The following is a 56,401-nucleotide window of genomic DNA, read 5'->3' as shown; positions in this document are numbered from 1 at the left end:
AAAAGCTCACCAAATATTCTCTTACCAAGATGGTATACAACTATACAAGATATGCAATTCGTAATTCACATATTAATGCAATTCGATCATTTTTATTTGTCAATGAATTTCAGATATTTTTACTGAGATATGTGCCTCGCCATTTGGAGAACAATCTTTTAATTGTCAGGAACCCCTTTTAGGCAATTTGTAATCTCTAATTGCTCAATTTCAGATATTTTTAATAATTTAGGTTGCGAAGATATGTGCCTTTCGCCTCATTTAATTTAGGAGAACAATCTGGTCACAACAAAGAATCCAAAAAAATCATGAATGGACCTATTTTAAGACTTTAAATGATTAATTAATACACCATTGTTTCATAGCAAATTGGCGTACAACTTAATCTCTTCTCTACTCAATATAAAGCATACAAAATCTACTATGCGCAGGCTGCACCGGTGCATAGGCATATGGTCCACTCATTCCTTTTTTCTCCTTTTTTTGGTAACTGGCTACATAAGTTTTAGTAAATTTTAGTTAAATGGGTAAAAACGTAATTGACAACATGATACATGTCATGTATCATACTAACAAAATAATCCTGAAACATTTTTTCATAAATGATGGGTGATATATAACATATACCACTCTTCCCACATAGAATGATATGACATATATCACTCGTACGGAGAGTCCCAAGTAGATAATATATGACATGTATCATACAAACAAAATGGTCAAGAAGCATTTCCCTATAAGCGATAGATGATATATTACATGTATCAGCCTTTTAACAGAGAACGATACATGACATATATCATTATAATGGAGAGTCCCAAAAATAATGGATGATATATTATATCTATCACAATTTTATTGCATATACTTGTTCACGCATTCTTCCGATTCTATCCTCTATATTGTGTGACTCAAAATCATGCACACCATAGCTATTGTGCACCCTGCGCACCCTAGAAGCTATATATATTATTTTATATAACTCTTCAACTATTTTTTTTTTACAGAATTCCCCTTATTCTATTTATTAAATTACAAAAATTCAAATAAAAAAATTCAAGTAAATTTGATTAATAATAAGGGAAAATATGTCATTTAGATTCAATATATTTTCCCCAAAACACACTGGACATGTGGCCAATGTACTTTTTAACAAATAAAATACATTTACTTTTTAGCTTAGTAGAAATGCTCATATATTTTTGTTTATTTACAAATTAGCTATGCAAAAAGCATGCACGGGCATAATACTAGTTAACATAAAAAAGAGATACCTGAAACAAAGATAACAACGAGAGCAAAGAAGCAGAATGTGAGCGAAAATTTAGCCATGTCGAGGAAAGAAAATTGGAATTAGTCTGTTCACAAATTTAATTTACGGATGAGCAAAAGGTCATCCTGACCTGATATATATACTGATGGTTAAAGGTTTCTCGTTTTTCATATTAATGTGTATATTACGTTGTAAATTTAATTTGGTAAGTAGCCAATTACCCCTTCAATTACAAGTTTGATTTATTGAAAACAAGATATTCTCTTACTAAATATACACAACATTTAAAAGCTCTCCAAATATTCTCTTACCAAGATGGTATAATGAGTGACTCTTCAGGATGGATGGGGGGGGGGAAGTAACTCTCAAAACCATTTTTTTTTAATCACTCACAAAGACAGGGTAGATTAAAGGTCAAATATACCCTTGACGCGAAATTAAAAATGGTTTGGGTAAATGAAAGGTCAAGTATACTACTGACACGAAATAATAAACAGTCCGCCCGAATCGAAACGACCTAGTGTATCTAGTATGAACACGTTCATATCTCAAATCAACATGAGCTATGAACAATTCATTCTCATACCTCAAATCAACGCAAATCAAGCTATGAACAATCATTGTTCATACCTCAACATAATGTGTGGTCGTCAAGAAGTATGATGAACAATCATTGTTCACACCTATTGAGTATAAACAATCAATATGACAATATTCTACATCAACATGAGTTATGAACTATCACTATTGTTTTTTTTGGGGTCATTGTTCATACCTCAACCTCGAAGCTATGAACAATCATTGTTCATACATATGATCGGTAGGGAACACCGAAAGTATGAACAATCACCGTTCATACCTTTAACATGGGTTATAAACAATCACTGTTTATAAGTTCATACATCAACATAATGTATGATCAGTAAGAACACATATTGGAGTATGAATAATCATTGTTCATACATATGGGTATGAACAATTATTATTTATACTTCAACATGAGCTATGAACAATCATTGTTCATACATCAACATAGTGTATGAAGTATGTTCACCTATTTGGGTATGAACAGTCATATAATCAAATGTTTATACCAAAATGACAGAAAGATTAAAATCGGAAAATATTTATTTCAAATCCGGATTATTTGTCTTTATGGGTTATTTTCACTTTCGAAAATTGGTTTTTTATGTTATTTTCACTAAAAATTGTCATTGAGAGTGATTAAAAAAAAAATGTTTATTCTGAGAGTGATTTTCACCCGATAATAATGGGCCTAGGGACCAATTTCTTGGTTCGAAATTTACATATTAATACAATTCGATCATTTTTATTTGGCAATGCAATTTCAATGAATTTAAGACATTTTTTACTTTTGTTTGCAAAGATAGTGTGCCTCGTCTCATTTGGAGAACAATCTGGTAACAACGAAGTGAATGGACCTATTAAATGATTAATTAATACACCATTGTTTCATAGCAATATAAAGCACACAAGGCTTTTGTTTCCATTGCCATTTTTCACTATTTCCGATATGGCCCAAGAGCATACAGTCACCTAAGTGAATTTCCAGAAGGTCACCATAAGAGCATTCCTAATAGGCAATTATTCCCCCTCTTTTCACCGTTTTGGTGAAAAACAAAGTGAAGATGTGCAATGCAAAGGTGAAAAAAAAATCTCGGACGGGATGTTGGATTCCGTCTGGAGGCTTTTTGATTGAGACGGAATGTAACATCCCGTCCGGTATTTTGTCGGAAGTTAAAAAAAAAACCGAAAAAACATGTCAGACGGAATGAAACATTCCGTTCGAAAAAAAATCGAAAAAAACACACGAGACGGAATCCAATATCCCGTCCGAAGTTAACAAGTCAGCCACTATCTCGGTGGAAAATTTCACTTTGATTTTAACTGGAGAAAATAGTCACCAGTTTTTCACCTCTGCATTGCACACCCTTTTTTCACAAAAACCGACAAACCCCCCAAAACCACCTGCATTGGGAATTGGGAATGCTCTAATAACATTGATTATTCAACCGAGTCATATGTTACGGGATAGTAAGTTCGTTCACCTATGATGTCATCCTACCCCACAAAATTCACTGCACTTGTCGCCACTCGCCACCATATTTTACTTAACAAACAACTAAATTCTGCGATACTCATTAAGAAAAGAGCGCAAATTGTGAAAGCAAGGATTTTCATTCTTTTCCCTTTTGCACTACAAGACATCATATTTTATAGACACTTCCGGACAGAACAAATATATATAGGAGTAATAATCAGAAATGAATCTATACATGGGGATCTACTACAAAAAGAAGCTGCTCAATATGGAGAACCAGTTAGGTATTTAATCATGGTCCTCGCATCTTCTCAACAATGTGTCTGCTCTTTTCTTCAAGGTTACGCCTCTGCTCTTCAAATTTTTCTCCCATCTTCTTCCCTAAATCCATCATCTTTGCTTTCCTCCCAACTCTCTTTGAATTCCCATCGTCGCCAATGGGTGTCTGCTTCTCTCTCACTGAAACTGACCTTGATGCTGATTGATTATCTGGGTTTTCCAGTCGGCTATTGTTGGTCTCATATGGTTCTGTAATCAATAGTGGGGTTCTCAATTCTTGCAGAGGCTTGGACGAACTGTTGGAACATGATGGAGTTGAGCCAGTTTGGGATAAACATCCCAAATCCCCAGCTAGTTCACGAGTTAGCTGCTGAACACTTGGTACAGGGTTTTCACGCTTGACCTCTATATGGCAGTTGGCGCCTTGTTTGCTGGATGTGTTAGCTTCAAGTTTGGTTGTAGCATCACAAGGTTGACAGCTGGATACTTCACACGGCATAGAATCATTCACAGTTTCTTGATTAATCCAGACAAATGGCGCGATCTTTCGAGGAGCCCAGTCATCCTTTTCTGCTAACATCCATGGGATGCATACACCCTCACAGTTCGGAAGTACTAAAGTTTCACGGATGGATGCCTGCAAGAGTGACATAAGAAAATCTTCTCAATGTTACATAACATTCCCATAGTGAACCAGGATAACTACCAAACCCTCTCTAGTGACCACATTGAATTATAACTATATCAGCTAGGCGAAATGAATACTGCATATATGTAAATTTATCAGAGAAATATAGTACAGAATATCCTCATTCAGATAAAAGAAAAATTAAAGAATTGAGAGAGAACATCTGCCAGAACCGACCTTTAAACCGATTCCCCAGGAGCAAAGCTACTTGTGCGCTTAGAAATTTTGTGGTCTCCCTACGAAGACTCCAGGTTGAAGTCTATCTCAGGCATTGATGTGAATCCAAACCACAGCTGGTCGGAAGGAGGTGGCTTTATATGTATCCGCAATGTCCCTCGAACTGACAAAACCTTTATTGCCAAGGATATGGGAACCTTCAAGAGGAAAACAAAAAATTAACAATAGCTTAAAACATCCAACTCTACTGACAAATTTACAAAAAATAATCACTAAAACAAGTTTAATATTCTTCAAGCAGTGGCTTTAACTCCCAATGCCAACAAAAGTTGGGCCAACCAAACCACAGACTTGTACACTTCCTCTGTTCTGAAACAAGTCGAAGGAATCAAACATCATTCTACTTCCTCAGATGATTGTGGCAGACAACCACTCCCAAGACGCTGTGAAGTATTGAACTCCAACGCAGAGTCAACTGAGTGGAACCAACTTAGATCGCAACATGGGACTTAGAGAAGCATTGACATGACCTGAAGAGAAGCAAAACTATTGGGTAATGATGACTTATAGCATTCACTTTCAGAATCAATATTTATTGGATTCTGAAGTTCAACCTCTAGAAAATTCCAAAAGCCAAACCATCTGATTTTCAGCTGAACTTCCAGAAAAAGCTGGACTGAACAGTTTGTGACAAGCGTATGATGGTGGTAGAGACAATCAGTGCATGTTTGGGAGGAAAGCCTAGTAATTTTCAGATCCATTCTTGGTTTCAGATCGCCCTTCTCTTTTTTGGTAATTTAATTTAACTGATAGATTATACAAAAGGGGAGGTGAGAGGAGATCACCTCAGGCCACGAGGAAGGAGCAAAAAGAACTACGAAGCCCACCTAACCCTGATACCCACTAATGACATTATCCATAGCATTTAGACAATCAAATGGTTCTGTAATAGAGACAGATAAAACAGAAAAGATATGCAGCAACACATAGAAGGCACTAGCTACAAAACAGTGTGACTCTTGAGTGTGTTTCCCTTTTCTAATTGATGCCCTTATATCAGCATGAGACACGCTCTACAGCTATCTAAGTTTTAATTCTGCTATACTCCAGTAAAATTTTGATTTTCTATCAGTGACAACAAATTACTAAAACTATATAATTATTGGCTGTCTATAACAAGTGTACAAATTAAGGTCACTGCCTAGACAGGGTATTATGATATACTAACCTGTGAAACTTGGTTGGCAATGGAATTCAGAATACACTTCCACCTCGAAATGTAAGATGACTTCCAGCTATTACTCTTTTTCATTCCATCTGCAATCAATTCCAAATCGAAAACACTGCATTAATAATTTAATTGCTATTTGCTGACTCAAACTTTACTGTAAAGCATTTGCATGTGTCCACACAATTTCTTATTGTAGATAAACTATTAGCCCGAAAAAAAAAGGAATGAAAACAAACAATGAAGGCATTCCAATTTCTTATGTTAAACCCAGTTATTTTCTTATACATATTGGAGTGATACAAGGCCAAAACTAACCAAGGCCGTATCCTCTTTTTTTCTCATTTCTCTCCAGACTTTCTTCTTCATTAGCAATAATCTAAATCTCAACTCCTTCCAAATAGAACAATCCGAAAGGTTTGAATTACTATGAGAGTTGAAGTATCAATCTCGAGAAATATAGCAGACGTATAAGAAATAAGACATATGACAAATTATGTAACTGGTAGAATTAGCTGACGAAAGAGGACTGTTGTTGCTGATCAAAATTTGGGACTAAAATGAAAATGATAATGACATAGGAAGTCAGTTCAATATGGAAAACATTTTCTTCTTTTTGTCGGTGAAGATAGAAATATTTCTATTCAGCATTTACCAAACTTAACATCCCCTTCATCCCTCTTCTCTGTTTCATCAACTTTCTCACCTGGAAGCTTCAATTGATTCCCAAAATGCTCAAAACCTTCAAGAAGATCTGATGTTACATCATTAACAGAACCCGAGTCTAAACTTGTATGTACTTTCTCAAATTCAGCTTCTCGAACTTCAAGTCTTGTTTCTATATCTACTACCGCGCCACCAGAATATTCAATGTCGACTTCCATGGCCCAAACCTCGTTCATGTCGGTCGGAAGGACCCTCATACTATGGATATAAGGAGGAATGGTTCCAAGATCTAAGCTAGTACATGTGACTCCACCGATGAAACTTGGGGTCCTCATGTTGGAAAGTGTTCTCTGTTGATGATTAATGAAATTTTTTAGTACTCTATGCATACATCTAGAGAAACATATACTAGTTATTTTTGCTAAACCAAATCATCCAATCATACATAGATCAGGAAATCAACATAAATTAGTATACCAACTAGAGATCAAGTTCTACAAAAACGAGTGGTCCAAAAAGCTGTGTTACATGGACACACCATATTTCAAAAATAATCTGTGTCAGATACGTATCCATGTGTCCGTATCGGACACACACGCACACATATTGTGTGATATACCTTAGTTTTTGATATTTCGCCATGTCAGACACTCCGTATCCGTGTTGGATATGGACACACGTGTCTGTGTCAATGTAACTTGGCCAAAAAGATGAAGATACATACTATATTTCTTAGAGTTTTTATGGTGTCTAAGCATCTAACTTACACTCACACTATGTAATGACAGATGAAGATGACCAGAATCAAGTATGAAGTAGCATACAAATATGATGAATAAGAAGAATCAGATGACTTTTTTGACTTAAAAGAACATGTGGTCTCAAAGGGGTAAACTTTTAAATATTGGAAATAAACATAGGCCAACTGTACCTATTATCAGGAAAAAAAACAGAGAGCGGTGATTAGTATCATAACATCCTATTCCTATCAGTTCTAAATAAAAAAGGAGCAACATCATATATCCGTTCTACATTCTCTTGATACCCTGTTAGACATAGCACCTGATGGGCATGACTGCCAGTTGATATCTCTAAGGTTGTGTTCAGGCAAGCCGTATAGAATATCCTACACACTTAAAATATGACACTGAGCATGTGAAAATCCTACCAACTGTTATATAAAAGCTTCCTCTTTTGGAGGAGCTGGGATATCCTGTCTTATTGGGATTCATATGCTTCAAAGATTTAATTTTGATTATATCAACCTCCTGGGTGGTGGTCCATCAATAACAATGATCCACTTCACCAAGATTTGTGATGCATTTAACTTACAAGGGGACATGAAATAGTAATCATTGACAACCTCAATCCGTGCTTGGAAGGAGCTTTTCATGTCTGTATTTCTTTTGGCGTCAAAGAAAAGCCGAGAGATTAACAAATTCCAGCATAGTGTCCCCTCGTCAATAGGAAGTTTGACATCAAAATCTGCATCAGAGATGACCGGGATCTGACCATGGCTTCCTGACTGTGTAAAAGGTGATTGCAATGGTGGAACTGTGTCCTCACTTAATTGACTGTTGGCGGCTGTCTGTGTTGAAATAGTATTTGTGGATTCAGTAGAATATAAATCTTGGAATGGATGAGAATTTTCACCTATATTTCTCTCTTCACTCGCTGAAGAGAATATCCCACCTCCCTTATTTTCTAAACCACTCTTTGAAGCCTTCTTTGCAAGCTTTTTTATGAAAAGGCGAACCTTTGAAGAAGAGGCATCAGTTCTCATAGCCCTATCCGATGCTGGCTCACTGAAGAACCCTGTGGAGGGTTTCATAAATGAAGGATATCCTGCCTTCAAGGATGTAAGATAATCATGGAACTCTTTGCTCAATCCAGCATACCATGTTTTCCTTTCCTTGTCAACACAGGAAGCAAGTCGGAGGGCTTTACACCATGATTCCTTCTCCCAAGAAGTTTCAAAATACAAGTAACATGTTCTGCTTCCTTTGTAAATCACAGAGCTTCCGCTTTCAACTTTAATCGGGTATCTTTTGGCCCTAAAGTGGCCATCGGGCAAAAAGATCAGATCATAGAAAAAAATTGAGTACCACAAAAAAATTGTTCATTTAACTTGGCTACAACCAGACAGACTGACAGTCGATCACAGTCTTCTGGATGAGTAACAAGAATCTATGTTGAATGCCTAAATATCTATGACATAAGACGAGCTGTAGGAATGTGTGTGTGCTATAACTTGACTTGCTGAAGGCAAACCAGTGTGTGCTTGGGCCAACATGTGCAGGAGGCATGCCAACATGCACTATAATGAAAACATGCAGGAGGCGCGCCGACATATGCTTGAAGCACAAGTCTATCCAAAGGTATGAGGATGAAACTTAAGTAGCATATTCTGATTTAATGGATGAATTGGGCGGGAGTGCTATAGGCATGGGAGATTTCCTGCCTGAGTGTGTACGGGTGTCTATATGTGTTCATGTTTCCAGGAGTAAACTAAAAAATAAACGAGAATGTTGTATTTCCACACCCATGTTTCTAGGATTCTAAAAGAGCACATATTTTGTGGAGATTACCACTTTCTTGAGGAAAGATTTGACGCTGAAACAGATAATATGGTGCAACCAACAAGCTTGATAGTTGCTTGAGAGCCATCTGAATCTTTCAGAATAAGTGAATGGTTTTCGATCTTTGCATGTTTCCTGACAGGTAAAACCTCCAAATTTTCCTTTTTACTCTTTTGCTCCTTGAGTACTTTATCCTCCGACCATACCTTTGGTACCTTTTCTGGTTCTAATGCCCAAACTGTTCCCTGTCATCACAAAATGCACAAAGGATAAATTTAAATTTCAGATAAATCACAAAAGTATGTGCCACACCCTTCCCAGGTTATAAGCATATTACAAAATAAAATGTGCGTATGTGAGTCAAAGATGTTTTGCTTATGAAAAAAGATGCGAGCTGTGAAGCAACTAGATAAAAGATAGATGACACAATTTCTTTATTGGGTTTCGGAGTATAAACAGAGGTTCATTGTCATCTTATGACACTGAAACACTAATGGTTGAATATATATAGTTATGACTCCAAGAATCCATACAATCTAACATAATAGGAGAGACTGGTCCTGAGGACTTAAAGAGCTAAGTGGTGGTCCAGATTTAATATGATAAAGTTAATTTGGGACTAAGATTAAATATTTTGCCTCAAGATATGAGTTCTAACAAAATCTTAAGAGTTTAAGTAGGAAACAAATCCAACTTATGATAAAAAAATTAGCTCCCACGTAAGCATATATACTCCTAAAACAGTGCAACAAAGAACCAAATTATTAGGAAACTTAAGATTCCTAATCCATGAGGTAGAATTCATCGCATCCTAATTATGTAACAATGTGACACTGAAGGCAGATAGTCTACAAAACAGTATTTAGGAGCTTAGATATCTGACAGTGTGTGATAGACAGATTTTCAATTTCCAGTATGAGCAAACTTATTCCATTGACTTAGCTTATTATAGGATCCGGACACAAAGTTTTGCACAAATCAAAACGTTTATTTGTAAATTTTTAGTTAGTTTTGCTTTACACTAAGTTTTCAACAACATATATATATGGCTATATGAACTCCATTTCAAGTGACTCCAAAAAGACTCCACCACTAAATACAATAAATTAGAAGTTGATTTTTGGTGGAGATGTTCTCCACCCAATAGAGATCATCCTCACAAAAAATCAGCTCATTTGAAGATGTATAGCCTCGTCAAAAATCGTTTATAATGTTATGAGATTATCCAACGGCCCATATTTTTTTAATTTCCGTACAACTTTTGACAAAAAAATAGTCCTCAATTCATCTTGTAAGTCCACTTTTAGGAGTGGAGTAACTTTTGGAGTCACTATAAGGTGGAGTTCATATAACCATCTCCTACATATATACACGCTTGATTCAACAAGACAAGAAGCATAAGTAGAACGCATAATTCAAAAGAAAGGAGACAATGAAGACACATGAAGTGCATGATGCCTAGGTTACGAGTTATTCTTAATGCCATACAAATTAAACAAACCCCATTGATTAGTAAATTGGTGCAAGCTCCCTTTTTTTTTGTTGGGTAAAGTGAAATTCCATTAAGCCGAAGCTACCCATACAATCCAAAATCAATTTAACTTTAAAATTGGATAGGCCAAACAACAAAGGGAAAGCCCCACCACCTGTCCAAGCATCTAACACCTCTTAAGAACAAATGTAGCACGTTAACTATTATTAGTTTGTTACAATTATTATTATTGCTGTTCTAGGTAATAAATTGATTGGTTTGAGTGGGTAGACAGAAAAAGAGAGAGAGTGTAGGCACCTGCTTGGAGGGAGCAAAAGCAAGGGATTGTTGATGATGGTCCAATTCAGATGTCGAAATATTATTCTTCTTCTTGTTCAACAAAAATCGGTTCCAGAGTAGAAGCACGCACAGAGCCTCGGCCACGATAATCGCCAACGCCCCTAACAAGAAACCCAACACCAGATTCTTCATTTTTGTTTTTCTATAAATAAATGGCACAGGATCTATCTTTTTATCACTTCGATCCCACGGCACATGATCGATTCTTGAGTTGGGAAGAAACCAGTTCCCAATTTCTGTTCCTATTCCAGAATCGACTCATGTTTCCATTGTGTTGAAACGCCAAAATCAAGATATGTCGCAAATCGCAAATATAATAGTAATTTCCCAATTAGACCAATGCGTTCCAAACTAGACCAAAAAAGCAACTCACTGCACAAATATTGTTGACACGTGCTCATAATATGTGGCATCGAGATCTTTCCGAATTGGGGTCACATGCGTGATTCTGATAACCGTAGCCAAAATACTAAAACACCTCCCAACTTACTCCAATTAGAAAAATATCACGATTACTATGTGTACAACTCAAAAGTTAGAGCATCTTTAGGTGGTAGTATCATTTGTCAAAATCTTCAAATTTGAAGAAAAATTCGGAATTTCCTAGAATTCCAACTCTAGGTGGTAGTATATTTGGCCGCATCACCTATCCGTTCACATTTTTGTTCGCAAGTTTGACAATTTGGATGCAGATGCGGAGCGATATTGGTAATGTCGCCGATTTTTATTTTTTTTAATTTTTTTTTAACTTTGACCAGCATCACGCGCCAGTGGTATTGGCGAGCGTCATTACTAATGTCACGCGAGTTATTTTTTTTACTTTTTTAATTTGGTGCGACAGTGGAAATATCGTCGTGAGTTTTTTTTTTCAACTTGGGGAGGCGATGGTAATGTCACGCGACAATAGTACTGGCGCGCGTGGTAGGGTCTACAATCGTATTTACGGTCGATATTTGTGACCAGTTAGAATTGGTCAAAATTTGCGACCAATTTCTCCAAATTTCTTCTTCAAATTTGAAGAGTATACTACCACCACCTAGAGATGCTCTTATATATGCCAACATGCAAGTATATTCCATCCATACTTATATATATGCTACCATGGAAAGATATTATATTAATGTGTATATATCGACTATCATGCAAAGATTCGCTATGTAGATAGATATATAAATTAAACGGCAAAAATATTCTACTGATATATATATATATGTGTGTGTGTGTTAACGGGCATACCACTTATTTGTATAGAGATGGTATTAGGCAATGTTAAACCACTTATAAGGTAATAGATATGGTAAATATGGAAAAATGTTCTAACATGCTAATATATCTATATGTTCTAACAAAATATATATTACATAGATACAAACAAAACATGAATATATATGATACGTATCATAGCATAGCCGTACAATTTAAAAGATGTAAAACATAGAACCTGTGAGCGTCCCACCACTTTGCCAAAGAAATAAGCGTCCGATCGAGCTCTCGTGTACTTAGTGAAATCTGATCGTACTGATGAAATCCGAGTCAAGAGTGTGAGACACTCAGATCTGTAGCGATCCCCGCTCTGAAACGATTGATTCGACCACGAAATTTGAACTGGTGAAATAAAATTTCACTAGAGATCACGATTGATAAACTAGCTCACAAGAGTAAGGCTCGCGTCTACTAGGAAAACACACGCATCTACGAGTTTTCTCTGACTGCAGAACCACATATTTCTACAGAGTCTTTTAGAAGTTCCTGCAAATCCTTTTCCAAGTCTGGGTCCGAGGTAACTCTTGTGGGGAAAAAAAAAAAAAAAAACCTCCGGTGAGCCGTCCGAGGGCGCGTTCCATGCAAATAAACGGAAACAGAAATAAATAAAATGAAAGAGATGAAAAGTTTAGAGATGGGGGGTTCCCCATTGAGTTAATCTAGGTGTTTAGGGATGTTCCTTTAGTCCTTAAAAGCGTCTGGTAGCCATTTGATATTTCCCCGCCTACCAGCGGGTGACCCGGTTTGATCCGGCAATGTTTGAAATTTGATGTTAGCTCTTTTGATAGATTATTGTATTTGCTACACGAATCCTCAAAAGATACTAATATTCAATGTCACCTTACTCACATTTTCTCGCGAGTATAATTAGAGTAAGGATGTTCATCCAAACCTTAGGACTAGGCCAATTATCACAGCTGAAATTTATCTTTTAGAGGGAACTAGTGAAAAAGATTTGATAGATAGATTTTTACTTCCTAAAAATGACTTATTACACAAATTATCTAGAAATTACAAGTTGTTTTATTAAATGAGATAGAGAGAGAATGATATGGAAAGGATTAACCTACTCATGCAAGAATTAGTTACATAGCTTTTCATTAGAAAACAAGATCACTACATCTCAAGTCCCTAGCGAGATGTACTCATTTCTGAGTCCATCTTGCTAGCTTGTACTACAAAATCAATTACTTCGGATGTTCATTCCTCACACACAACAGACTGCAATATCCTTGTTCAAACATTGTCATCTGCCCTCTCAATATCACAATAAAGCTATACACGTGGCACCTTTGAGAGAATTCCCTTGAGTTATAGTTACTTAGGTTCAAGAGTCTTTTTGTTGTCTTCAGTGGTTGTCAGTACCCTCAACTTTCAACCACTCGTGGCAGACCATGTGCCCAGACTACAAGCAGGTCGTGCTTACGACCTAAGGTCAGGTAGTCCAAACGACCTAGGAAACGTAACCGCTGCAAGCTGGTCAACAACATCATTAATGACAGATCATTACTTCATAACGGAAGGAGTAAAAGCAATCATCAAGACAGCACAAAAGGGAGATCTACGCTTATAAAAGGAGGCATTTTCTCTATTCTCAAGGGAGGCTGACATTCTCTCCATCTCCAACTCAATCACTCAAAATGAACTACATCTTACTTGATTCCAGTTCATCAGAGAACTGGATACGTAGACAACTCAGAAAACCGACCTGAGTTCAGTCAAATATTTTATACAAACCCTATTCTCCGAGATTATAAGGTCATGGCTGTTGTACCTCTACATTGGCGCCGTCTGCCTGTTCATCTTCTTGAGAAAAAGCATTCACACCATTTTCTCAAGCCCACGAAACTTGGTAAAACCACCATGGAAGAACAGTCAGCATTGTTCCATTCAACTATCAATGGCAGCAAGCGAAAAGTCAGCGCTCTAAGAGTTAAGTCAATACTCAACTATCTTTTATTTATACTAATCTTTAAACTTTCGATTAATTCGGATAATTTGTGCACACTTCTATGTTGCAAAGATATACTTCATATTTACTGATCACTTGCAGTCTATCCATACCAACCCGAGGGCTGCAACTACCACGAGATCGAGTCTTCCTCAATACAGATCCAGGAATCAGTGACAATACAGATCCAGGAATCCAGCTTACAGGTCGCTCCTTTTCAGGTCAACTAAGGTGTTGGTTCAACCAATCTCAAGCAGACTTACATCAGCTCAGGTCATCCTCAGCTAGGTCATCCTTCCGATCAGCACATCATCAAGTCAAGTCATCCTCAGCTCAGGTCGTCCTCAGCCAGGTCGTCCTCAGCTCAGGTCGTCCTCACCCAGGTTATCCATCAGGTCAACACATCATCAAGTTAGGTCATCCTCAGCTCAGGTCGTCCTCATCCAGGTCATCCATCAGATCAGCGCATCATCAACTCAGGTCTGACAAAAACATAACAAGGTGCATTTGTAGGGGAAAACAGTGGATGTTGTCCTCAAAAATGGCCACCACGGAGGAAGAGGAACAGTTGGTCTCACAGGTGGTTGTTGCATCGGGTGTTTCTCCTTTAATTCATGTACAGTCTCCGCAGTATTGAAGGCAACCCCTGATGATGACAATACTTTTTTGCTAGCAAAAAAATTTCCGTCGACAGCGGTTTTTTTTTTTTTTTTTGTAGTATAATTATGCTCAGCCTATCGTTGATATATTCCCAATTACCTTAGAGTAATTAATATTTACTCTAAGGTTATTCTAAACCCTTGTATCTTAAGATAGTTAATTAACATAAGAATATTCTGGGGACTAATGTAAATATATTGATATATCTTCATGTTAATTCAACAAGATATAACATATACTACTTTTTCAGTCTTTGTGAGAAGTCTTCTAGTCGTTGATTGGTGGTGTTGGTGAGGGTTGTGACGGCGTTGTTCTCCATCCACTGCATCTGGAGTGTCGTTGTTGCTGTTGGAGATGGTGTGCTCGTGCATCGTTTGATTCTCTTGTTGAAGTGTTATGAACGACTCCTATAGCGTCTTCATCTGATCTACTAATGCTTGTAGTTCTGCTTTCTTGGTGGCTTGTTGTGACCAGCTTCGTGGGCTTGAGAAAATGATATGTGTATTTTCTCAAGAGAACGAACTACTGATTGACATGGAGAGTTCGGTACGACATTGTTCCAGTGAAACTTCACTTTTGATGGCCCAACGTGCATTGTAATTGAGGCAATCTATGAACTTGAGCAAGTAGTATAATAAGTGAGAGCATAATTAAGGATTGTATATATTGAATTTTATCAAAGTTGTATGTAACTTCGCATTGCTGGAGACATCTCATGCACTCTTGGAAAGCTTCCTTCTAATTCACATATTTGATTTTTTTGGTAGACTAGAATACTTGATTCTCACTACATCAAGAAGAAACATGTTAATGTTTGGCAGTTGTTAGTTTAATTATTGATATAGTTGGCAACTTATTGTGTGTTGACAAAAACGTGTAGTGTACTTTTATTATGTTGTTAGGGTCTCCGTAGATACAGATTAGTATTGTTAGCTATCAACTTGAGAAGTTAAGAGACACTGGGCTTAAAACCAATAACTAGAATAAAAAGATTTGACTTATCTTAAGTTTACTACTATTTTTTATTTTATTTTTAATTTTCTTCGATCAATTTAAATACTATTTCAAAACTAACTTCAGTAGCACTTTGTGCTTTCGGTAATATCTAGAGTGTAAATATTGAACATGCAAGTTTTGAACATATGCCACATATACAACAACGTATAGTACCATTTCAAAATAAAATGTCTACAAATTCCTACATAACCTACACATTTGAAAATATTTGAATGTACCAAGATTAATACTAATAAACACCTAATAACAAACCGTGCCGTAAGCACGGATAATACCTAGTATATATACATACATTAACTATTTGAAGAATGCATCGAAATGCGAGACGGAGAAGATAAACTGAAAAGTCAGGCGTTGTACTTGTATTTGATATAAAAATCCGGTAACATGGGAAAAATATGAGCCACTGCCCTATCCCGTACCATATTCTCAATGATCAAGCCCATTGCCTGATTGCCAAGTGCCTACCCGAGCACACTAAGCCCGACTCAATTTAATTCCCACACTCCATCACTAACAATAATAAGTGTACTAGTGACAATTGAAGTGAAGCCAAGGATGGGGGTTGGCTTTTGCATTAAATGACACCCATCTACCAACTCGTCACAAGAGCCCATTAATGAACGAAGTTAAGATTAAAGCAGCGACTATGAAGAAACACTTAAATTATCTTCTTTATTTCTAACTGGAAACTGATCATCGGGAAGGATTATATTGATTGATCAAGTAGTCTGTACTCTGTACGTACTCATGAACGAACCAGTAGTAACGTACGTTCACACCAAAAGCAAACACGATCGATGATCCTGAACGAATGAGACGATCCTGCTGCAGGTTAGTTCCTACTCCCGAAACTGTGCATGGCTTAGCTTGTTTGTTGGTAAATGGCGATCCTGCCTTATCAACTCTCCTTTTTAACTAATTAATATTAATCAGTAATATAGTCCTACGAGTACTAGTACTCGATCATCATTCCAATTGCATCGCTCAGTCAAACCCAACACACATCCCATTTCCCTGTCACACCTTCCTCATTTCTTCATTTTCAGCTTCTCATACGTTCTTCTTCTTGTTTACAAAGAAAGATAAGCAAACCTCCCTTCTTAATTTGTTCTCTCAGTTCCTTCTTTTTCTGTGTGAGTGTCTATCCCACAGGTACACTTGAGAGAGAGAGACAGAGAGAGAGGCTAGACGAAATGAGGAATTCTGCTGCAAATCATGTGATAATGGAGATAGAAGCGAACAAGCCAACAGGAGGTGGTATTGTGGTCGGCGGTTTGAGTCCTCTGAGTGAAACAATATGGAAGGAGAAGACGGACACAGAATTCATCGGAGACGTGTCGGCAAGACTGACCTGGAAAGATCTGACAGTGATGGTCACACTTAGTAATGGAGAGACTCAGAAAGTCTTGGAAGGTCTCACCGGGTATGCCGAGCCCGGAAGCCTCATGGCACTCATGGGTCCTTCTGGTTCAGGTAAATCTACTTTGCTTGACGCCCTCTCCAGCCGCCTCGCTACCAATGCCTTCCTCGCTGGCACCATTCTCCTCAACGGAAGGAAGACCAAGCTCTCTTTTGGCACCGCTGTATGTCTTTTCGTTAATTCCATGTTCCATCTTTATCTATATATTCCATTTCATCGCCCTACATACTAATTAACTAACATTAACGTACTGGGTCGGAGCTAGGATTGTTTCTTTTCTTTGCTATTCATCACTGCTTAATTTCTTTTGGCTGATCTAACTGATAATCTTTTCTTCATGAGCATATTAATGAATGTTTTAATTACCAAGCCTAAGACGAATGTATTTACATTTAAACTTTCAATCAATTTCAGGCTTATGTGACCCAAGATGACAACTTGATTGGTACCTTGACAGTTCGTGAAACAATATCCTACTCTGCTCGTCTCCGTCTCCCTGATAGCATGCCTTGGTCCGAGAAGCAAGCTCTAGTCGAGAGTACCATTATCGAAATGGGCCTTCAAGACTGTGCAGATACTGTTATTGGTAACTGGCATTTGCGTGGGATCAGCGGAGGAGAGAAGAGGAGAGTCAGCATTGCCCTTGAGATCCTTATGAGACCCAGATTACTCTTCCTTGATGAGCCCACAAGTGGACTTGACAGGTGTGTCCCCAACATTGTCTTGTATCTGTTTTCTTCTTTTGTAAAGATATACTCAGTAGTATCAACACGCCCCCCCCCCGTGTTTAATACGTATCTTTCTATTTGCATTTGGAATAGTAAACACCTTCATCAGTCATGTTTTTTATTTTTTTGCCATCCTTTGCTCCTTTGTTTGGGCACTTTCTGTTTCATTTTATCTGAAATATACCTGATATTTTTCCCATTTCATTTTAGAATTCAGTTGTTTTTCTCTTGATATGGCTAGTCTCTGGCTTTTTGTTCAGAAACTCAGTTGTTAAATCATTAAACGTACGTATTTGTCAAATCTTTAGCCATTGATTGTCTTTGTGTTTGCGGACAGTGCTTCGGCCTTCTTTGTAACCCAAACGTTACGTGGTCTGTCTAGAGACGGGCGAACAGTTATAGCTTCAATTCATCAGCCTAGCAGCGAGGTTTTTGAGCTTTTCGATCGCTTGTACTTACTCTCAGGAGGCAAGACTATTTACTTTGGACAGGCTTCAGAGGCATACGAGGTTGAACATTTCTCTCCCATGTACTCCATTTTCTTTACAGTCTATTGGAGACACGTCCTCTGACTGGTAGTGTTATTTCCTGTAGTTCTTTGCACAAGCTGGCTTTCCTTGCCCAGCTCTGAGAAACCCATCCGATCATTTCTTAAGGTGTGTAAACTCCGACTTTGATAAGGTGAAGGCTACACTGAAGGGATCAATGAAACTGAGGGTACCAATTTCCAAATCCGATTCTCTGGTATTGATTGTCGATTACTTATGGGCCATCTGCTTAAACAGAAGTACCCAATAACTTAATTTTAGTGATACATTTGTTATTAAATTGGTTTTGTTCAGTTTGAAAGGACGGATGATCCTCTTGAAAAAATAACCACGGCAGAAGCTATCCGTACTCTTGTCAACTTCTACACCTCTTCCCATTATAGTTATGCTGCCAAAGCAAGAGTTGAAGAAATCTCCAAAGTAGTGAGTATTTGTCCAACTCTCAACTCCTACAAAATTAAACATTTTCAGGGCTGTTGTAGTGTCTACATAAGTTTCAAAGTCATGGCTGGCTTTTTCTTCTTTGCAGAAAGGAACTGTACTGGATTCTGGGGGGAGTCAGGCTACTTTCTTGATGCAGGCATTCACCTTAACAAAACGCTCATTTGTAAATATGTCGAGGGATTTCGGGTATTACTGGTTGAGGCTTGTAATTTATGTCGTGGTTACTATCTGCATTGGCACAATTTACTTCAACGTGGGGACTGGCTACAATTCCATCCTGGTATTTTCTTTATCAGATCGTCTAGAGGCGTTGCCATTTTGTCACTCTTTGCATGATATATCACCTCCTAAATACAAATCCTGATATTTTATGTATTTGTGCTTTACCAAATAAGGTTATAGACTGAATTAGTGAATAAGAACAAAAATATCCCCTACTTTTGATGAGGAGGCAAAAATTAAACAAAAGAAAAACTGTTCTCATAATCCCGGAAAAGATGCCTAAACAGTTTTTGTATTTTAATCTCGTGTGGGTGAAATATCCCTTGAGATGTCCATCTACTTACCTGTTACTGACTAGCTTAATGGCATAACTTTCTGTGATTAAATTGAAACAGGCAAGGGGTGCATGTGCTTCATTTGTCTTTGGGTTTGTCACATTCATGTCAATAGGAGGATTTCCTTCGTTTGTGGAAGATATGAAGGTGAGTTTATTGAATAATAATGCTATAATACACTCTGAATGCTTTAAGCTGTAGTTATAATTCCGAGGTCGCATTCTTTTTGGTGTCCCTGCAGGTTTTCCAGAGAGAACGGCTGAATGGTCACTATGGTGTGACGGCATTTGTTGTTAGCAACACAATCTCTGCAATGCCTTTCCTCATAATGATAACCTTCATTTCAGGAACCATCTGCTACTTCATGGTTCGCCTTCATCCAGGATTTCTTCATTATTTGTTCTTCGTCTTGTGCCTTTATGCAAGTGTCACAGTCGTCGAGAGCTTGATGATGGCCATTGCCAGCGTGGTACCCAACTTCCTCATGGGAATCATTATTGGAGCTGGTATTCAGGTAAGGCGTGCTATCATTTCTGTATAAAGGCTTGTAATCCTCATTTGTTAATTGATTTTTTAAAGTGTCTTGAGTTGAAGTCACATCCCAGTTTTTGCATCTTTCGAGTTAACCTTGAATATAAACACTCATACAATCCATATAATGGATTCTCTCTTCGAGTAACCTTTCAAGAAAATATAAAGTGCGAGTATTTCTAGATTTGAGACCCTACTTTGAGGTTTTAAAAGGCCATGAGACTGAGTGGGCCTTTCTTGAGAAACCATATGAGTACATCATTTGACAAAGTTGTGTTATGAACCAGGGAATTTTCATGCTGGTGTCTGGATACTTTCGGCTCCCAAAGGACATTCCAAAACCCTTCTGGCGATACCCCATGTCTTTCATTAGTTTCCATTTCTGGGCTCTTCAGGTAATATAGAACAACTATTTTGGAGACCATCTAAGTTTCTGTAGAACAACTTAAAACTTGCTAAGAAGTTGTGTGTAATCAAACATATTTGCACTTGTTCAACTCAGGGACAATACCAAAATGATCTGAGGGGACTCGTATTTGACAACCAGCCTCCCAATCCCATCAAGATCCCCGGAGAGTACATCCTGGAAAATGTGTTCCAGATTGATGTGAACCGCTCAAAATGGGTGGATCTCACTGTTCTCTTTAGCATGATTATCATCTACCGCATCATTTTTTTCATAATGATCAAGATCAATGAGGATGTCACCCCGTGGATCAGAGGCTACATGGCAAGGAGAAGGATGCAAAAGAAGATGAATAGCAATCTGAATACAACAGTTATGCCAGACCGGCTTACACAATCGCCTTCCCTCAGGACCTACGTAGCTAACCGCACGTCCGGCAGTGGCAGAAGATAAAAACAGAAGCCCTGCCAAAAGAGAAACAGCATTGCTGTTTTCCATTTTCAATTCATTTTATCAGAATCAAACATGTATTCCATCTTCAGTAACGGCCATATATGTATTTTGCTTTTGTTTATATTAGATTTCCCATAGTTTAAGTTTATGGGGGATTCTGCCATTCTGGTACCTATATATATTTTGTGAAATCCTGGATCCTTGATCGTTCAATGTAAGAGTTACTTGTTAGGATATTGTCCTCTTGAGGGAGCCCCCAGTGGAGAATGACGACTCTAAATTACATGTATGTTCCATATGATTATATATGTATAAGTGGCTAAGTGCTAGGCAACCATCACTGTATCATGACAAAGATCAAGGACAGTATAAAATGGAAGGCGAAACTGAAACGTTCATGAATGAGAAAAAAAACGTGTACAAAGATTGCTTTGAATTAATTAAATATATTTTTTCCCGTATACATCATTTACCCGAGAGCAATGACCCATCATTGTGAATACTCGCTACACAAAAATATTGCCAGCTTCTCTGAAAACCTTGGCACTGTTGTAAAGAATAAAATGACGAATGTTCAGATATATGGACATGCTACAACCAACTCACCATTAACCTTAACAGCCCAAACGCAGTAGAAAATGAATTATCAACTGTTGGGAAATGTGCGCCGCCCCCCTCTGGAATACGTAGCAGTGATTATTTTTCAGTTATAATCTACTTGAAGTCATCAAAAGGATCAGCCCAGCCTTCGTCCTCTCTCACAGCTTGGTCCCACCGCTGCCGGAATACTTCAAGTTCTGCCATTGACTGCCTTCTTATCTGAAACTCACACATTATACATAAATAGAAGCAAGAAATTAATTTACAGGACTCTTGGAAATATTAACTTTAAGGATGCATATCTTGCTTACATGGGTTCTTAAGTCGAGGGATCTGTCACTAGGTGCCTGCAGAACAGCAAAAAGAGGACTTTCAGATAATTCAACAAATCAACAATATCAATAGTGGATGGGTGGTCAGGAATGTGCGCACACAGTACATAAAGGAAAACAATGTATTGCTCACTGCTAATAGTGGTTTGGGACTAAAGGTATAAGTTCTGAATATAGAACGGAGGTCTTAAATGTAGTTTAGGAATTTGGTGGAGACATCACATTACACAGCCGAAAGAAAATAGTAAAAGTAATCCCTTTTGCATACCTTATTTCCAGATACTCCACCCAAGGATGGAACTCCGTGATGGACAATATACTCACTATCAATCACTCCGACCTTCTCAGTTCGGTCCCCCTGAAAATAAGCGCCATTATCAACAAGTTGACTGATACATAACTCTGTTATAAAGGCTATATCTCCTTGCTATTGGAAACAATGACCACGCGTCAATGAAAGAGATAGATGACATCACAATTATATCGAAAAGTCATGAACTGTCCATTGAATCCACTAACAATTTCAGGTAAAACAGTACTGTGACATTTTCATATCTGAAGTCGAGAAAGTGATAATCTGATTAATAATCTGATTAAGACGTGGTAGAAAATATAAGTGGTAAAAAAAACGTCGACTATGACAACTAATTGGTACACGGATTTGACCATCTGACACAGGAGGGGTATGCAGAGAAGAAGCTAAGAATCAGAATATAATACGTTAATCTCACTATAATAAAGCCTATGTTGTATATGAATCAGTACCACCATACTCATCCTCAATGAGTATTTAGTTAACAGCAACATCAACTACTAAAAAAAAAACTTAAGAGTGAAATCCAACTATTTTCGGATAGTGAATATAATGTGATTTCAAAATCCATTTGTTTTTGTTGAAGTACATTTCCCCCATATAGCAATTTTTCACAAACCCGCTATTCACAAAGAACTTATTTTATTATTATTATTAATTGGATCTGTAAAAGAAAATCTGTTTTAACATGAAAGCATCATAAAATACGAAGATGGGCGGGAGAAGATAACTTTTGCATAGAAACTGAAGCATGAGCCGTAATGACATCATACTGATGTCATCATAAACCATAAGCCAATGATGGATGCCTCCTATTTCTTAATTGGTTATTAGCTTAAAAATTAGTAACTAGTTTCTATTTCATTATTTCATACTGGGTTTAGTAATACGTATTTAGTAAGGTTTCTAATTAGAATTCAGAACAAGGTTCATTATATAAAAGCATCTAGGCCTTCATTATTACATAGTTATTATTAAATATTAATCTTCATGTTTGAAGGTTTAAACCCAAGTTTTAGGCTTCGATTAATCATAACTGACGTTTAACCAATGTTGAAACTTCCGCTAACAAGTTACATCAAATTTGGTATCAAGAACCATAGATTCTTGAGAGATTTGCATAAAACGTACTGTTACTGTTCACCAGAGGCACCGTTTACGGGTACTGTTCGCTCCGGTTACAATTCACTGAAAATTTTGAGTATATAGTATTCTAAATGAGATACAACCGCCGCCAAACTGTTGAATTTCTTTTGAATCGAAACATCATGCCGATTCTAACCCATGGAGGTCTCGAAATCAGATCGCCAAATTTATTTTCAAATTTTCATTGTAATAGTAGGCTTTCTCAGCCTACTTTCTTTTCACTTTTAATGAGATTTCAACTTTAACGAGCCAAAAAAAAATCTGGATCGCTGCTGCCATTCTCCCCTATGTTCTCCTTCTCCAATCCACCATCAAATGCATGTACGCCGAGATTATGGCCGATATAACCGCCACCAGAGTCGCACCCTCCCAAGAGCGGTTTTCAACAGCCATATGCTGCTTTATGTGCCTAACACCACCGTGATTCGTGGTATGAAGACCAGTCTAGCTATTCCTATGCAAACTGGATAATTTATGGAAATCCCTAATTGTCGAGAATCATATTTTCGGGCCGAGAAATACTACAGTTGTGATACCCCTGGGCATGGCCCAAAGAGGGGTAGGGGGTATGGCCCAAAGAGGGGTATGTTGGAAAGGCATCTGGCCCGGGTATGGATGACGGTTGCACCATGGTGTGATTCCACTTCGCTTAGGCGGCTGTCCAAAGATCCTGGCTATGAATAATTAATCCCTCAAATCCTAATGTCGAGGAATTTTCCGAAACGTTTGGCTGTGGATTCTTTGGGAACTCCACAGTTAAACGTGCTCGGGCAGAAGTAGTCCACAGATGGGTGACCTCTTGGGAAGCTCCTATCCGGAGTCCGAAAACTCCACACTGTCGGATGTCTGCAGTGGCTAAATGGGGACAATATTGGCGTATTAGGATGGGGCGGGTCGTTGCAAGTTTCTTTCAAGCTGGGGAGAATGATGCATGATCATTGATGACCTATGTCATCCTAAACCAATGATAGATGCCTCCTATTTCCTAATTAGTTATTAGCTTAAAAATTAGTAACTAGTTTCTATTTCATTAGTTCTTATTGGTTTTGGTAATAGGTATTTAGTAAGGTTTTTCTTTTGGTTTCATTATTGAATATTGTTCTAAGACTACTGTTCTTCATGTTTGAAGGTTTAACCCTAGTTTTAGGTATTTGTTCCATTAATTATAATTGATGTTTAACCACTGTTAAAGCTTCCGCCAACAAGTTCCATTAGAAAATAAGACATCTGAACTAGATTGCCATCCCACCTTGACAGAGGATGTTCAGGAAACGTTGCAGACTTGCATCACAATTTTACAGCTAAAAGGACTCCCCATTATACAGAGCTTTGAAATTTAGGCCTTCTAAAAGCAGGACTCTCTGCTCAAATTGAAAAGAGCTTCTTTCCTAAAATTAGAATATTGAGCAAATCCATTCTTTCGCCAACGACATTATGCCTTGGATATGCGCTCCACAAACCACTTAGCATTGGACAGTGAGAAACCTTTCCAATCATCTAAATGTTGTGGTTGGGGCCAAAGTTTGTTCAGGAATGATATGATATATAAATTTGTATTTTAGTTTGGAGGCAAAATGAACGATGTTGCAAGTAGCAGCAATCAGTGTGACATGACCAATACATTTCGTGTACAACTTAAACCAAACCATCTCACCTGAGCACAATAGCCAATCTTCATATCAAGACCCCACCCATGAATGAGATCATTCTGCATATAATAAAAGCGTCAAATTATAAGATCACACCTACTTTATCTAGACAATCACCAAACATTTAGTTTTATAGAAAAATAGTTACAAACTAGTAAGGTGGTCAAACATTTAAACTATATAAAGTGATTATATATTTTCATTCCCTTCAATCACTTTTTGAAATTGATGTAATTCATACAATATGACTAATGAGTATCATTCTTTCATGCATAGCATAGGTCTTCTTGTTACTGGTATTACATATATCTAGTCCACCATATAATGAGAATTCTCTCGCTTCAGTTTCCTCAATGCTTGCTTGTAGTTTGATGAATTGTCAGTGCATTACATGCTTGTCTTATCATTTGCCGCCGCTCCAACCAAGTTTATTCAATATATCATTCGACACCTATACGTTATATCCCACATTATTTCCACATTTAGGCCAACCGAAGTAGACTAAAATCATCGTAATTTGAGCTAAGCTCTATGAATAACATACTTTGTCCTATATTCCAGGCTTTAATAAAAAAAAATTAAAATGTTGGGAATTTGTCCTCCCACAGGGTGTTGTCAGGCATGTGACCCCACCCGTCTTGCAATTGCAGCCCCTTTGATAAACGTTGTTACATCTCCCTTCAATAGTCGGCTTCTGGAGTGAAGCAGTTAAAACATGGAATTCGAGTAAGTCCTGAACTCCTGATAGTTTGCTGGTTCAATGTCTGCAACCAAGCAAAGAGCTGGGCTGGGTGGTGGCTGTGCAGGGCTGCTCCTAGGAGCTTGCCAGAACGTATTCAATTTCTTGGTCCTTTGATATACAGTTGTTATGTTTCATTCTAACAGCACAAATCTTCGGGAATGAATGAAAAATGGCTTAGTTAAAACTTAAGTAGGTACCTGGATGAGGTGCCAAACGCAACGCCAAGCTTCTCTTGAGAATACAGGTGCCATCCCTTCTATCCATCTGTAGAATAAAAGCTTTAGCACAAACTTAAAAAACTCACCAAGTACCATACTGATTTACATTAGCAGAAGCCCAAGATATTTAGTGTTTGAGCAGAGGATCCTATTTCTTTTTTCTAACACACCCTTGTTGCAGAGTCAACTACATAGTAATCCATTTCTTTTTCCTCACAAACTACTTTTGGTGGGTGACAACTGACCTGGAAGTCTTTAACGGCATGGCTACAGTGCTGAACAACCTTATTTATTTCATTTTATTTTATTAGTATTTTTTTCTTTCTCTTTCTAATCGGTAAAATATTGATTGTGCAAGTAAAAGTGATGAAAATATATGTAATAGGACAAGATGACCGGCAGTAGCAGCACAAAAGAGGACACAAAAAACGAAACTTAAAACAACGGAAACTATCCAAAATATCATCATGAACCAATCCACAAAGGAAGACAAACTCTGAAAAGGGATATGGTCTTCATATGCTCCACTGGTCATACCAAAGGGAGTCATATTGGGAATAACTCTGGCCCGTGACTCAGTGTCTACGGTTCCATTCCAAGCCTCAACCACATACCCCAAATTTTCTCAGACAAACTGATACTCCATTCCTCCAACCTCCTCTTGACCCAAGAGTCCAAGACGAGTACCAAAGGGAGGGAAAAAAAGAAAATAAAAATTTCCGCACTAACCACGGACATCCCACTTAATATTATTGTTAAATATAAGTAGTATCCCCAAAGCACGCAGAATTGTAAAACCATTGTCTGTCTTGCCCTAATTGAGTGGAAGAATAATGTCCTTGTTCCAATGTCAATTTCATACCAGGTGAAAAAGTGCAGAACCTGAGTAGATACTACTTCATAGTAGGAGGACATTCAAGAAAGTCCATGGTGAAACTAATATTCATTTAATATACACTAAAAGAAGTTCAATCTTATGTTCTTTATTCTGTAATTATAACTTTTTCGACAAAAATACAAGTAGATGAAAGAATGATAAAGTAAATGACTCAGAAAGTGGATTCATTACAACTTGCAGTTGCAGATAAAATGGATAGGAAAATGAGATTCACATATTCAGTAAGCAATCAAAATTGGAGAACATTACCCTGTGCATGGAGGTCCAGTACTTTCTTCTGAGCAATTCAAACTTCCTTGGACAGCATAAACGCTGTCTAGATTCCATATAATAATGAATCAATTATATACAACTTGGACAGTGCGAGCTCCCGAAAAAATAACAATTACCTTGAACGGAAAAACAATAACATTGTCCTCTTACCTATGAACCTTCTCTTTCTTGTTACGAATGGTAATTCGATGATGCACTTCAGATAGATCTGGATCCAAAGCAGGTTGCGCAATCTCTAGACCTTCTGATATCATTGTCTGCAAGAATCTGAACAGAAAAAGGGCAACATTTGAAAGAACGTTTAACGGAAAGTGGATGCATCACAAAGAGCAAAGGAATCTGTAATTTAGAGCATATCCAAAGAAAGTAGTTCAAGTAAGCTAAACGTGGCAAGGATAATAGCTCCTGGAGTTTGTCTGAATAATTTGACTCAAACAGAGGAGAATGGTGTAGTCAAGTCCGTCGCTATAAGCAAGGAAAATAGGAACTCTGCTCTGTCCTCCCTAACTTCACAGAGTCTTATATATATAACAAGTTGTAATGACAGTATGTTTACAAACAATTACAAATACTCCTCTTCACAGGTTAGCTACTTGGCTGTACGAAGAATATAAACTAAGTTAAATTTATATTGAACTCCAAAATGGTGTTCTCTCACTGAAGTAGAAACCCAATTAGATCATAGCTTCAAACATACCTTCCTGGGTGAAAATTATCTACTCCTAGGTCTTCATCCCACAAAAAGATGTAGTCGTAGATATATACAACATCCGGGTGTAAGAAGCGTTTTGCGAACCACCTGAGGTTCCATAGATTAACCATGTGAGATGACAATGGATTGTTTCCTATCAGATATATCTCAGCACACACTAACTACTCTAAGTTGAATGAAAAACAGGAAAGAGATTGCCATGAGAAGAAAAAAGAAAATTATAGTTGACCATACAGCATGGCGAACATTCTGTGACTACTATAACCAATGACTCCCTCCAAAGGAGTTAAAGAAGACTGAAATTTCTTCCTACAGATAGAGTTGAATTCTCCAACTAATTATATTTTCAAAATATAAGTGCCAATGACAAACCACTTCCTGTCCTTGATATTCCTACTCAAGTACTCACTAAAAAATTAGAAACTAAAAATAAAATATAAAAAATAACCACACACACACACACACACACATATTTATATATATCTTCTCTAAAAAAAATATGTACTTATTTTAAGTACGTAAGTAAAACTTCACCTAGAAAATGAATTCAAACCTATTATTTTATTTTACTTTTGATATGATCTATTCACCATGAAGATCAACTCCACGAAATTTCAGCTCATTTGGAAACTTCTAACCTAGGCAAAATTTGATCAAATATAAAATCCCTCTTCCCAGAAAATTTGATCAAAGATCACTAATATTTAAGGGGAGCTGACCAGTTAAAGAGGAGAGATAGTCCCTTAGCATTGCCCATTTGATAGCATTGACAAGAACAAAAGTATTTCCCGGGAAATGGAAAGAAAAGGCATTACCATTTTGTTTGGTTCTGAGCAAGTATGTGAATTGCCTTGTTACTCCAATCAAGATCATTCCATGCATCCACATTCCCATCGTAATGGAATAGCAATATTGAGCTATTCACAGATAGAAACTGAACTAGAAAAAGGAAAACCTAAAACTGGTGACAAGAAATTTTTGGGCTAGAGTGAAAAGAATCATGTTAAGGAAAGTGGCGGATACACATATACCTTCTTGACCATGGTGTCTACATTTCTCTTTTGCTTAAGACCAACAGGAACTGCCAGGAGAGCAGAGGACTTTTCTCGAGCATCATCCTATAAAGTATAATGGGCAGCAAAGATTTAAAAAGAAAATTAGGCGTTAAATGTTTACCTATATGTGAAACAGAAGGTTTGACAGTAGAAATAGTAACCACATGATTTTATTATACCTAACAATAAGAAGTAAATGAAATTTAATATCAAACAGTGAAATCAAAATTCATGGGACAGTAATAATGTTTGAATTGGTAAATTTGATGATTAATAAGAGTACAGTTGGTATTATTTTCATAATATATTTCTACAAATTTAAAATGGTAAACAAGGAGAAGAGTTGTTGGTCATACTTGAAGGAAGCTAGGTCTGGAGGAGGTCCAGAGGGGTCTGAGTTGCAAGTCAGAGGTAGATTGGACAATGCCTCTAGGTAACAAAGAAGAGCCGGCTCTTCTTCTTCCCAAGTAGTAATCCCATCGCCTCTCAATCTGACCAAAACAAGGTAAGGATATATATATTATACAAGTAAGGCCGGAAGGTCGGGGGTATGTACCTTGAAATGCTCGTATTGAAGCTTTGTGGCGACGAAAACTAGGATGAATAGGAGAGCTGCAAAGAGGCTCCACGAACCTTTCATCCTAAATTGCTTCTTTAATTAATTTAATTAATTAAACAAACCCGGACTTTTCGATATTTTCTTTTTTTTCTTATATATTTATATATTTTATATTTTATAATAATTCTACCAAGAAGAAATAAAAACTGTCTTTCTGTTTTGATCCACCAACGGCAAAGAATGAAAGAGTCCAAGAGGAAGACCGGGTTTTGTGTTGTGTTTATTTTTCTTTATACGCGGTCTCCTCTTTCCTACGTACTACAACGTTACAACAAAAATACAATCTGTCGAATGACTACTCCAACAACAATTAGCCCCCCGGTGTTTCCCTCCCCCTCTCCCTTCTCTACAGTTAGACATAAGGTAAACCTTTTTAAATCTCCAACTACCCTTTTTATTTTTCGATAATGAAATCTCTATACGCACCAAAGGGTCAGAATGCAAGAATGGTGCATGTTTTTGAAGGTATGCTGTCGTGCAAATCAATCAAACATATTTATTTTAGAAGAGTAAAGAAAACCTTCCTGAATCTTCACAAGGCAGAAGGTGCCAAATTTGTTTACGTTTTCCTTCTTCGGTCTTAAGAATAAAAATTTAAGATCTTAAATTAGGTCTCGTAATCCGATATTTCTTCAGTGTCAATTTAATGATTTATAACGCCCGAGCGGCTTTAATGAAAGTGCTCGAGTCAGACACGTGCAGGTATGGAATTTCTAGAAATGGCTACTTCTCAGCAGAAAAGTCACCCTAAAAACAACGCACTGACACAACTGTATCTAAATCTTGCTCTACGACGTATTAACATTAAGAAAATCAGACTTCCCCTTTTTACAACAGCTCTAGCAGTGGAAAAATATATAATATTTATCTAACAAATCAATAAATTGATACAGGCTTCAGTCATGGGGGCGAAAAGGCCAAAAATTGCAAATGTCAAGACGGCAAAGACAAGATGGTTAGAAAGAATCCGTAGCCAGATCGTGGTTAGAGGTTCCCCGTAGGAGCATTGTAATTTTTCCTGTAGACTTGTGTTGAGTGATTCCTGTAGTAGTTAATTACAAACCGGCTCTGCTTGTACATACAGAGTGGTCAGACAAGATGGAAAGGAGACATCTGCATGTTTCAATCGGTACAATGTGATTTCCAGAAAAGCGCAAGTTAATGGGTTCTGTGTGATTTCCAGAAAGCACAAGTTCACTCAACAACAAAAGTTGTGTCCAGACTACCACGGTGTATCTGATTCTATATTAGTATTAGTTGGCTCATATAACTTCTTGAAGAACTAGGTTAAGCTCATGAGCAGATTTTGCCACTGACCCTCCCCATCTGTGGAAAAGATAATATGGACCATGTAAGAACACTACCTGATGGTTCAAAAAAGGTGTTACCACAGTAAGCCACTGACTTGGCAAAATAAAACAAATTTGTACCTGGTCAGGGACGGAAGATAGTGTTTGACCTTTGTCAGCTCAATAAAACATTGATTACAGCGCTCATGTCTGATAAGAAGCAAACATGCACGTGGCATTAAGCCCAGTCATAAGCCAATATAAGGATATATATATATATATATATATATATAAAAAGATTTGAGGAAGTTGAGAAAGGTAAGGTTGAGCAACTGAGCAAACCTTTGTTCCGCCTGAATATCTACACCAACAGAAGTAGATGCTGATAATGTTGAATGGATTACAGAACCGAAGATTTTGACAAGCTTCAGCAGCATTTCAAGGGATATACCTAACTGCCTGGTTTAGCACAAAGTAATATACTAGTAGTTGTAAGTCACACTGATATACTTGGCTGTACTATATAGTTATTTCATGCCCACTAAACGGATTTTAATGCACAAGTTCAGTGTTAAAAATATAATCATATCAAAACAAATCTTCATTTGGACCACAGAGCTGCCTAATGAGCTACACCACAAGCCAGCTGTCAGAAAAGTATCCAGTGGTATCTACTGGTTAAGACTTGGGAGGTTGGTTCCAAGGTCTTAGGAGCAAATTTTCATTTTTTGTATAATTTTTGTCAGGTCTTAGGCTCAATTCCGATCTTTTGGGGAAAAAAACGGAATTTAAAGGGGGTAGAGACATAAAAGTTCTAACTGTCACACACACACACACACACATATATGGGGCTGGCTACCTTGACAGCTTATCTTGACATCCACAATGAACTAAGAGCTGATTTTTAGGGAATATGTTCTCCATACAATAGAGATCATCTCCACAAATTATCAAGACATTTGAATATGTCTAACATTGCCAAAAGTTATGTTTAAGTTCAATATTTATCTAACGATCCACAATTTTAGCACTCTTTTTAATAAAACTAGACATCCAATTGAGACGAGTTTTGGTGGAGATTCTATCCAAGATAGGAAGATCTTCTCTTCAGCCCTTAGTTTAATGTACAAATTCACTTTTAGGTTTTGGATGTCAAGATAAGCTGTCAAGTACATATATATATATATATATATATATATATATATATATATATATATATATATCGAGAGAGAGAGAGAGAGTCTTTGTTCTTTCTGTTAATCTCTACCAATGAAAATTTGCATGGATATTCCCCCAACAGAGTAAGCATATATATATCTTGTCTTTGATTTACTTCTTTTACTATTCTTCTTGATTGTGTCACATGCCAACATGTGCACATTTTTTTACAATGCATCCTGCATAGTCTTTTATAACTACAATTCTGTTTACAGTAACTGGTTCTTAATACATTTAGAATTAATTATTTTATTGATAACAGTCACAAAATTTTCATGACTTAGAGCCTGTGTCACTGCCAGCCCATAAAGCTAAATTAGATTACAAATAATAACAAGAAGAAAAACCATATTCATGTATTAGAGATATCCTTTAGCATGGCCTGAAAATACCAAGGCCAAGGACCAAAGGATACCATAACGTGCATAGATACAGAGTTGAGGCATAACCAAGACCAGAACCTTGTCTCGCATTTCAAGGCAAAAAGGGTTCATGCCTCAATTGACGGACCAAAAAGGGTGCTGAAGAGTGATGATGATCATAAGCAAAAATAGTGCTTAGGAAATTGCTTACCTATCCATCTTACTATCCAGAAGGCTTGCGAGTAGTGGAAGGAGGCATGTGCAAATATCCAAAGTGATAATATCAGTTTTTTCGTTCAAAATGCTGATTAGATCAGCAGAAACCTGCACTCCAGGGAATTAAGAAAACAAAATTAACTGGAGAAACCCCCCCAATGGACTTGGTGCCACTTACCACCTTAAAGACAATACTTACAGCATGATCAGCCATCTTCTCCATTGCATTAATGGCCCCCTTGATATCATTTCTTCCCAAATACCTGCGCAGCACCTGCCATAGATATGGAAAGCAGTCAGCTACCCTAACACCCTCCAGAGAGTCAAACAACAATTCTATTTGTGGAAAGGAAACCATTTTCATAATAAAAAACAAGAAAAGCACGCTGTAAAGAGCTTCGACACAGATATTAAGAAGAAAATTTTAGAACAGAATGAGAGGGGGGGGGGGCCAAAAACATCCAAACTGGGTTGCAAATTTGTGTACAAGGAACCGCAATACTTGGTTTACCCAATAACAAGGATAAAGGTATATTGATCTTGGATAATCAGATACTTAGATCAATGATTGCTTCCACTTTAATTTTAGGGGAATGATTGGTATAATAAAAGTAAAAGTATATCGAAGACATTGGACAAAAAATATATAAATAACTAACAACAACAACCTTTTCTAATTTTCATTTTCTCCTTTAAAGGCACCGGTATTGTCCCCCCAATGAAAAGGTTGCACTAGACAATAATAATTCCACCTACTATTTCTTTATACGCTCCCATATGGCCGAGCTTGGGCTTATAGTCGTAGGAGAAAAGCCCGGACCCGATCAGGCCCAAGCTGGACCCAATCCCGAGACCGGCGCAGCAAATATATGTACAAGAACCACCAAGGAATATTACTTCAGTCCAAGATGTGAGTTTGTGGACACCTTACTAGTAGGAAGCAAATTAAAAACTGACACAAATTTCAGAAGATGGGCTTCGTCAAATTAATAGGTGGATGCAATAACTTGCTAAATAAGTAAAAGAGAATGATTTTTACACTACCTCTTTAACTTTCATTTTTTTTTTTTTTTTTTTTTATTATTGTTTTGAAGAGGTAATGATCAAATGTATATATTAGCAGAAGAAATTAACACATGCTTGGTAGGATGAGCTATCCTGGTACAAGGTTAAGTAAACTAGAATAAAAACAGTAAAAACAAAAGATATAAAGAAGCATCCAAAGACAACAACAAGTACAACACATAATTCCTCTTTGTTTATAGAATCCCAATCAAAAGCAAAAAGCCTAAAAGTTTCTCTTTGAACTCCCCTCTCAGACTTTGAGCCAACCCTAGCCTGTTCAGTTTTGATTATTTTATCTTTTCAGCTTGGCCAGCCTTAGCCCTCAGGTTGGGTACTGATGTAAAAGCATCGATATTATCAATATATTCAACTTTTCCTTGCCAAAATGAAAGAAAAGTAATAAGCACTTCTTTTTCAACCTGACCCAAGATTGATGGCCACAAAATTTTGTTTACTTGAGAAATCTAAAAGCATTTAACAGTTGATATATTTTATATGTGCAATAGTAAAAGAGTGCAGGTGAACGAGCAAACAAATTAAGATATGCTATTGAAACAAGCTGATCACTTTATTCTTAATTATGCATAAATATTATATCAAAGCATTATAATGTTATAAGCTTAGGACTTGCTAATCTCTTCATTAACTTCCCAAAAAAACAAGAAAGGAAATAGAGAATAGAGCCCTTATCTAAACACCTGTAGTTTTGTTAGACGAGACTGCATAGAGCCCATGAACTGATCCCGCTGATCCATGAGATCTGCAATAGCATCCTCATCACTTGCAGAATCCATTTCATTCCCAGACGACTGGTGGTGTCGTCTCTGTTTAACAAATTGAGTGACAGAGATGAAAGTTAGGCAAAGAGCATCACTTTCACCCAATTCATTACCTTGAGTATTGTCAATAAGCAACATTACCATAAGTGATAACTTTTGCTTCTAGGAGTTTCAATTAAATGAAAGAAGCGTGACATTTTTATCCATTTCAAATCGATATAACTGTGCTATCTCGGGTAATATCTTGACAATTCAATATTAAACTGGTTTCTAGGCCATTTTAGTCTGGCCAATTTCCAGTTTTGCCAAATATGTTTCCAAATTCGCGATAAAATTCATTTTCTAATCCACCCAAAAAAAAAAAAATTCTTTTCGGATTTTTGAACGACAGATCTAGTAATTAGAAATTATATAGAAATGTAAAAAAGAAAGATCAAGGAAGAAACAAGAAACTACACAAAAGGCCTAAAAGGTTACAAGTTAATTAGCATACCAAATTCAACGTGTGAATATTAGTTGCAGATACATTTTCACAGGTATCACTGGAGGTAGGATCTTCACAGGTGGGAGATCCATCTTTCCTTTCCCAACTTGCAACAAGTGAGCGGGTCCTTCCTTTTCATACGCAATAAAGATCATCTCAGGCTTAGTTGAATTTCTTAGTAACATTGACCGAAAAGCAAGAAAGGGTATACCTCCTTTTGGAACGTCAATAGAAATAGTATCTCTGTTTGGTCTTTGCATCCGAGCATCATCTGAAACAAGAAATGGTATATTTGTGTTATCAAAAAGAATACATCACATCTGAGCAAGAGGACTAAAATTAGGTATTAATTTCATCAACCATTAAAATTATCCACAAAAAGACAAATAAAAAGAAACATCACTACAATTTCATGTCAAACCGAAAAATCATGTGATTCAAAAACATAGAGGAAAATACACTATGGACATAAAAGAATAAAGACAGTCAAGCATTTGTTAGTGCTGTAACAGTTTCCTCTTAATATGAAGATATTTGCAGTGACAGGTACAATCAGCCCACATAACACTAATATTGCATTAACACATCCCAAGATTAGATAGCACTGTAGGATTTGAATTAGATAAATATAAAAGACAATTGTAATCGACACGGTGCTCATTTTTTGGCGTCCTTGTACATAGACCATCTGGACATACATAACAAGAATACTGCATTATATGGCAACAAACAACATATCCCAAGATTAAGTAGAACCGTAGGATTTGAATTAGATAAACATAAAAGATTTGAGTCATCGAAGCGGTGCTACAGCAAAGTTCTGATCACGTTTCAGAATCGTAAGCCACCTTCGTATATTTTTCAGAAAGGTCAGAGTGGACAGCGATGGTCTTCAAATACATACAAAACTACTAGGATGAAGTCTACAGAGTACAACTGCATAATTACTATCATGAAACCAATAGCTTCTAGAAGTGGAAGAGATGATCAAAGATGTTAAAAATCGCAGTAAGATAGCACGTACAAACTTCATACTGGTAACCTGAAGAAGGCTCCATTGAGGAACTCTTTCTTTGCTTCCCTGTCCCCGTGTATCTCACATCCGTCACATTTCTTTCCGCCATTGGTATCTGCTGATTTAACTCATCAATTGCAGAAATGAAGTTCTGACTGGTCACTTCACTAAACTCAGTAGTCTTACAACTCATAGTTCTAGATTGGAGAGGTACACTTGGTCTCTCAGAATCATCTCTGTTGGAGAGCTTTTGAAAATCATTTGCTTTTGAGTGCATGGAGAATGAATTTGTTCTTCCAGACGTACCTACTTCTTTTCTGGTATCAGCTTCCTGCTCTAGCCGTGCACTAGTTCTTGGGACAATGACAGGTATTGCATCTGACTTGCTAAAGATATGAAGATTTGTTGCTGCATTAGATTTCGATGAGCTCCTTTTCAGAGTGGTTGCACTAGGAGTTGCCACTGAACTCGCGGTGGTGGATTTTGGAGCAGGTGCTAATGGAACTCTTTGCGGAGTACCAGGAATACTGCTTGCAGCTTCAGTCAACACATTCAACCACAAAAATTAAGATTGTAATAGTAAACTTGAGGAAAGCAGGTGGATGTTGAGAAGAATAGGACTTAATCAGGTATAACTGTATAAGTTAAGAAGAGATACATGTGAGTTTGGACTCCTTTATTGTAGGGTCTGAGTTATGTGAAACTGACAGTCTCCCTATAGGTTTACTCTCCTTTACCACAGGATCTGTGTTCTGTGAAACTGAGAGCCTTCCCAAGCTAGACTTTACACTGCTATCAGTTAGTGCAGCCAAATTACCACTTGAAGATTTGGATTCTTGGCGACCATTTGCTCGAGTGGCACTAGAGACCGAGTATGGCTCTATTCTCTGTAGACAAGACGTCAGTGTTGTGTTATAACACTTAGATTCTTATTTCATACTACAAGTAATGGTACTATAAATGAATGCAGATTGAGTGAAAAGAGGAGAAATCTGAGTAGTACCGAGATGTCTACAACCCATACTCCAACACAACTTTGATTATAAGAGCAACCAAGGAGTTTTCCCTCGTGGATGTTCAAATCAGACAATCTAGACCATCCCACATCCACAGCATCATGACATCTTATTGGTTCCCATGAGAAAACCTGAGTATTTAAATGGTCAAAACTTAAACCAGAGGAATAATTTATTAAACTCACATTACAAAAATCAGAAAAGGAGCTTACTTTCAGACTTTCATGCAATCCACAGAGTAACGTCCTCCCATCAGGATTGAAGGTCATGGACCGCACTCCAGTGGTCTACAAAATGAATATATAATTAAAACTCAACTATGCTCTATCAACTAGTCACCATACATTGCACAAGAAAAATGATTTTGTAGATATTTTGGAGATAATTTACGAGATTTTGAAGAGAATGAAAAGGTAAAAACTTGGAAAATACCTCAGGTCCAGCTGAACCAATCAGCTCAAAAGTTTCAAGGTCCCAGAATTTAACAGTTCTATCAGCTGAACCTGCGCGAATTAAAAACAATATACATGCTTTGACTGGGTCGTAATACATGAAACCAGTAAAAGATGAGGAATACCCATTCAAAGATTCACTCATAGCATGGTGCAAAGAGAGGCAGGTTCACCTATTCACCAGCACTTAAGGCAAAAGTTGCAAGGGTTTTCCTGTTTCCAAAGGTTATGAATGGTAAGGAACTTGTCCTAGGCTGAACTCCGGCATGCCACTTCGACCAAACTATAGAACTCCGTATAAAACTATGAAGGAAATGGGAATCCTATCAATGACAAATACAGTATGGGATGGCAATCCGAAGATCTAACCCTAGTGGGGTTCTTTTTGTCCCCCTTCCCCCTCCCCAAAATCCCCATGTTCTCAACAGTCAAAAGGAGATCCAAAAAATATCAAACAAAGTCGCCATAGTCAACTTCATGTTACTTAGTCGGTATGAAACCCAAAAACCAAAGTGATAACGTCATTGTATCATTTATGCACACTTAATATTAAAACCGAGTAATACAATATAATTTTGGGACATTATACTGCAATGTACCACTTCTTATTTTTCTTTTTGGTAATTTTTCAGCTACAGACTACAAAAGGAAACACTTTTTTAGTGCTTTTACAAGTTAAGCAGAGCCCAGTGTTAGTCTAAAAGTTCTATGAACTGAATGTAGGGATAATACATTACACACATATATATTTTTATTACCTGTTGCCAAGAGAAACTCATGGGGATGAAAGTCTATGCACTGAACCTGGCCCTCATGGCACTTGAAATCATGCAATAGTTTTCCAGCAGTGAGATCCCACAACTGTCAATACAGTAATGGAATTGAAAAAATTGCAAGTTAAAACATGCAAAACAAATAAGAAATAATCTTAGCAGTCCTTTTTATGGCTAAAATCCCAGAAAAATAAAAAGATGCCAGATTATACCTTAACAGTGTTGTCCTCTCCACCAGAAACAACCCAACGGCCATCTGGGGTGAATCTAATAGCATTAACACCACGTGTGTGGCCCTTGTATGTGTGAATACAGCCCTTCCTTCTGATATCCCATATCTTAAGATTTGTATCCAAAGAGCCAGAAGCAAAGAACTCCCCAAAGGGATGAAAATCAACTGATATACAATTTGATCTGTGTCCTGTAAGAGTGCGGACGACTGCAAAGACATAAACCCACCAATGTCTTGTAAGCCCATTGATGGCATACAAAATAAAACATAAATGACGCATTTCACGAGTTAATTGGGGTGCTTATACTTACTCTTTGCCTCTTCTAGGTCCCACAACTTGATTGTACCACTAGCTGCTCCAGCAGCCACCAATACTTCAGAAGAATCAAAACTTACGGACTCGATTGCACTTGTATGACCGGACAGGCTCTGCATTGGGAGGAGAAGATGAACCAAATTAAGAATATTCAGGTATAATTACGGTGGGTGAACAGATAATAAGAAAATGAGATGGGATTAAAAAAGTGGGGAAAGGAGACTAACGAGAATGGAGTTGGGCTTGCCAATGGCCCAGAGGTTAACTTTGTGATCTTCACCGCCAGTGACAAGAACTCTGGAAGACTTCCTCCCGATCTTGAGACAATTTACATTGGAAGTGTGGGCTACGAACTCCTCTATTTTTTTGTTAAGGCAAACATATAAGAATGATGTGTGCATTTCTTCATTCAGCAGATCCAGCAAAAAAAAAATGAAATGAGCAATGGGTAGAGAGAGATCTAAACAAACAAAACCCTAGATAGACGTATAAAAATAAGAAATTAAATGGGAGGATACGTAGCTTATAAGCACGCTTGGTGGTCATGTCGAAGAAGAGGTGAAATGAAACCCTAGCTCCTCCGTCTTCTTGTTGTTCTGCACATACTGATGATTCTCCTCTTCTCCCGTGCTGGTCTTTCTCTCTCTTGAACAAAATAAATAAAAATAGCTGCTGCAGATCTTGTTAGTTTTTCGACACTCTCTCACGCCACATTCATTCCGAAAGATAAAACATCGTTCATCGTCTACAAATTCAAATAATTAACACCATCTAAGATCTCGCCTTTCCCTCTCTGCTGCACTAATAATAAATAAATTATTATTTGTTATTTGTAACGAAAAGGGCAAAAATTTATTTCGTCCCTCTCACCCAACTCAAATCTCAGTGGCGGGCCACTCCCCAACCTCCTTTAAAGTTTAAACAGACATTTTTTTTTTATATTTCCTACTAATAATATTATTATTAATTAATACTGAAAAACAGAAATGGCTCAGAATTTAGATGAAAAAGGAGAGCTGTGATGTCAAGCTGACACAGCTTCTTTCTTTTATTGTACACACAGTAAACACGGACAACGCAAGTACACAAACGTTAATCCAAACCCAAATGTAACTTGTGTCCCAATGGCCATACGTAAACACAACGAGTATTTGCACGTTCACTTAAAATATATATATATATATATATATTTTTTTTTTTTTATGGTGAATTCACTTTAAATAAATAAATAAGGGAATGACTGCAATTTTGTTTTTAGGAGGGAAAGGTTTGCTGTTCAGATTTCAGAAGGAACTAGGGCGGCGCAATTTCTAGCGCACATGTCCTCCTCTCTCATTGTGTAATTTATTTTTATTTTAATAAAATAAATTAATAAATTACTTTTTAAAAAATCTAAAAACATTAATTACACTATTAACCAAAACCCATGAAGTTTTATAATCCTGGAGTATGATCGTTACTTTAAATGTTCAATTATACCTTAAGAACCCATCTAAAAAAAAGCCATATTAACCCCTAGTACTCCATTAAGAACAACTTTCATTCCTCCAACCCTAAACAAATTCGTAAGTGTTACACAAATTTACTAACCATTCAGTCTAACTATACTTAACTGATACATGAGAGCAAGTCCAATGGGGCTATATGGGATGCTAAAGGCAAATATAGCACTCCAACCACAAAAATGTCATTCCAATGGACTGCTAAAAGTGTCTTAATTTTGGAAGGAGTCGAAAACCCAGCCAAAGTTAAGACCTTTGCTAGCAGTTGTTATAATAAGTTCGGGAGACAAACGGCATAATTTATGTCATCCGCGTGTTAAATTTCGACAGACGGTAGAAACTGTACCGTCCGAAAAAAATTCAACTTAAGTTACAAAATAATGGACGGACGGCAAAAACTATGTCGTCCGTATCATTTAGCACTTCAAAACAAAAAACGTGATTGGATTGGTTTTTTTATTTTGGGGTGCCAAATTTGGCTGGGCAAGCTAAAAAGCCTATGTATCGCCTTTTAGTAGCCCAATTTAACAGCTCTCCATTGGACTTGCTATGAGACACACAAAAGATTGTGAGTAATGACGTCTGGTGATGCAATAATCCATACAACTGGATCATAACATAAATCCTGACAATCACACCACCAATTCACCCGACCAAATGCACTTATGTTACAAAATCTTACTAGTTTTGAATAATGACTACATAAGACAGTATTAGCTCACAGTATAAAAATAAAGCATACGATCTTGAAAATTGTATCTTTCCAATTGTTAATATGAATATGAAGCAGTTCTTTATGCAATGCGGACAACACTTGATCTAGGAGTGACAAATATAGAGCTATTTACCGACTCAAAGCTTGTTGTGAATCAATTCGGTAGATCTTTTGTTGTTAGAAATGATATGATGGTTGTGTATATTCAAAAAATGCATGAGTCATCCATTTATTTCAAATCCATTACAGTTTACCAGTGCTCTCGCAATAATAATCATCGCGCCAATGTCTTAGCCTATCTCTTTGTTGCAGTTGATGTTAACAATGAACTAAAAATCCATGTTGATTTCCAATATTTTTCAAGCATAACTGTTATGGAATAACATGTTCAAAATTTATATATTGCTCATCGATACTATTTCCATACGATATTTCGAATTCGAGCAAGTTAATGCTGTAACAACAATGAAAATAAAATATATAAGAGCTAGCTCAATCGGTCGACACAAATTTATAATCTCACTCATATGAAGCAACTCAAAAAGATTTAGCCGACCATTAAGATTTGGGCGATCACCGTGTTGAGAGTGATTCTCCACTCACACATGAAACCGACCAAAACAATGTTGATATAGAATATGAGTCCCACGAAGCATGTAATTCTCCAGAAGTACTACATTTGGATCTCCAATCTATCAACGATAATTCTTCACCAAATGATTGAAGACCTACTTATTTAGAATGTCTGCAACATGGAATTATACTTGAAGATTCATCACTTTTCTACAAAATTAGGATAGAAGCCTGAATATTTGTCATAATTTCAAATTCTAAAGGCAAGCTCCTACTTATTTATAGGAAGTCAAACAATTTCAGTCATCTCAGATGTCTTTCGAAATATCAAAGCCATCTAGTTCTCGAAGAGGTAACACATAAGATGCAACATCTTGAGGTTCGAGCTCAATTACTCGCTTTGCAACACGTTCTCTAGTGACGGAAGCCCCATGGACCCGACAAACACTAAGTAAGGCTCGCCACATCACAACATCATTCTCAAAGGAAGACTACATAATGATTTTCTCAACATCATCCAGTATTCCAACACGACCAAGGAGGTCAACTACGCTCACACAATACTTCACGTTTGGATTTAGCCCGTGATCATTTTTCATGCTTTCAAAGTACCTATAGCCATCGACACATGAAAGGGTGTGTCAGTTATTTTAGAAGCTTATGCTAAGGAAATCTTGAAATAATGCGATTTAGTTTTGTGACAATAAAGTACAATAAAAAAAAATCAGATATGATTAGTATATTAAAAGCAAATAAAAAATATATTATAACATGACCCGATATGATACCACTTGTTGTTATGATTATTTTAATCCTACATCTTTAACATGCTAATATATTATTGATAAAAAAAAATAAAAAATAAAAAATTTCAAAGCCGGAATTGGATATTAACAATAAAGAAAAACTTTCCAAAACTGAATCCAAAACGTAGTCTCCAGCATTCAAGTAGTATTCACCACAAAATACTTTTGTTTTTCTCATACTTTTAGTTGTATGTTTTTTCTGGAAAGACTAATGACACATTTTACCAAAAAGTCATTATTTTATATAGATAAATTTTGAGAATACGTAAGTGTGTGTAGTGGGATCTACTTAGGATTTCAAGTCTTGTCTTAAAGATGACAAGTCATTACTTGATATACTAAAACACTTTTAATATATATTTTTTTAATATGGAAAATGCTCATTAATAAATTCATATTTACAATAAAGTCTTGGAACTTTCAAGAAAGTTATTTCCTACCATTAATTATATTTAAGTCTCTCCACCTTACTTGTACTGTATTCACAATTAGACCATTAGGAATTTGTTCTTCACTGTCACATCCATGTCTAATTGACCCAATGTGACATTTAACATCAATTGAGCATTAAGAAACTATTTCTTATACTAGCCAGGTTTGAGCTAAATTAGTTATGTCACAATTTTCTAGTACATAACTTCGTAGAGTGGTGGATCTTTTATTAGAATTCGTGATTCAAGACGTCCTACATTCATTACCCAAAACGTTAAGTCTAGTCTATTAATAGACATTATTTTTTAACGTTTCAAAATAATAAATTTGAGACATAATGAGTTTTCACAATTCCTCAAGTCTAGGGATTAATTGGTAGAGTGAGATTTGCACACTAACCTTAACAACGAATTTATAGTGTGTTCTCACTTTGATCCCCTCCGTATCAGTTATGTGACCACACCATTCTTCCCAGAAAACGCGAATGGTTCTTAAATGTCCAAACTACTATAATGAATTTTCTTGAAATTAAACAATAAAACCACTATGGAATACTGCATTATTGCCGAACTTTACTGTAAGGTAGAAATGAGGACTTCATCATTTTTGACTCCACCGGAGTACCATGTGCTACAAACAACTACAGGAAAGGGAAGGGACTTGAAAAGCACAGCAGGTTCCAGCATGTAGAAGGAATGAACTACACAGCCAAGGGATAAGAGATCCAGCTGCAAGCAAAGCTGTCGCTTTCTCTTACTGTTGTAATTAGATACATGACAAAGATACGAACCATTAGTAAACAGGAGATAGCAGTAGTCGCTCTCGTATTTCAGAAGATTTTCTGAAAACATCAATTCATTCATTTATCAGCCATCCCAAGACCATCAAGAGGGTCCGTTTGAAGCAACAGCCAAGAATGACTTGATGTCGAGAGTCCCAACAATTTGATGTGAATATTCATCTCTCCGTGGTTTCGCCTCCATCATGCCTTCTGGGACGGTAACAAGTCCCACTAGCCCTCACTACATGACTCCTTGAGAGCATAAACAAGAATCAAAATGCTGCTAAAAAAACCTTTAAAAGTAAAACTAACTCCCTCCGATTGAAGCTTTCTTGGGCAACTCTTGATGGCATAACAGTCTAAAAAAAGAGTTGAATCAGTTTCCATTGCAATGACATTAGTTTCAATCTGGATTGAGCCTAACAGATGGAGGCATACTCAGTTTCCATTGCAATGACATTAGTTTCAATCTGGATTGAGCCTAACAGATGGAGGCATACTAAATACGGAAACCTACTTATAATCTTGGTCTTGGTACCTTACCAAATTGCAATACCCACTATGCCTCCTTTCATTTTTCCTGAGACTTACAAGATTAAGAAATTACTTACGCAGGTAGAGGCAAATATTCCATATGAAATAACGAAAGTGTTGGTTAGTAGGAGAAGGTATCAAAACTTTTTTTTTTTTTTTCTTTTTAATCTTTTTTTTTTCTGTAAAAGTTATCTTTAAGCCAAGAGGAGAAAGTGGCAGGATGAGATAACCTACAGCCACCACTGAATATCTCCATTTCCTTCGCCCAAAAGGAAAGATCAGACCTTTGAGCAAGATAATCACGTCCAACCCCAGAATGAACCTCAAGATCCAAGACTCTAACAACTCCTTCACCATCCAGGGAGTAACAAACCACGGCAATTGACAGACAAAGTAACACCAAACCTCCCAACAAATGAAGAATAGATGACACTGTGACTAGCCTTCTGATAAGGCCGTAACCACATTAGGTATACACAAAGTACCAAAGCTTATAGTAATTTCCCTTCAATTGTCAAAACTGCGCCCTGATTAGATTAACTAGATTGCTTTTCAAGGTTTTGAATTTTAGACACAGCAGAAGTTCCCACTTGGAGAATCAATAGAAAGCTCTATACTTTTTTAGCTACGGGTAATTGGTTGTATTGATAGAAAAAATGAAATAATGTTACATTGTGTGCTAGTGAGAACCTTGAGTAGGCTCTCCAACATTACAAGAGTTCAAAACAGAAATCGAAATATGTATCTATACATTCCATGTCATACTCATACATATAGGAAAAGTGAAGGGAACAGTAGAATACTAAATAGTTCGACAATTTTGGTCTGATGAAATCAAAGAAGCAAAACAACTAAACCGAATTGAAGGTAGGAGAAGAAAGCTAACATAGATGCACTTTAGAAATGAAGATAGCATGTAAAGACACCAATTGACAAAAGAAAAGGAAATTCGACTCAAGACAGAAGTATGGAGATTGTAGTTCATTGATATTCAAATAGTTAAAAGACAATCATTCATAAAAGAAAGTGGGGAGAGTGGATACAAAAGCTCAAAAATCAGGTATACAGGGTGCACACTGATATGTATATTACACTGCACACTGATTATATATGTGTCATTTTTTTATTTTTTTATTTTTTGGGTTGAAAAGAAGTGTGAGATGAATCAGGCCTCCTGACAAAAAGTACAACTTGATAGAAGGTAAAAGGCAAAAGCAATTGATGAGTGAGTGACCTGCCTCGTCCGTCCTTGAGTAATGAATCGTTTGAGTAGCGACCATCGTGTGATTATTATTGTTGGATTTAGAGATAATCGAACTCGTCTTCCTTGAGATGAGCAAGGAATTTGACGGGGCCGTCACGATCTGGGACTTGAGCAAAGAATTGGACCTTGAAAGGGAGATTGGCCGAGATGTGCTTACCCTTCCAGAAGCCAACGTACTGCTTAAGCTCGCCTTCCATGCCGCTGAGATCCAGCTCTGGGACCTTGGGGACGTGATACACCTTCAGGGGCACCTTAACCCTAACCCTAGCCCCAATCTTGGACTCCTCTGAATTTGCTGCTGCTTCAGAAGGTGAATCAGCTTTGAGAGCCACCTCACACGAAACGATACTTCGTCGTCCACGGCGGATCCAGGAGGAGGAAGTAAAGTGCTGCTGCGACTTTGCTACAACAGTAGCACTAGTACGAGGAATAGTTATCCTAATCCTACTTATTATTCCCCGGCTGCGGCACGACGTGTTGAAGACGGATGAAGGAGAAGGAGAATAAGAAAAAGACGATGATGAGATGGACAGGGGAGCTGTCGTCATGCTTAGGTACGCACTTTCTCTAAAAATGAAAATGAGTGGCAAGTCTCTCTCTCTCTGTATGCTTTACGTTTTCTCGTCTTCGTTGGTTGGTGGTAGTAGTAGTTTCAGGTTTCAAGTGGGGCAAAAGCACAAGCCCAAATGCCATCAAACTCCAAATGCGAAGGGATAGACTATATATGGACATGGATATTGGATGTACAACGCGTCTCCACCACCAGAATTATTGGATGGATAATAAACTGTGCAATCTAGTCTAGAGTTTTAAACCAGACGTATTTTGCACCAAATTTTCGCATACCCCATAATTACTTTATTTAATAACACATCTATCAAATTAGTTTGGGGGTGTACCCTACTAGAAAATTTTCTAGAAACAATTAAAATCCTTTTCATTTTGATTCCAATACCTATTTCGAATAAATTCCCGGTAAAAGTTCTCACTCTGTTTAATTAAAACCCCCTCCATCTATAATCTTACAGTGACTGAAACGATCATCCACTCTATATTTTTAGCACAGATAAATTATTCAAAAACGTTTGAAACTTTATTTTAGTCAAATCACATTAACACCATAATAAATCTAAACTCTATACCAAATACACCACCCCTTTTCTCTATCCTTGTCATTCACCCACTATTTCTCCCAATTCGCAAAGGTTGAATTCCCTCCATATCTCAATCCTCCAACTCTCACAATTCTAAATTCTCTCCCTCACCTTTCCTTCTCCACCTAACTTTCAAATACAAAAAACGGCTTATAAACAAAAAAAAAAAACTTAAAAAACAACATATAAAAAGTGAATATCTCCCAAACTAGTACGAGATTTTTTAAAGATTAACCTTACGCCTAAGCCCAAGGTGGTTATGTTGGGGAGACATTGGTGTTAGTGTATCCATGGGTGGTGGCAGTGATACAGGTAACAAAGTCACTCTAAAGACAACATTGTATGGGTTTCCGTTAATAACCATTGTCGCACACTCACGCCCTACGAACTTTAGACATAGATAAAGGTGGAATTTAAGCCTAGCTATTCGAACTCGTTCATTTAATAAACTAGCCAAGTTTGAGTTCAGTCTATATTATATATAGTTCGTGTAACAAACGAGCTTGATGAAGTTTGGCTCGATAAGCTCAAATAGCATCACCGTATGTATAAAATAATCGAGCTATTCGGGTTTGGCTAGCTAAAAACTTCGTTCGAACTCGTTCATATATTATATGAGCCAAACTTGAACTTCAAAGCTTGCTTAATAAACAACCCGAGCTTGAGCATAGTGAAACTAGCTCGAATTCCACCCTTACATATAGGCACAAAAAATCATTCTCTAAATAGCCCAGTAGTACCATACTCATACACTCTCTTATTGTGCAGTTAACATGACCATATATTTTATTTAATTCATTAATTCATTGTTATTATTATTATTATTATCCAAATATTAAAATAAAAAACAGAGTTAATTTGAGATACCCATTACCCACCATTTTGAAAGTGTTTTTTGGAGATACAAAAATACAAAAATACAGAAATGGGTTTAACACATTAAACCCATTGAAGAAGCTCGTGATTGTATTTTTAATCAAATCAAATCCAAGGTCTGAACCGTGTGCAATTAAACTCTGTTAAAGCCATTAGAACCCAGTAAATAAGGTGTTATTAGTGGGGTCACTACTTTCATTCGGTCAAAGTGTCAAACTCCATAACCAGTTTAATGGCGTTAATTGTCTAAACTTTAAAGATATTAAAGCAAGAAAAACAGTGGGTGTTTGGATCTAATTTTTCCAAAAAGTATTTTTCTGTTTTTAAATAAACATATTTTGTTGAGATTTTTTCTTAAAAGCTATTTTATCAAACTAATAAATTTCGTGATATTTCTCAAAATATCTTAGCATATCTCAGCATTTTTCACTAATGGGTAATTCATATGGCTTTTGGAGTTGGATGAGAAAACGAGAAGAAAAAATTGTTTTTTATTAAGCTGAAAAACAAGTTTTTACTATTTATCATAAAACATGTTTTTTAGATGAAAAACTATTTTATACAAAAATAGATAAAGACCAAACATGTTTATTTTTTCAAAAATATTTTTTTTCACTAATAAATTTTTATTGACAATAAATAAATAGGATCCAAATAAATTAAACACCGCCTTTACTCTTTGGGTTCATTCTTTTCATGATAATTATATTCATCAAGTTTCGATTTAAACTCATAATCAAGCCCAAATCTTTACATGAGGCTTATGGCAGCAATTTTGATAATTCTTTTCACTTCAATCTCCTAATTTTAATCTAATGTCGACCAATTAGGAGTTGTGTTCATCAACGACAGAGGAAAATCAATGCTTGGGATTTCTTTGGTTGGTTAGACCTCTTTTCATGATTTGTCTTATCGAATCGAATGAATTTTCATTGTCTTTATTTATATGATCTATGAATATATTGAGATGTTTTAATAGTGTCTTCAATGTTGAAATTTGTGGGCTTGCACAAGCTCCTTAACAATGCCAATATTAATGGTGCTGATGAGATGAAGAAGACGAACGGTTGGGTTCTCAATTTTTTTAACAAGTTTTACAAATAATTAAGACAGTTTCTTTTAGAACGACAGATTCTATTATCCTAAATACAAACTTGTTAGAACCAACTGTCATTACATTACTATCAATAATTTTATGCAACCTCTTAAATAACTCAACAGACTATTGTACCAATAAATCGAAAGTGTCGAAACTGAATAGAATGAAACAATGCTGATTAGTATTACAAGTATATATCATCATGTTTTTCGATCTTCTCTATCGCTGCTTCTCCCACCTTAAAAACTCCATTCCCGAGCCCTACCAATGAACATGCTTCAGTTACATCAACACACACATATTTTCTCTCAGACCAACTGTAAATCAATACATCTACAGGTCGGAACGTCGATTTACCCTCATTCGGATTAGTGAGAAAATTTATATGAACCTTTTTATTTATGTCAATATTTGAAACCTGAAAAATGTCCACAATGTGTTGTATGGTCCCCGAAAGCATTCAATCAACTCATTTTGCAAACAGGATATAAATTACTATCAGAGTACAAATGAATAATGAGACGGTACCGGAAAATATAACGATACTCCACCGGTGACATACACTATCCAAGTTTCATTACAATATCAAGTATAAAATTCTTTGTGTGTCCAAACTGCAAACATCCAATGACTGTTTTTTGACGAGCATATAGCTCAAACTTCCTTTCAAAACCAACAACAATTTTACCGTAGAATGCTTCCGCCAAATTTTTTTATGGTTTTAAGGGAACGACAGTAACATTTATAGTCAAATAATTAATTAGGTCAAAATCGGGTAAATAAATACTCAGTGCACTACTAACAACATAAAAAATCTCATCCAAAGGCACTTGGGCACAACTCCTAAGAATATAGTTCTGAAGCTCAGAAGTCTGCCAACGAAATGCCACAAAAATAAAAGTAGAAACATCAGTGACACAATAAATACCTAAATGCCACAGCAAAATAAAATGTTTTATTAGTTATGTGTTTTTTGGAGATTTTATTAAATATAAAGTTGAGGTGACTTAAGTCGTTGATTATGAAATTTATAACTAATGAAAATATGTTATATGTCCACATCATAGTACAAAATATCGAGATATGGGTGTTTGTCGATACTTAATTTATTGATATGTATCGTGGATATATCCCTCTCTCTGGAAATATTTTACATGTTTAATATGCAAATATCACAGATATTTATTGATATATAACGATATATAATTTATATTTATTTAAAATATAATAGTAAATATTAAATAAAATTGTTATCTAAACAAAATATCGCCAAATATCACAATATATCTGAAAATGTCACTGATATTTATAGTTGTATATATCTCTAAATTTATTGCGATATTTATTTATCTTTTGCTGAAATCTCGATATTATATCACTATATATATATTGTGATATTTTGTACTATGGTCCACATAGTAGACTTGGCAACACGTGACCACGTAAGCAAAAAAGAAACAACAACTCAAATGAGTCAGGGGCACTCAGGTCATTACATGTTATTTAAAAAAAAAAAATAACATTTAAAAAAAAGAAAGAGCACAATTTGATATGAGGGCCTTTTTGGATAAGTGCGTGCAGCGTGCTTAGGACAGTAGATTAATGGTGGTTTTGTTGGCGTTGGCAGTATGCCAGAGCCATTTGTTGTTTGGCATGACTGCAAAACTAAAAGAAGCAGCAATCGTACGCGAACGCAAAAGGATTTGTGCTTCTTATAATCCTTCTCGTGGTCGTCGTCGACATGCTTTATCCCGGAAACCAACAGCAAAAGCGAGGGCTCTGTCGGCGGTGTCGGAAGAAGAGGAATTCCAAGTGCTTACGGCTTTGAGCACCAAATACAACGACATTGTCATTGTTGACACTCCCAAATCCAGGATTTTGCTCCTCGACTCAACTCGTAATTAATTCCATACCATTCATATATATTACCACCTACTTGGAGAGAGAGAGGCTATGCTTGTTTTGGCTTTTGATTGCCGATCACTGGTATTAACTCTTTTTCTTCCCCCAGATAATGTGCACAGCATCTATAACAAGGGGGAGGGAGTATTGAAGTGGACAGGTTCCTACTGGGTACGTCATTGTTGTTGTTGCTCACCCAATACCATCGCGTGCTAGAAGGCCACCCCTTCACCGCAATTTACCCCTAATGCCACTATTTTTGCAGCCTTCTAAGCAAATTAATTGTGCAGGATGAGTTTGCAAGTCTGCCAGCTATTGTTCCACAAGGTCCCATTGCAATTCTAGGTTTGGTAATCCACTTCATCTTGGACCATTTTGTCTATTTGTTTCTTTTTAAAGTTATCTTGGACTCTTCCATTCCTGTAAATGCATTTATTTCCCCTTTGCCTTGCAAGGATTGGACTTTAAAGCAAATCATGTCAGCTATTATTTGTTTTTCTAATTGATAGGGTGGTGGAACTTCTGCCCGTCTGATGCTTGATCTATGGCCTTCACTAAAGCTCAAAAGCTGGGAAATCGATGAGATTGTAAGAGATGCATCTAAGCATACTCAACTGTATTTTTTCCTTTTTGTTTTATTGAAAGTTGAATTGGTAAATATTAACCAGTTTATATATAAGACTAGGGCTGTCAATGGGTTTCGATAACCCGAACCGATCCGAACCAAACCGATAAAAAATGGTTTGGGTTTTGATAATTTAGTTTGCCCTCTATCGACCCGAAACCGAACCGATAAGATATTGGTTTGGTTTTGGGTTTGCCCTCCACCGAACCGATAAGATAGCATTTTAATAATATTTATGATTAATTTTGTATATGTTTATAAATTGTGTGGTTAAGATTAATTAATTTAATTTAAAGTTTAATTAATTAGTTTTTGGGTCGGGTCGGTTCGGATTCGGTTTGCAATATATCTTATCGGTTCAGTTCGGTTTCGGATTAAACGTAATATTATCGGTTCGGTTCGGTTTCGGGTTTTTAATTTTCTTATCGGTTCGGATTCGGATTTTCCAAAACCCGATCCAAACCGATCCATTGATAGCCCTATATAAGAATATTCATTTATTCAAGTAATACGCATTAGTAGCACAATCTTGACCGGATGGGTCAATTTTGACTTTGATATCACGAAATAGTTGAATTGTTTCTTAAACAATTAAATCTTATCAAGATAAGTTAGTGGATAGAAGTAACAAAAACATTTGCAATGCAAATATTTCCTAAATTGTCGTTTGATAAAAGTGAACTGTATTAGGTTAAATCTTATGTATATCATTTTATCTGGCCTTTTTTTTTCCTTCTCTTATTATTGACAAAAAATTAAGGTTTCAAAAGCTTTTTGGATAAAAGTCAAATGAGAAACTCTAGATTAAGAGTGAAAACTTCAAAAACTGTACATAGTTTAAGGTTTCAATTTTAGATACCTTATGCAACTTACCAGGATCAGACTTCATGTCATTGTTACCAGAAATGCGGGTCGTTTCTATACAGGGTATAAGTACGGGTACAGGGTACGCTGCTTAGGGTGGAATGCAGTACGGAGGGGTAGGCTTAATCGGTACGGTATTTGGAGTCGTAATTCGCTATAGTATGTTTTTATGAAAATTAAATGCTGATTTTTTGTAGATATGATCTCCCCACTATGGAGAACATGCTCACAAAAATTAAGCTTATTCAAAGAAGTCTAACATTAGAACATACTCACAAAACTTTTAGACCGTTAGATGAAAAGTTAAAAAATTAACACTAATTTTTACGTGGTTAGACATATCTAAATATTATGATTTTTTGTGAGGATGATCTTCATGCTGGGGAGATCATCTCCACAAAAAACTAGGCCTTAATTCATTTGTATGTAAAAAATGTAGCTATAATGTGCGTATAATGAATGTGCCTCTATCCCTCCTATATATATATACTAGGTAATGCCCGTGCCTTTGACACGGATTGTTTTTGAATTTCTTGATTTGCATTGATTTTTTTAATATTATTTATTTATTTATTATTATTTTTTCTTGTTTAGATTCACTAATATTTTCTCCTAGCCACAGTTTTAACAAACATCATCTCTACGTTCGTCTCTTATTTAAATAATAATTATTGATTCATTATTTTATGATTTTGGTACAATTTTTTGTCTTGAACATATATATTTTAATTCATGTATTTTTCATAATTTCAAGAAATAAAACAAAAACAAAAAGTACTTGTGAAAAATTCATCCTAATCAAAACAATTTTGACTAATATGATACATTAAACGTGCTTGTCCACAAACTTTATACATCACACATGTTTTGGCAATATGTATCCCTAGCATGTATATACACCCTCCTAATGATTTAGTTTCCGATATTAAAAAATAAAATAAAATAAAATAAACTACAAAAAAATAATAATAAATAAATAAATATATATATATATGATTACAAAATATGAATATGATATACGCTCCAAAATTAGCCATGAAGGCACAAATTATGTTGTCGCCTTTTATCTTTGGTGCTATCTCTACACGCCTATGAACACCATGTCGCAAAGAATTTTTGGCAAAACCTTTTTGTGTTTTTGTTACTTTGGGATATTGAAGCAACACAACCACTTTGTTGACATTGAAAATGTAAACAAAAAATCTATGCAAATTACAAATATACCAAAGTTACCGGGCGTAATTGAACTATACTATACAATTGAGAATATTCAATCACCAATGCTTAACTACACTTTGAGCAATCCTTTGCACATTGTAAGGTATATCAACAAATGTTAATTTGCTCTTGTTCAACTCATGACGGACACACGACTCATCTCTTTACTTCAACAGAATCCCAAAGTATAAGACATGAAATAGAAAATAGAAAAAGATTTGTGTCAAATTCACTCTACAAAAATTATTTTGAACATACTTCAACCGGACCAACATGAAATTTTGTAGTTCAAAAGAAACTTAATTAATATATATATAAACGGTGACTACATGCACTGGAGGTACGTACTTTTCCTAAATTTCCTAAATTGATTTCATTTTATGGTTTTGAATTGTTTTTGTTTATTTCATTTTCGTTAACTCATAGTTTTTCTATAATTCCAATCGTTCATCGAGACGATGTAAACCAACTATCCATTTTAAAGTGTTGCATAATGGTTTTGTCGCCCTCATATTTTAACGCCTCGCATGTTATTGATCGAGATTGAAATCCAACTATTTTTAGAGTATGTCTCATCCTATATTTTAACCGGTTAACTCTGTAGTAATATCCAATTCATACTTGTCATAACTTTCCGATCCGTTTTAAATTCTTGTAAGATATCAATTAAGAAATTAAAATACCCATGAAAAAGCCTCATTGAACTGTTGATCATCTCTATAAGAACTTCTCAATAAACTTGTTATTTTTATTTTGATTTTTTAAGTAGACTTGTCTTTTTAATAAATTGCTTTTGGAAAAATTGTAGAAATCTTAAATAATTTGCTAATTTTATTTTAGTATTTTAGATAGTCTAAATCTTTGGCATATAGTGTAATACCCCGGCCCGTGTGGGAATATACTGCATCGCCTAGCCCGTGAAGCGAGGTTGAAACAGGTACTTGGAAAGGTGCATAGCCCGTGGGGCAAGGGTCGCCTCATGTATGAATTCTAGCATTTATGAAGTTGTTTGATATCTGAGACATAAGTAATTCATCCGCCAAATCCCAACATAGAGATTTTTTTTTTCCGGATTTATGGATTCATGGAAACTATGTAGTGAAGTTTGCTCATGTAGGAGTAGTCATAGGATGGGTGGCCTCCTGAAAACTTGTTGTCGGTGTCAAAAAACCTCACACTGTGGTGACTATGTGGGAACAATCGATGTGTAGGATTTTTGATTCCTTAAATATCAACTTTGATAATAATAAAAAAAAAAAATGAAAATTTTGATTGAACTGAGTTCTTTATTTTAATTTTTGAAATATTGCTAAAAGCATTAATTAATTTGATATTATTGGAAAATTATTTTTTTAATTACCTAATTAAACCATTATTTATTGATTTGCAAAATTAATAAAAAAAAAAATTAACTATTATTATTTATTGATTTAATAAATTAATGAAAAGTTTTAATTACCAATTAAACCATTATTTATTGATTTGCTTAATTAATAACAAATTTTAACTATCATTATTTATTGATTTAATAAATAGAAGTCTTAATTACTATTATTTGATTTGGTAAATTAATGGAAAGTCTTAATTACCATCAAACTCCAACATGGCATGAATCGGCAATCCCCCTCGATTTATACCCGCTCATATTGAATCCCAGCCGTAGGTCATAAAACTTCCCTCCTTTGTTATATTAGATATATAGTAATTCTCTAAAAAGTAGCTACTTAAGTTAACTTAAAATAAATACATAAGTAAAATTTCACCTAGAAAATAAATTCAAACTTAATTTTTTGTGGATATGATATATTCAACATTAAGATCATCTCCACAAAATTTTAGGTCATTTGGAAACCTCTAACATTGGCAAAAAATGATTGCAAAAACTCAATATTTATGGACTGTTAGATTTCTTTTTTAAAAATGAAAATAATTTTTATCTATGTTAGAGATTTCCAAATGAGTTGAAATTTTGTGGAGATGATCTTAATGTTGAATATATCATATCCATAAAACATTAAGTTTGAATTCATTTTCTAGGTGAAGTTTTACTTACGTACTTATTTTAAGTTAACTTAAGTAGCTACTTTTTAGAGAACGACTATATATATGCCTCAAAGTTTGGGGGGTTAGTGTCGTATATGGATATATATACCCATGTGACTGTGTCAATGTAACTTAGATTGAAAACATATTGGAACAAAAGGTCAGAACAATTAAAGCTTGAAACATTTACGAACAGTACACTGTACATAGGCATAAAGAATGAAATACATCATCTAGCAGGAAGTAGATTATTACAAGAGAGAGGGAGAGAGACATAAGACTGAGTGACAAAGAAAGGTTAGTATTCCACGGTAATTCTTTCTATTCCCTCACCGCTTATTTTCTTCATTCTCGCTCTTCTTCCATAACAATTGGGGACGCAATTAAAAATTAGTGTTTGATTCGCAAAAGTACCCTAAAAAGCGGCTAAAAGGGTACGGATGAACCGATACGGGAAACACAAGGGGTATGTAACTATGCTTCATGTGGGTAGATGCTCTGGTGTTTGGGTACCAAGCAGGATTATGTTAGTCGATCATGTAAGTCATGAAGTTGACACATGGTGATCGAAGTATTTTTAACACATGTCAAGATGGGTCTTTTGACATGTGTTCCTCCGCATGCGGCACATACAGTTGCAACTTGCAGGGTTTGTAGCACTGCTATTGATAATCACGGGACTTGGTCATCATGTACGAACTTTCTAATAATCGTAAACCTTCCCCTTTTGATATAGTGGAACTATTTTATTTTCTTTACCTGAGCGCTAAGACCGCTAAGGGCAAGTCTCGAAATAGACATTTGTTTCCTGGTTGTGTTTATTATGCAAGATTCTACATTATTTCTCTTCATTTTTTTTTATTGATTTTGGTAGACTTTTTCTCTAACTCCTTGGATTCTATCCTAATAAGCTATTTTGCATCTTTAATCTTCTCAAGGATTTGCTTTTAATATTAAGAAGCTATCTTTGCAACTTTGCTTGTCAGTCTTTCACGTTTTCCTTGAACTGAATTTGCAATTGCACATCTTCCCTGATGAGTGCATCTTCATACATTATGTTGTCATGTGATGGCAGTTAATTGATAAATCAAGAGAATACCTAGGGCTGTCTGATCTAGAAAAGTGTACTCAAGATGGTGGTTTTCTTGATGTTTATGTTGGCGATGCCCTTTCTCCATCAGCTTCTACCCCAGGAGGATTCGCTGGTATGGTTTAAAGTGGTTCAGATCTAGCCATGCACAAATTTTCTTCATTATCCATTTATTTCTTTGAAGACATTACTTGTCTTGAGCACATTCTTGGAGGTATCTCGCTATCAACTTTTTGGTCACAGAAGTCGTGTTTATCTATGATTTATATTGATCATTCAGGCATTGTGGTTGATTTGTTTTCTGATGGAAAGATTTTACCGCAGTTGCAAGAGGTAAGACCGACATTATTTGAAAACCCTGTACAGTGTTAAATATTTTCAATTC

At 36.3% G+C, this 56,401-nt stretch overlaps 5 protein-coding genes and 1 long non-coding RNA gene across 14 annotated transcripts in view; 2 read left to right on the top strand and 4 right to left on the bottom strand.

Moving 5' to 3' along the window:
- Positions 1-3,453: 3,453 nt before the first annotated feature.
- On the bottom strand, positions 3,454-11,040 carry LOC147473374 (uncharacterized). The gene is given in 8 exon segments (XM_086587529.1): positions 3,454-4,274; positions 4,480-4,519; positions 4,521-4,676; positions 5,708-5,796; positions 6,363-6,723; positions 7,737-8,427; positions 8,962-9,197; positions 10,742-11,040. Coding segments are annotated over 8 exon segments (2,394 nt in total). The 5' UTR covers positions 10,916-11,040; the 3' UTR covers positions 3,454-3,627.
- Positions 11,041-16,319: 5,279 nt separating this feature from the next.
- Positions 16,320-20,998, top strand: ABCG11 (white-brown complex-like protein). Of its 4 annotated transcripts, none has more exons than XM_086587537.1 (11): positions 16,320-16,508; positions 16,830-17,260; positions 17,512-17,801; positions 18,163-18,334; positions 18,420-18,569; positions 18,668-18,796; positions 18,903-19,097; positions 19,435-19,521; positions 19,616-19,888; positions 20,193-20,300; positions 20,408-20,998. In XM_086587537.1, the coding sequence occupies exons 2-11, from the start codon at positions 16,871-16,873 to the stop codon at positions 20,762-20,764; spliced, it is 2,151 nt and encodes a 716-aa protein (XP_086443663.1). In that variant the 5' UTR covers positions 16,320-16,508; positions 16,830-16,870; the 3' UTR covers positions 20,765-20,998. The 4 variants fall into 4 exon arrangements, with proteins under 4 accessions (XP_086443663.1, XP_086443664.1, XP_086443662.1 ...); XM_086587538.1 differs by having other exon boundaries at positions 16,343-16,508; positions 18,420-18,542; XM_086587536.1 differs by having other exon boundaries at positions 16,345-16,508; positions 16,816-17,260; positions 18,420-18,542.
- Positions 20,999-21,180: 182 nt separating this feature from the next.
- LOC147473372 (uncharacterized) lies at positions 21,181-29,421 on the bottom strand. Its single transcript, XM_086587539.1, has 12 exons — positions 29,259-29,421; positions 29,059-29,193; positions 28,679-28,765; positions 28,463-28,581; positions 27,633-27,734; positions 27,086-27,202; positions 26,912-26,974; positions 25,744-25,810; positions 24,810-24,863; positions 21,965-22,054; positions 21,676-21,711; positions 21,181-21,583 (listed from the first exon to the last, which is right to left on the bottom strand). The coding sequence occupies exons 1-12, from the start codon at positions 29,340-29,342 to the stop codon at positions 21,479-21,481; spliced, it is 1,059 nt and encodes a 352-aa protein (XP_086443665.1). The 5' UTR covers positions 29,343-29,421; the 3' UTR covers positions 21,181-21,478.
- Positions 29,422-30,095: 674 nt separating this feature from the next.
- Positions 30,096-39,558, bottom strand: LOC147473371 (katanin p80 WD40 repeat-containing subunit B1 homolog KTN80.4-like). 4 transcript variants are annotated; one of them, XM_086587530.1, is made up of 18 exons: positions 39,057-39,558; positions 38,766-38,896; positions 38,534-38,651; positions 38,203-38,429; positions 37,976-38,078; positions 37,198-37,268; positions 36,978-37,052; positions 36,753-36,896; positions 36,408-36,636; positions 35,759-36,286; positions 34,946-35,005; positions 34,744-34,865; positions 34,170-34,295; positions 32,606-32,680; positions 32,402-32,514; positions 30,953-31,069; positions 30,752-30,820; positions 30,096-30,647 (listed from the first exon to the last, which is right to left on the bottom strand). In XM_086587530.1, exons 1-18 carry the CDS (start codon positions 39,082-39,084, stop codon positions 30,584-30,586), a joined length of 2,400 nt encoding a protein of 799 aa, XP_086443656.1. In that variant the 5' UTR covers positions 39,085-39,558; the 3' UTR covers positions 30,096-30,583. The 4 variants fall into 4 exon arrangements, with proteins under 4 accessions (XP_086443656.1, XP_086443657.1, XP_086443659.1 ...); XM_086587531.1 differs by having other exon boundaries at positions 35,777-36,286; positions 39,057-39,450; XM_086587533.1 differs by having other exon boundaries at positions 36,056-36,286; positions 39,057-39,385.
- Positions 39,559-41,110: 1,552 nt separating this feature from the next.
- On the bottom strand, positions 41,111-46,532 carry LOC147473370 (uncharacterized). The gene is made up of 2 exons (XR_015210470.1): positions 43,357-46,532; positions 41,111-41,940 (listed from the first exon to the last, which is right to left on the bottom strand). It is a non-coding gene; the product is annotated as an uncharacterized LOC147473370 (long non-coding RNA).
- Positions 46,533-49,814: 3,282 nt separating this feature from the next.
- The window catches only part of LOC147473369 (uncharacterized), a 12,936-nt gene continuing 6,349 nt past the window's right edge, over positions 49,815-56,401 (top strand). Inside the window, exons 1-6 of one of the 3 annotated variants that reach the window (XM_086587527.1) lie at positions 49,816-50,171; positions 50,286-50,347; positions 50,467-50,526; positions 50,686-50,763; positions 56,002-56,131; positions 56,297-56,349. In XM_086587527.1, the coding sequence (XP_086443653.1) occupies positions 49,877-50,171; positions 50,286-50,347; positions 50,467-50,526; positions 50,686-50,763; positions 56,002-56,131; positions 56,297-56,349 (678 nt within the window). In that variant the 5' untranslated portion in view covers positions 49,816-49,876. Of the gene's footprint in view, positions 50,172-50,285; positions 50,348-50,466; positions 50,527-50,685; positions 50,764-56,001; positions 56,132-56,296; positions 56,350-56,401 lie in introns of all 3 variants that reach the window. The other 2 variants (XM_086587526.1, XM_086587528.1) reach the window with 2 other exon arrangements.

The sequence above is a fragment of the Coptis chinensis genome, unplaced genomic scaffold (assembly GCF_015680905.1).
Source record: "Coptis chinensis isolate HL-2020 unplaced genomic scaffold, ASM1568090v1 utg2625_pilon_pilon, whole genome shotgun sequence".
In the NCBI taxonomy this organism is placed as follows: domain Eukaryota; kingdom Viridiplantae; phylum Streptophyta; class Magnoliopsida; order Ranunculales; family Ranunculaceae; genus Coptis; species Coptis chinensis.
The sequence above is the reverse complement of the archived record's forward strand: the minus strand, read 5'-3'. Positions and strand labels throughout refer to the sequence as shown.

What these genes read in the sequence shown, in the direction of transcription:
- ABCG11 (XM_086587535.1), top strand. Translation starts at nt 16,489, where the DNA reads ATGAGACGATCCTGCTGCAG. An exon ending in AGCTCTCTTTTGGCACCGCT is followed by an intron (nt 17,261 to 17,511) that starts GTATGTCTTTTC and finishes AATCAATTTCAG; the next exon opens with GCTTATGTGACCCAAGATGA. An exon ending in TCCATTTCTGGGCTCTTCAG is followed by an intron (nt 20,301 to 20,407) that starts GTAATATAGAAC and finishes TGTTCAACTCAG; the next exon opens with GGACAATACCAAAATGATCT.
- LOC147473372 (XM_086587539.1), bottom strand. Translation starts at nt 29,342, where the DNA reads ATGAAAGGTTCGTGGAGCCTCTTTGCAGCTCTCCTATTCATCCTAGTT. An exon ending in GCTCAGAACCAAACAAAATG is followed by an intron (nt 27,735 to 28,462) that starts GTAATGCCTTTT and finishes ATGGAACCTCAG; the next exon opens with GTGGTTCGCAAAACGCTTCT. An exon ending in GCGTTTGGCACCTCATCCAG is followed by an intron (nt 24,864 to 25,743) that starts GTACCTACTTAA and finishes TATTATATGCAG; the next exon opens with AATGATCTCATTCATGGGTG.
- LOC147473371 (XM_086587530.1), bottom strand. Translation starts at nt 39,084, where the DNA reads ATGACCACCAAGCGTGCTTATAAGCTAC. An exon ending in AAAGGAGTCCAAACTCACAT is followed by an intron (nt 36,287 to 36,407) that starts GTATCTCTTCTT and finishes TGTTGACTGAAG; the next exon opens with CTGCAAGCAGTATTCCTGGT. An exon ending in ATATTCACACGTTGAATTTG is followed by an intron (nt 34,296 to 34,743) that starts GTATGCTAATTA and finishes TTTGTTAAACAG; the next exon opens with AGACGACACCACCAGTCGTC.